General features: G+C 37.7%; 3 protein-coding genes and 3 long non-coding RNA genes across 6 annotated transcripts; 2 read left to right on the forward strand and 4 right to left on the reverse strand.

Annotated features, from left to right (window-relative positions):
• Positions 1–14,750: 14,750 nt before the first annotated feature.
• Positions 14,751–17,171, reverse strand: LOC130461240 (uncharacterized). The gene is made up of 3 exons (XR_008921654.1): positions 16,189–17,171; positions 15,750–15,813; positions 14,751–15,040 (listed from the first exon to the last, which is right to left on the reverse strand). It is a non-coding gene; the product is annotated as an uncharacterized lncRNA (long non-coding RNA).
• Positions 17,172–20,698: 3,527 nt separating this feature from the next.
• Positions 20,699–22,863, reverse strand: LOC130461155 (uncharacterized). Its single transcript, XR_008921546.1, has 3 exons — positions 22,160–22,863; positions 21,721–21,784; positions 20,699–21,011 (listed from the first exon to the last, which is right to left on the reverse strand). It is a non-coding gene; the product is annotated as an uncharacterized lncRNA (long non-coding RNA).
• Positions 22,864–26,690: 3,827 nt separating this feature from the next.
• Positions 26,691–27,932, reverse strand: LOC110805163 (uncharacterized). The gene has a single exon (XM_022010771.2). It carries the CDS (start codon positions 27,930–27,932, stop codon positions 26,691–26,693), a length of 1,242 nt encoding a protein of 413 aa, XP_021866463.2.
• Positions 27,933–33,979: 6,047 nt separating this feature from the next.
• LOC130461099 (uncharacterized) lies at positions 33,980–47,611 on the reverse strand. Its single transcript, XR_008921423.1, has 3 exons — positions 46,373–47,611; positions 37,105–37,768; positions 33,980–34,503 (listed from the first exon to the last, which is right to left on the reverse strand). It is a non-coding gene; the product is annotated as an uncharacterized lncRNA (long non-coding RNA).
• On the forward strand, positions 40,209–49,394 carry LOC110805161 (outer envelope pore protein 21B, chloroplastic). Its single transcript, XM_022010767.2, has 5 exons — positions 40,209–40,415; positions 41,418–41,489; positions 41,815–41,976; positions 42,359–42,457; positions 49,100–49,394. Exons 1-5 carry the CDS (start codon positions 40,323–40,325, stop codon positions 49,181–49,183), a joined length of 510 nt encoding a protein of 169 aa, XP_021866459.1. The 5' UTR covers positions 40,209–40,322; the 3' UTR covers positions 49,184–49,394.
• Positions 49,395–62,782: 13,388 nt separating this feature from the next.
• Positions 62,783–63,610, forward strand: LOC110805160 (RING-H2 finger protein ATL8-like). The gene has a single exon (XM_022010766.2). It carries the CDS (start codon positions 62,883–62,885, stop codon positions 63,426–63,428), a length of 546 nt encoding a protein of 181 aa, XP_021866458.1. The 5' UTR covers positions 62,783–62,882; the 3' UTR covers positions 63,429–63,610.
• The last annotated feature ends 8,479 nt before the right edge of the window (positions 63,611–72,089 follow it).

Here is a 72,089-nt window from a genome sequence, read left to right on the forward strand (position 1 = left end):
TACTAGATGAGATTGTACTTGGATTTTGAAATTGAATTTGGAAAATTGTATTTTGTACCGAGAACCGAAAGGGGAACGGTCTCGGGGGTTGGATTTTGGATCTTGAATTTTGGAAGCATTCTTAGCAATTGGGATTTCCGCCTGGAGTTATTCCAATCACCTAATAAGGATAATGGTATCGTCATCATCCCAAAGGGGAGACACAAACTAGGTGTCTACAGCTAGGCCGAACTTTTCGATGATTGGTTATTTCAGCTCAACTTCTGCAGCACATGACTTATAAAGTAAACATGCAACTGTATCCCATCCCTTTCTGTAAGCAGAACGGCACTAAGAGACCGATCTGAGATTGCCAGATACATGTAGAGAACCTCTCCTCGGAGGGGGCTGACAAGGTGAGGTAACGTATGTAGGTGTTCTTTTAGGCGCAAGAAGGCGACTTCAGCCTCTGGGTTTCATTTGAAATGATCCCCCTTTTTATGGTGCTGAAGAAGTAATGGCATTTGTCACCTGCCCTGGAGAGAAATGGCCCAGCGCGGCCAGACAGCCTGTCGATCGCTGAACCTCTTTCACCGTTTTTGGAGAAGTCATATTGATGACAGCTTGTAATTTATCAGGATTGGCTTCTATCCCCCTTTCGTCTATTAGAAAACCTAGGAACTTGCCTGACGTTACCCCAAAGATGCATTTTTTGGGGTTTAACCTCATTTGGTATGCTCGAAGCGTCTCGAAGGTTTCTCTTAAGTCCGCAATGTGGATTGATCGTTGCTTACTTTTTACTATCATATCATCAATGTAAGCCTCTATGTTTCTGCCGAGTTGCTTGGTGAAGACGGTATTTACCAGACGCTGAAAGGTAGCATGAGCATTCTTCAAGCCGAATTGCATAACTTTGTAACAATATAGTCCTTGCTCTATGAAAAAGGAGTTTTTTTCTTGATCTTCAAGCCACAAAAGCATTTGATGAAAACTAGAGTATGCAACCATGAAACTCATCATAGCGTGACCGGCGGTAGATTCTACCAACCGATCTATCTTTAGGAGAGGGAAAATGTCCTTTGGGCACGCCTTGTTCAAATCGGTGTAGTCAACACACATTCTCCATGTCCCGTTTGGTTTTGGAACAAGAACCACATTGGCCACCCAATCAGGTTACTGACTTGGGCGAATGAAGTCGGCTTCCATTAGTTTCTTCACCTCTGCGGCAGCGGCCTGGTTCCTGGTCTCGCCATGGTTTCTCTTTCTCTGACGAACTGGCTTCATTGTGGCGTCCACATTCAACTTGTGTACAACCACGGTTGGGTCAATACCCAGCATTTCTTCGACCGTATATGCAAAAATTTATTTATATTCTTTAAACAAACGAACCAGCTCTACGGCCATTGGGTCATCTGGAGGGATCCCCATTGGGTCTTCGGCAATATGCCTTACTCTTCTTTTAGACTTGTACCGTGGGACGGTTGAACTTATGGTGCGATGTAGGCTTGTGTGGCCTAACGGCGTGTCTTAGAACATTCCTCCAGGTGTTGGGATATTATTATTTTTTGCATTGGAGTACTTCATCATGCCTCGTTCAGGTGTTCGAACAAGTGTAGCATCTTCTGCGTGGGTTTGCACGGCTTATTACTTCGTTCGATGCGATGATTTATAGGTGTTTCTTCCCCTTTTTTTTTATCTGGGCAAAACTTGGCTAGCAGAAAGATTCAGCTTAAAGATATCGGCGCCCAGCTCTGGGCGTTGAAAATGAGTTCTGGGTATATTTTGGCAGTTTTTATCCTTGATTTTTTTCTTTCGCCTTTGCTTTGGAACGAGGTAGACTGTGTAACGGGCGCTTGTAGGGCGAGCGTTATGTGCAGTAGTTTGATCGGAGTTTTGGTGACTCGCGATTTTCAGTTACCATTGTTAGTGGGGTGACTTTATATATTCTAAGTAGCGCTTAGAATTTGGGAGGGGTTGTAGCCATTCTAAGGTTCGTTTTACACGTTCAAACCTTAGGATTGTGCCCCTATGATGTATGTATAGCATTAGCGTCGAGAATTTGCGATAAAATCGTCATTTCGAGCATTTTTAGAGTGTTTTTCTCAAGCCTCCAACTGTAGCTACGGGATTGGCTTGGTGCTATAATGCCTTGCATACATTTTTGTGCATTCATGGTGACACGGATCATGAATAGTTTGAACCAGACTCGTTTAGTGCGAGGTATGTTTGAGTAGTGATTTTGCTGCTTCTCTTGTAAATGTCGTATTGTGCGACATTGCCATGGTCAAGGTAGTCACATGTTGAAGTGTGCCTTGTCCAAAAGCTAGGTGCCTTTCTTTACCCATAATCATATTTGGGAATCCTTTGACTCACTTGCAACATTGAGATAAACGCATACTTAGCTTAAACCAACGACACTTTATTATGTTCGAAAAAGTCTTTGAAAATTATTTGAAAATTATTTAAAATCCGAATCCTATGTGTACAATCCGAGGTGTCCCAAGTAAGTTGACTTATAGAAGGGTTCGTACAGGATTACAAACTGTTACGATTTTTGGAATGCTGTCTAAGGATTTGCTGGAAGCCAGGGTGCAGGCGTCAAGATATTACTTGTGCCCGTTTGGCATATGCTTTTAAGCTTTTAGGGCCATCTTTTCCAGAATTGCGGGAATATAAACCGTTTTCAAATTGACTTAGATTTACTTGGTGTATGTCTGTACAAAAGGTCAAGGTATACTTAGTTCTTTCCCTAGCTCTTCCATTTCAATTTTTAGCCCCCAGTTGTTGTTATGTCTCCCCATTAATGATGCTTTCAGATTTCGATTTTAGATGCCCGTGTCATATGTCTGAGTAGGGTGAGCCTTGGTTAAGTGCCAAGTCCTATTGACAATGTCTGTTTTTTTTTCAAAGGGGATTCGCAAGCATTTGAATTACCATTAACGGGTGCCCTGACTTCGAAGGAACGATGGGGCGACGCCGTAGAACAATCCTCTTTATTGCAAGCTTACTGCCTTTATTACTTGTTGGCGATTATGACTGTGTCTAGTGGTGAAAGAAGGTCTTTAAGCGAACGACTATGTCTAGTGGTGAAAGAAAGTCTTTAAGTGAGTTAGTTCGCTTTAGGGAGGGTCAAGTCGAGTACTTTAGAGGTCATGGACGATTGCGCTAGCCCCCATTCATTTGAGGCAAAGCGATCTTTTTGAGTCTTGGCTAAGTGCCTAGGAGTGTGAGTGCTCCTTCTGGCAAGGGTACGTGCCCTTATTATTTTTCGATGTGTGCTCGTTTTGGCATCTTGATGACTTGGATTCTTCTTTTGACTTAAATTTTTCTTTCGACTTGGGTTGCAAGTAATTAGATTTCAATAAGGCACTTCTATTTTAATTCTTGTTTTTCTATAGGCTTTAACATTTTTGCAAATTGGTTGGACCGAATCATGGATTGCCTACGTATCCGCCTTAAATAGATTTAATTTGGAATCAGGTCTTGCGTAGTTCTTAGCCTAGAAAATGGTTTCTTAGAATGCCGAATTCGATAAGTATGTTCTGAGAGGAAACATATCATTTGAAACGGTAGAATAAGTGAAGTTCATTATTATTTTAATCTGCCGCTTTGCCGTAAGCCAAAAATTTGTTTTATATTTTTTGAGTACATAATTTTTTTTGAGTACATGTATTTTTTGGTACGTATATCCGAATACGTGTTGTACCCCTCCAAGTGTTCGTTATTTTTCCGTGCATGTGCGGATAAAATGACGAGCACTTCTGGAAAAAATTTGGCGAGCAGAGAGATTCAGCGCCCAGGCTGGGGCGTTTAAAGATTTCGGCGCCCAGCTTTGGGCGCTGAAAATTATTTCTGGGCGGATCTTTTTTGGTGCGCTAAATGCTCCTTTTTCCTTTTAGACTAACTTTAGAGGCGCTTTGCAAAGTTCTTTTTTATTATTTATTACTTTTTTGTACTTTTCATTTGTTTTCTTTTTTATTCGTGACTCAAGACGGTTTGAAAGATGGGTTGAATGAGATAGGATAATTTGTATAGGTAAGCACGAGGGTTATATCTTCTAGGACTCACAATTTGCAGCCTCAAGCTAGTGTCATGAGTTTACATCTACCAAGGCTAATGAGTAGCATGGGGACGGCTCAGGGGTATATCAACAGGATGTATCCACACAAGTTATATGGTCATTATGCCAATGGTGGTGTAAGAACAGGTTTGGGCTTTGGAAATAATGGGTATGACACACGTGTCAATGGCCGAGCGTGTTTTGCAGTCAATAAGTTCAAGAACAAGGGTCGAGGTAATGGTTTCTTGGGTTATGGCAATGAGAACATGGATGGGGTAAATGAGCTGAACAGGGGCCCCAGAGCGAAGGCGTCTAAGAACATAAGGATTGGAAAGGGTAGACATCGTAGAACTTTATGATTTGGATTGGTTGATTCAATTCTTTTCCTTCGTTCAATTGGGTAAATTTTGCGCTTTGGGAGGTATGGGCTAAGTATTTCATGGCTTTCTCTTTTCGCTCTCCCTTTTCTCTTTCTATTTTTTCCTTTTTGCTTGGGATTTCTCCCCAACATAAATCCTTCAAATTTTTTTTTTGGGCTAAAAGGTAGATGGTTTTGGTCTTTGAGTCACCAGGCGAGACTGAGTGAGCCTCGTTTGGTAGGCCTATAGTGGACCTTTAACTTTAGTAGGCCTAGGGTGGACCTTTAGCTTTAGTAGGCCTAGGGTGGACCTTTTAAATTGTCTTACTTTGCAAGCGTATTTAGTCATTTCTTAAAATGTGCAAATAGCGTAGATTCAAAATGTTATTTTTACCTTATTGAAACTTAACGAAAGAATTACATCGAAAATAATTTTTTTTGTTTCTTTTCAAATTCCAGTTTTCGGGATTTAATTGGAAGTTGTGATTTAGACTCAAACTTTCATTAATCTTTCTGATTATAACCCGTGTATGAATATAAGGAGGTGGCCTAGACTCAAAATAATGACGTGGCGTAAGCCTATAATACTTGACCAAGCGACTCTCAGACTTAGGCTAATTGGACCATAACTTTCGTTGGTTGACACTTTAGATTTTAACCCTTGGGTGTTCATTTGTCATGCGCCATTTGCTTAATGTTGGCAAGGTAGTTAATTGGGGAGATCGAATTTCCATTTTTACAAGGCTAGCATCATTAGTGCGGCTTCTCTCTTAGTGTGTATTGCTTTACCCCAATGGTAGCCTTATGGTATGCCGATTTGGGTATTTTCATGGTTGGTCATGTTGCATTCATGGAAAATCTTTTAGTCCGTACTTAGTAGTATTTCAAGGAGCGAGTGACTCGAGAGGACTATGATAGTCATGACCCAATGTGATTATAAGCCTTGGGGCCATTAATTTTTTCTTTGCCAATGGTATTAACACCTTAGGTTCACTTTGGGGGTTGTGCGACTATGGGGAATGATTTCCAGAATGTGACCGTTTCCATTTTGCAAATACTATAATATATTTTATTGGTGAGAGAGAGTATTGAGGCCGTAAATTCTTAGCAAGGGATGACAATTACATATGGGTTCTTATTGATTTAAATGTTAGGAAGGGAGACTCAATATGTTTTAACCTTTTTATTTGCAGAACGACACCAAGCATTAGGACCGATTCTATGGATAAGACAACTAAGACTTAGGATTTAGATTGTACTTTGCCATAGCCTAGTCTAGACTCGGATTTATTTGAACATTTATTTTTTCCTTGAAGACTTTATTCGGACATTATTTTTTGAATATTTTGCCCATGTGACATTCAAGGTCGTTTAATTAGCATGCTCGGTTTTGGTGCCGAGCATTGTCGTCGTAGAAGGCCTAACAACGACACAAAGAGTTATTTATTTTTTTATTTTTTAGTCGCTTATAGAGTCGAGTGCCTTTTCATACGCCCCTGCAGCAATTTTTACGAAAAGTTTTTTTTTTTTGCTACGTATATTTTTTCATGCGCGGGCACCGAGGCTGCTGTGCCTGACCAAAAGGTCAGGCAGCAACTTCAGCGCCCAGTAGTGGGCGTGAGAAATTTTGGCGCCCAGCCAAGGGCGTTGAAAATGCGTCCCTGGCTGGTTCTCGTTTTCTGTTTGCGTATACTTTTGTTTTTGCGACTTTAGTTTTGCGTGCTTGCCTTATAACGTCCTTTACGCGTTGTGCAGCGTTTGTGGGATTCGTTACAGGCCATCCCGAGCGTCGCTTATTTTTGTGGCGATCGTTCGGGCTTGCGGAACACGTATGTTGGTTCATGAATGTTTGGGCAATTTTTAAGGTCGTTGGTTTTCTAGCATTATTTGTCTAGCATTATTCGTACGCGCAATCATAACATAGTCACATAGTTCGCTACACATAACTACATTACAAACATGGATTTGAAAATTAAATATATCACGTAGTTTATGATAGGCTTCTATGGGTAGTATTTGCGCCTGGCTTGGTAACGCTTCTATCGTAGATCCAACACATGCCCCGGTCGAGGTAGTGTCTTCAACAGACGAATTTCGCTCAAGAGTCCAACCCGCAAGTGCAAGCCAAGGGGGCATGCAGGCGAGAGGGACCTAATGAGCGAGCGATTGGGTTCGGGATAGGTGTACTACCTGCACAAGTACCGAGTGGGCAACATGCGCGGCGTATGCACCCCCCTATTGGCGAAAAAAGGTATCCTTAGTCCCAACTCCCGAGGGAGCCGAGATTCGTTATGCGGTTCTGCCCGTTCACATTAATATGCTGATTTTCAGGTCGTCCCAACTTGATGGGGAAATAAACGCGGGGTAGGATCGTTTCACCCTTCGGCTATTTTGATTGCCTACAAGCACGAGTATTTCCTTCACTATCCCCAGTGGAGTCGCCACTGTGAGGGGGTCGAAAAAGCACGAGGCTAATGCGTGACCTCGTCCCTCGTGGGTGTGACGATTCTTTTGTTCAATCAAGTGTAACTGGATTTCCTGTGAGTATACACCCAATTGACTAGTAATATAGGAGTCGCCATTCAGTTTTTAACAACAATGAGAAAAACTGACAAAACACGGTTATCGTGACATAAAGGGAGTGCAATTATGTTTGACCACGACGGCCGTAGGTTCCCTTGTGATCCCTGGTGTGGGGATCTCTCAACATACACCCGCAAGGTAGAGATTGAGGGTTCGGGGGACTGTAACTACCGAGAGGAATACTCGCTCGTCGATAACTCCAGAGGCAGGATATCCTTACTAGCTCAGCATAAATAATTGAAGGGACATGCGTTAACTATTAAACTAATCTGAGTTGATTTTAGCAATATGCAACATATAATACTAGATCGATCGTGATTATCTGATTTAAATAGTATTAAGGGACCTAGCATGAAAATCCAATTTCCCAAAAATATTATATTTGTTAGGCGTGATAGAACAATCAGATTTAGTTAGTTTAACAGTTCATAAAAAGGGCGAGGAAAGTAGTTAAATCATCAAAAAGGGACACATTACGACGCACCCTTGAGAGGTGCGTCACGGTTCTCGGAAAACTAACCACTTTGACTTTGCTATTTCTCCTTTTTATTTAACGAATCTCAATTATGGGACAGGATACGTTCTGTTCGATTTATGGATCGATTGCGACAGAACGTGTGAACAGTTTCGCAGCGTGAGGCTTAGGCTAAGGGTTGAAGTCAATACTCAGAATATAATTGTGTGTCTTGTGTCCTTTTCACGTCGAATTTGGGGCTGTATTTATAGGGAAGAGTTCGTGGAAAGATAGAATTGCAGAGTTCTAATCCACAAAGAATTAGGAAAAAACACGTACCCAGGTATTTTCAGCGCCCAGGCCTGGGCGCCGAAGATTTCGGCGCCCAGAGCTAGGGGTTGAAAATAGGGTCTGGGCTGTTTTCTTAGTCAGATTCGGATTCCTGAAACCCGTAGTGTTTGACACTTAATCGAGTCTTTTAGTGCGTATCAATTTCATGACGGAATGCGTCTGGGCCCGTTACGAACTCTAGGCTCGTTAGGATTTTAATTAATACGTAACTCTTATTTCCGAATCATATTAGAAATAGGATTCTCGCAGTTTTCTATCTCATTTAGGATTTACGTTGGAGTGCAACACCTAATTCTGACAGGTTTCTATCTTTTATGACTTGCCACTTTTAGAAGCTACCCTTTACGGCAGTTACTATTTTTAGCAGGTTTCCATAAATAGCAGGTTTCGGGTGAAATGAAAAGGGGAATTGAGATTCGTTTATTTTATAGGAGATGCGTTGTCAAGTGGAGATTTACGCTTTCATCATCGAACCTTTCCCTTTCGGGAATGGGGACAAAAGTAGGTGTCTACAGTTAGCCCCCACTTTGACTGAGTCTCGGGATGAGACGATGGTCAAAGTATTAGACGGAGTGCGTCACACAAGCCATGGTGTATGTGACCTGTTTTGCGAGGGTCTCACGAGCCCCGAGTGATAACATTTGACTTAAGGGTCATCACTTTGAAGTGTCGACATATCCCTCACGTGTCATTGGGATTTGTCAACTGATAGTATAGAAACTTCCTCACTTTGTCATTGGAAGGATCTAAAGGTGCGTAGAAACTCCCTCACTTTGTCATTGGGAGTAGCTACAGATGTTTTCGAAATCAAAGCTATAAAGTGTAATTGGGCCTGGCCAAGCCCAATCACGAGGTAAAAATGTTTTTAAAGATTCTCATTTTCAGGGCTAGCTAAACGAGAAAACCCCCTTGTTTTTATGGGACGTAAAACGAAGGAAAATCCAGCACATTGCTCTTTTTTTGGAAAAAATGGAAAACCAATCCTTTTAATTTTTGGAAAAGGGAAAACCAGAATAAGTTATCGCTGCAGCGACTAAGGACCTGCGTGGTTAGTGACGCAGACCCCGCCGGCTAAAGATAGCGAGCCTGTCCGCTAAGGGTGGACACCCCGTCCGATAGAAGTGGACGAATCTGTTTTGAAGTTTGTTTGCTTTTTTTTGAAAATAAGGACCTACGCGGCTTGTGACGTAGACCCCGCCGGCTAAAGATGGCGAACCTGTCCGCTAAGGGTGGACACCCCGTCCGATAGAAGTGGACGAATCTATTTTTAAATTTTTTTGTGTTTATTTTTTTGAAAATAAGGACCTACGTGGTTTGCGCCGTAGACCCCGCCGGCTGAAGATGGCGAGCTTATTTCATTTTGGATTTTGAAAATTTTATTTTTGGAAAACTGAGGATCTGCGCGGCTAGTGACGCAAACCACGCCCGCTGAAGGTGGGCGAGCCCTGTCCGCTGAGGGTGGACATCCCTAAATTCGTTTTTTCGATTTGGAACTCGCGTGGTTCGTGGCGCGATCTTGCCCGATTGAGGTGGGCAAGTCGTGATTTCTTTCGAGAATTTCTTTTATTCATTCTTGCAAGAGCGAATTCTTTCGAGGGATGCTCGAATTTAGTTGTAACCTGAATGTGGGTTGACAACGTGCTTAGACGGACCATTGTCTTGTGGTCATCATCTTTCATGGTTTTGAGCTAGTCTTTATGGCTCAATCTTGCCACTACCTGGGTCCTTGATTAGGGGACTATGTATAAGTGTCAATGGCGACCTTTGTCTTGAGGTCGTAAACCGGTTTTATTTTTTGAGACATCCAAACACGCGACTTCGTACAGCGTAGTCTGGGAATATTGTTTTAACTTTGCATAATATATATTTTCTTTCGAGCCCCCCAAGCATTCGTTCTTGACGGTCATTTTTTGTCAAAGAGGTTCCTTGGGGATACGCATTCTGTAATGTCCTTGATCGTGTTTGGGACTATGCTCGTAAGTGCGAGCGATCTTTGTAGTGGTGTGCTACTCTTAACAAAGCCGTGAGGTGCGACTTTCAGTAAAGGAATCGGAAATTTTCAAGTCGAATAAATATGGCAGGGCCCTATAGAAGTCAGAGCTGATTTTTGGGTCTGGAATCATTTCCGGCGCCCATGCCTGGGCGTTAATGATTTCGGCGCCCAGCGCTGGGCGCTAAAAATAATTTCTGGCGAGGTTTCTTGATGACACAGTCGGCCTCTTGTTCGTCCGTTTATTTCACTTGGAAGTTCTATGTATTCTCTTGTTTTTTTCTTTATTTTTAGAACGTGATGATTTTTTTGAGAAGCCGTAGCCGATTGATGGACTACGGTGCTTGTCGCTTTGGGGCGATTATTTTAAGGAACTGTTGCTCTTAAGGTGTACAGTTATTGCGATAGTTGGGCGAGTCTATATGGCCCGAGGAACATACCTTGAGGCGTAAGACTTTGACCGCTCTTGTTGTTGCATATTTTTCCTTTTGAACGTGTTCGTGAATGTTCGATACTTAGAATGATGATATGTACGTGCGAACGAGCGTTCATAGAATGGCCGTTGTGTGCGGTTCCATTAATCGGTTTGCTTGAATTGTTTATTTTTTTTGAGCAACGACTGATTTTGAATAGTTTGCTTAGAAGCTTGATAGGGTTCAGGCCCATTCATGAAGTGGGCTCAAACATCGTGCCCTTTCGATTGTTTAAACATTTGCTTCGAGATTTTTTTTATTTTGCTATGGTTGTTTCGTAGCTTGGAGCTCCCAAATATGCATGTTGGGATGCTTTCCTTTTGGCGTACGATTTTTGTAGGTTCTTTCGAGAAAGATGCCTTGGGGTTCCGCTCGTGTAGGTGCGAGCTATCCTTCCGTGGTAGGTAATATTTTGCTACCTTTAATCCTTAATGTAGAAGTCGTGTGGCTTGCATTTTGAATTTGGGCGATAAGTAGTCTTTGCCTCTTTTACACGTGCTCTTGGTCGTGCCTACATTAGTGCAATATGCCTTACTCTTCTTTTAGACTTGTACCGTGGGACGGTTGAACTTATGGTGCGACGTAGGCTTGTGTGGCCTAACGGCGTGTCTTAGAACATTCCTCCAGGTGTTGGGATATTATTATTTTTTGCATTGGAGTACTTCATCATGCCTCGTTCAGGTGTTCGAACAAGTGTAGCATCTTCTGCGTGGGTTTGCACGGCTTATTACTTCGTTCGATGCGAGGATTCATTGGTGTTTCTTCCCCTTTTTTTTTATCTAGGCAAAACTTGGCTAGCAGAAAGATTCAGCGCCCAGGCTGGGGCGTTAAAGATATCGGCGCCCAGCTCTGGGCGTTGAAAATGAGTTCTGGGTATATTTTGGCAGTTTTTATCCTTGATTTTTTTCTTTCGCCTTTGCTTTGGAACGAGGTAGACTGTGTAACGAGCGCTTGTAGGGCGAGCGTTATGTGCAGTAGTTTGATCGAAGTTTTGGTGACTCGCGATTTTCAGTTACCCTTGTTAGTGGGGTGACTTTATATATTCTAAGTAGCGCTTAGAATTTTGGAGGGGTTGTAGCCATTCTAAGGTTCGTTTTACACGTTCAAACCTTAGGATTGTGCCCCTATGATGTATGTATAGCATTAGCGTCGAGAATTTGCGATAAAATCGTCATTTCGAGCATTTTTAGAGTGTTTTTCTCAAGCCTCCAATTGTAGCTACGGGATTGGCTTGGTGCTATAATGCCTTGCATACATTTTTGTGCATTCATGGTGACACGGATCATGAATAGTTTGAACCAGACTCGTTTAGTGTGAGGTATGTTCGAGTAGTGATTTTGCTGCTTCTCTTGTAAATGTCGTATTGTGCGACATTGCCATGGTCAAGGTAGTCACATGTTGAAGTGTGCCTTGTCCAAAAGCTAGGTGCCTTTCTTTACCCATAATCATATTTGGGAATCCTTTTACTCACTTGCAACATTGAGATAAACGCATACTTAGCTTAAACCAACGACACTTTATTATGTTCGAAAAAGTCTTTGAAAATTATTTGAAAATTATTTAAAATCCGAATCCTATGTGTACAATCCGAGGTGTCCCAAGTAAGTTGACTTATAGAAGGGTTCGTACAGGATTACATACTGTTACGATTTTTGGAATGCTGTCTAAGGATTTGCTGGAAGCCAGGGTGCAGGCGTCAAGATATTACTTGTGCCCGTTTGGCATATGCTTTTAAGCTTTTAGGGCCATCTTTTCCAGAATTGCGGGAATATAAACCGTTTTCAAATTGACTTAGATTTACTTGGTGTATGTCTGTACAAAAGGTCAAGGTATACGTAGTTCTTTCCCTAGCTCTTTCATTTCAATTTTTAGCCCCCAGTTGTTGTTATGTCTCCCCATTAATGATGCTTTCAGATTTCGATTTTAGATGCCCGTGTCATATGTCTGAGTAGGGTGAGCCTTGGTTAAGTGCGAAGTCCTATTGACAATGTCTATTTTTTTTTCAAAGGGGATTCGCAAGCATTTGAATTACCATGAACGGGTGCCCTGAGTTCGAAGGAACGATGGGGCGACGTCGTAGAACAATCCTCTTTATTGCAAGCTTACTGCCTTTATTACTTGTTGGCGATTATGACTGTGTCTAGTGGTGAAAGAAGGTCTTTAAGCGAACGACTATGTCTAGTGGTGAAAGAAAGTCTTTAAGTGAGTTAGTTCGCTTTAGGGAGGGTCAAGTCGAGTACTTTAGAGGTCATGGACGCTTGCGCTAGCCCCCATTCAATTGAGGCAAAGCGATCTTTTTGAGTCTTGGCTAAGTGCCTAGGAGTGTGAGTGCTCCTTCTGGCAAGGGTACGTGCCCTTATTATTTTTCGATGTGTGCTCGTTTTGGCATCTTGATGACTTGGATTCTTCTTTTGACTTAAATTTTTCTTTCGACTTGGGTTGCAAGTAATTAGATTTCAATAAGGGACTTCTATTTTAATTCTTGTTTTTCTATAGGCTTTAACATTTTTGCAAATTGGTTGGACCGAATCATGGATTGCCTACGTATCCGCCTTAAATAGAATTAATTTGGAATCAGGTCTTGCGTAGTTCTTAGCCTAGAAAATGGTTTCTTAGAATGCCGAATTCGAAAAGTATGTTCTGAGGTAGAAACATATCATTTGAAATGGTAGAATAAGTGAAGTTCATTATTATTTTTTCTGCCGCTTTGCCGTAAGCCAAAAATTTGTTTTATATTTTTTGAGTACATAATTTTTTTTGAGTACATGTATTTTTTGGTACGTATATCCGAATACGTGTTGTACCCCTCCAAGTGTTCGTTATTTTTCCGTGCATGTGCGGATAAAATGACGAGCACTTTTGGACGAAATTTGGCGAGCAGAGAGATTCAGCGCCCAAGCTGGGGCGTTTAAAGATTTCGGCGCCCAGCTTTGGGCGATGAAAATTATTTCTGGGCGGATCTTTTTTGGTGCGCTAAATGCTCCTTTTTCCTTTTAGACTAACTTTAGAGGCGCTTTGCAAAGTTCTTTTTTATTATTTATTACTTTTTTGTACTTTTCATTTGTTTTCTTTTTTATTCGTGACTCAAGACGGTTTGAAAGATGGGTTGAATGAGATAGGATAATTTGTATAGGTAAGCACGAGAGTTATATCTTCTAGGACTCACAATTTGCAGCCTCAAGCTAGTGTCATGAGTTTACATCTACCAAGGCCAATGAGTAGCATGGGGATGGCTCAAGGGTATATCAACAGGATGTATCCACACAAGTTATATGGTCATTATGCCAATGGTGGTGTAAGAACAGGTTTGGGCTTTGGAAATAATGGGTATGACACACGTGTCAATGGCCGCGCGTGTTTTGCAGTCAACAAGTTCAAGAACAAGGGTCGAGGTAATGGTTTCTTGGGTTATGGCAATGAGAACATGGATGGGTTAAATGAGCTGAACAGGGGCCCCAGGGCGAAGGCGTCTAAGGACATAAGGATTGGAAAGGGTAGACATCGTAGAACTTTATGATTTGGATTGGTTGATTCAATTCTCTTCCTTCGTTCACTTGGGTAAATTTTGCGCTTTGGGAGGTATGGGCTAAGTATTTCATGGCTTGCTCTTTTCGCTCTCCCTTTTCTCTTTCTATTTTTTCCTTTTTGCTTGGGATTTCTCCCCAACATAAATCCTTCAAATTTTTTATTTGGGCTAAAAGGTAGATGGTTGTGGTCTTTGAGTCACGAGGCGAGACTGAGTGAGCCTCTTTTGGTAGGCCTATAGTGGACCTTTAACTTTAGTAGGCCTAGGGTGGACCTTTAGCTTTAGTAGGCCTAGGGTGGACCTTTTAAATTGTCTTACTTTTCAAGCGTATTTAGTCATTTCTTAAAATGTGCAAATAGCGTAGATTCAAAATGTTATTTTTACCTTATTGAAATTTAACGAAAGAATTACATCGAAAATAATTTTTTTGTTTCTTTTCAGATTCCAGTTTTCGGGATTTAATTGGAAGTTGTGATTTAGACACAAACTTTCATTAATCTTTCTGATTATAACCCGTGTATGAATATAAGGAGGTGGCCTAGACTCAAAATAATGACGTGGCGTAAGCCTATAATACTTGACCAAGCGACTCTCAGACTTAGGCTAATTGGACCATAACTTTCGTTGGTTGACACTTTAGATTTTAACCCTTGGGTGTTCATTTGTCATGCGTCATTTGCTTAATGTTGGCAAGGTAGTTAATTGGGGAGATCGAATTTCCATTTTTACAAGGCTAGCATCATTAGTGCGACTTCTCTCTTAGTGTGTATTGCTTTACCCCAATGGTAGCCTTATGGTATGCCGATTTGGGTATTTTCATGGTTGGTCATGTTGCATTCATGGAAAATCTTTTAGTCCGTACTTAGTAGTATTTCAAGGAGCGAGTGACTCGAGAGGACTATGATAGTCGTGACCCAATGTGATTATAAGCCTTGGGGCCATTAATTTTTTCTTTGCCAATGGTATTAACATGTAACGCCCCGACCTCTAAATCACTTATTAAAGCATAATTAGCAGCGGAATTAACCTAATTTGGTCGGGACATTACCTGCCGTAATTCCCTCTTGGAAATTACAAGGCAACATCATACATAAGCCATAAAAACCTCCAAATTAATATAATAATCATTTATATTCCCAAAATACAAGTACATAAATTACTAAAAGTCTTTAAATTAAACTATTATAAACATCAAGCATAAACTAGGTGAAAAATATAAAAGTGAAATTCCTCGCCTCTACGCGTTTCCATCGATTCCCGCAGTACCTAAAACGGAAAACAAAACGGTGAGCCGAAGACTCAGTAACGACTACCCTAGCAACGTAAATTCATTTCAATTCATTTTATTTAATAACACAGGGAGAATAGAATAGGTAAAATATTTAATAAAATATCATATTTAATTCATTCATAAACTTTGCAATTTAACATACTAGTTGTCGGCAAGTACGAACCGTGAAGGAATTCTCCACTGGGCCTGGGCCCTGAGCCTGGGCTCATCATCGTAACATGGGCCTGGGCCCTGAGCCTGGGCTCATAAACCATGGGAGCCTGGGCTCGTAATCCATGGGTGGACAGGTGTCCGTGGTGCATGCATGACCGGTAGATAGGAAGATGGTAGTTTATATACCGCCAGACAAACCAGGTCTTTCACTTTCATTTATCATGTTTTGTATAATTTTACCAAGCCTTGGCTTGTATTTCAGTTCGAAATAACATAACTTATTTAGCTCATAAAACATCATTTTGATCCTGGGATCAATAAACATATTATTTCTTTCAAAGCATTGCATAAACATAATTTTATGAGAAAACTCAATCAAATCATATTATAATAAACAATTCAAACAAATCATATTTCATCCCACAATCCATAAAACACATCAAAACATTTAATTCATAAATTCAATCATAACGTCATAATTTCATAAATCATATTTATAAGGGGATTGCGGGTACTAGCAATAGCCGTTACCTCAACCGTAGTTTTTATACTTCCTGTCTGATGGATCGTCCTTCCTGAGCCCCGAGTCCAATTTCTTTCAAAATATCGAATTATTAAATTAGTAACTAAGACGATAAATAATTTAAAATCAACATTTTATAAATAATAAATTTTAAGTAGTGATGTTATAAATAACGAATTTCGATAAAAATATAATTTCATAAACTTAAAGAAAATATTGTTTTTGATCGAAATTTCAAAAAAATTTAAATTTATAATTCATAAATCAATTCACATGAGAATTATTTAAATTCCATTTTTGATAATTAAAACTAGTAACTTATTTTAGGAAAGTCGATAATTAAACCTGGAAATAGTGAACAATTTATTAGTAAATGAATAATAATTATATCATAAATTTTTTATTAAAATAAGTTACAAGATCTGAAATAGCAAACTAGTTCCTTACCAAAAGCCCAAACTAGAGTGGCCCAATTAACTTGTGGGTTTTAAGGAGAATAAAAACCAAGGACCAAATATTGGTTTTGGTTTTCTGGAAAGGAAAGCACGAGCAAAGGGGATGCAAGCAGAGAAGCACGAAAGAGAGGAGAGGAGAGGAGGGAGGGCGGCTGAGCTGGGCGGCGCAGCCACGCCAACCCGCGCCAGAGGCGACGGTGGAAGGTGATTTGCGGCGGAAGAGCACGAGGGGAGGAGGGAAGACACGAACAGGGGAGAAAACAGGGGAGGGGGCCGAGAAAGGAGAACACGAAAGGGAGGAGGAGAGGAAGGAAGAAGGCGATTGGGCGGTTTGGTGCTGCCGGATTGCGCCGTCTAAGGCGACGGTGGTGGTGGTTATTTCGCGGCGGCAGGATGACGGGAGAGAGGGAGGTTGTGCGTAAAGAAGAGGGGAGACAGGGGATTTGTGGGCTGGGTGGTTCATGGGATGCGGTGGCTGCGCAAACAAGAGGGGATGTGGAGTGTGGTGGCACGGCGGTGCCGGAGGATGAGTGCAGAGGAGAGCAAGGCAGGGGTGGGGTGCGAAAACTGGGAAGCAGGGGAGGTTGAGTGGGGGATTTGGGTCGGGTTCTTGCCGGCGATGAAGGTAGGTGGGATGAGTAATGGTGGTAGGGCGGTGGTGGTCGGCTAACGAAGCCGGGAGGTGGGGCGGTTAATGGTGGCAGTGGTTGTTGGTGGTGACTAATGGTGGTGGGAGATGGTTCGAATCAGAGAAACTGAGAAAATGAAATTGAAATTTGATTTTTGTTTTTTGGTTGGAATTTAGTTGAAATTGTGTCTGATTTGTAGAGTCAAGTAGAGTGAATGAGAAGGAAAATGGCTTGGAGATCAAGGCATGAATCAAGACTGAATTGAGGGAAGGAGAGGAATGAAGAGTTCACTTCATTCTTGCTGTGTACGTGGAGAGTAAAGAGAAGAAGAAAATTGGCATTTTGGCTTTGTAAGGGCATTTTCGTAATTTCACTTACTTAGGCAAGAATTCAGAAAATTGATCTATATTTTTAGGAAACTAATTGGAATAGAAAATTTTAGTTAAAACCAAGTTTTAAAATAATTATTTATAAAAAAAAAATATCGTTAAAGAAAAATAAATTTAGTTTTCGAATGAGAACGTTCCGAAATTATTAAAAATCCGAAATAAATCACGGAATAATTTAGATTTTTAAAAAGTAGCTTAAGCTTGTAAAATTTGAAATTTAATCATAGAATCTGAAAATTAATAAATCGTGTAATAATATTAAAAATTCAAGCGAAATAAAACTTCGTTAATTAAAATAAAGTTTGAAATTAATATTTAAAACGATTTTAAGCTAAATAAAAAAAAAAAAATAAAAAAAAAAATTAAGCATGATTAATCAAATTTAAAAACTTCGGGGTATTACACTCTTACCCCCTTAGAAAAAGTTTCGTCCTCGAAACTTGAAAATTAGATTTATAAAATGATTGTTGAAAATTGAAAACGCTCGAATAAAAGTATAATGTTTTATTTAAAACCAAGATCTCACAATTTCAATTCTGACAATGTCTAGCCTTCATTCCGCCATCATGTTTTAGAACTCCGCTTCAACTCGAGACCTAGAATCGAAGAGTAAAGAATACAAAAGGGGGAAAATTATATTGATCCTTAATCGTCATTAAGGTCAATTACATTCCGCCATCGTCTTTCGCATCTCCACTTTACTTCATAAAATAGGATCGAGGAGCAAAGAACATAAAAGGGGCAAATTGTTAGCTTAGACTAGGCTCCCATTTTACTTTGTGATATCTTGTTTGAAAATATTTTCTACCAAAATAGTAACTTTTAATGAAAAATTAAATTATAATTCTGAAAATATATGTATATGTAGTGAAAATAAATATTTATCAACCAATTTCAATACACGAATAATTTGTAAAAGTCATGTATTATATCAATCTCGTACTCTGAGCTCAGGAGAACTTCCATCGGAGGCGGCTTCCATTTATAACAATTAGATTACCAGTACAGTCATGTCAGCATAAACATAATCCACATCATAAGGACATAATTCATAAACTGAAAATTTTCATATTCAACATAAGCATAACATTCATAATCATTTGATTTAACACACGAGCATGATTGACCATAACATAATTATTTATAGAAAACATAGTCATTCATACATCATATCGTTCATGGGCGAATGATTAGAGACATTTCACTTTTATTTGCTATTGGCCTCTTTGTTGCAGGAATCTTGTCGTTGACTTTCGTTATTCGATTCGTTTTGATTTCGATATCCGCTCTTTTCTTCTACGTTGAACAACTTTGTTGACTACGTTCGTTTACAGGGGTTCGAGTCCAATCACGTTACAAGAATTACATTGTTAGACATGCGACTTCGTTATTTATCCTTAATATTTAAGTCATGTAAATCTCGTGTTTTGCGGATAACGATAAGCCATCAAGTGTGCCTTTAACAGAAACAATCTAGCTCCTAGAAAACTCAGTTCAGACTACCTGGTTCTATAGACATGCCATTTTGTCGATTTCCTATTCTCAATCCCATTGCGTTCCTCAATCATTCATAATTCCTTTCGAATTTCACAACATTCATTGATACCATCAACCTAATAGACGGACTAAATCTCGTTAACTTACCTTGATCCTCAAAGCTTTATGCAAACTCAGTTTCATGTTCCCACCATAAATCATAGATAACATCTTTACAATACCCTACATTCTCTAGTTTAACTTCCTTGATGGAGATTATCAAGCATTCTTTTAGATAAATACACAAAAATAATCCTATCAAAGATGCGGAAAGGTAAACCAAGAATACTATCAACCTAACTGACAGACTAATTCCTGATAATTTCTCTTGGTGTAATCCTTAGAATTTCATAAATTCAATTTCATCTTTTCACCATAAATCATATTCTTGCATAACTTTTAAAATTTCTAGCTTAGTTTCCTTAACATATCTGAATACACACTTAGGTAAAACAATCATTATGAAGGGTGCGGAAAAGTAACTCATAAATCAATCATAACTTCAACGCTTTAAACCTTGAATAACCTTAATTTAATTGGTGATTCGCCACTTATAAACATACAAACTCATGCTCTTTTGGTAATCTATCCTTTAACCTTATTGACAGACTAATTCTTGATAGCTTTATTTTGGTAAAATCCTCAAGATCTTATTCATGTGTCAACTCAAATAGGTCCTTTATCATAACTTATGTTGGGTTCATAACTTTTCTTAATAACTCCTTAGCTTCCTTAATAGAGGCACAAGGCATACCAATCATCTTCTAGATAATAGACTTTAGTACTTATAAACATCAATGTATTCGTCATGACTAACACGGGGAGGTAACCCTAGAATCAATATCATTCATAACTTGAACACTTTAAATCTAAAATAACCTCAACTTAATTAGTGATCCATCACTCATGAAATACATCCTTGTACTCATCTTAATACTCTAACATTTATACCATCCTTTATGATTTCATAATCATGAAAATTCCTCAAAACAATTCATATCCACAAAATCTTTGTGTTCGCACCGTGCTTAACTTAACTTCTTTCAAGGAAACAATAAAGCTTAAACTTTTCCTAGTCTATCTAGGGTAGAAAATCATAACATGACATGTGACGACAAACATAAAATCAAGGGAAGTTCGATTCTAAAGCGAGAGAGAGCTAAATCAAAATAATATCAGCGTTGGCGTCATCTTCGTTTTTCATCATGTAAGCTCTTACATATGTTGACGGGCGTGATGGATTTAGCATTGTTGTTGTTTCGTTCATGATTGGTCGAGGTTATTGTTCCGATATTCGTTGGAGGTGGTTTAGGACAATCTTTAACGAAATAATCTTTTCCTCGACATAAATAACAAGTATTCGTTTTTCGCACGATATTCGCTTTCATTCGTCGAAAGTTTCGAGTAGTTGGTCCATATGATTGATCTAGTCTTTTAAATTCCATCGAATTGGCTTGCGATCATAGATTGGTGGATTCGAAGGTGAAAACTTCTTAAATAGTGACACTTTTCCGTTCGCATTAATAACTTTCGTTTGCCGAGAATCTTTGACTAATTCAGTTGACAACGTAGGTGCAGTTTCTTAATTGTTCCATCATCTCCTTGGGGTCTTCTATAGGTTGGTCGTCATAGAAATCATCATAGGAAACATCATTGTGGGAGACGTCATTGTGAATGTTGCGCTTTGATGTGAGCTTCGTTCGTGGCATCGTTGGTAAGTTCGATAATCGATATTTCGCATAACATATTCAATCAAGAAAACATCAATAACATAAGAAATGAATCCCTTTTATCCCGTGCGTTCCTACGCTCACACTCATTTCATTTTAACTTGACTTGATTTTAACATATTCTTTTTAACTTATTCCTTAAAACTCTTTGCTTAAAGCCTATTGAATTCTACTATGCGCAAAAACCCGTAAGGTTTAGCACTTATGGTCCAGAACCTTTGCTCTGAATACCAAACTGTAACGCCCCGACCTCTAAATCACTTATTAAAGCATAATTAGCAGCGGAATTAACCTAATTTGGTCGGGACATTACCTGCCGTAATTCCCTCTTGGAAATTACAAGGCAACATCATACATAAGCCATAAAAACCTCCAAATTAATATAATAATCATTTATATTCCCAAAATACAAGTACATAAATTACTAAAAGTCTTTAAATTAAACTATTATAAACATCAAGCATAAACTAGGTGAAAAATATAAAAGTGAAATTCCTCGCCTCTACGCGTTTCCATCGATTCCCGCAGTACCTAAAACGGAAAACAAAACGGTGAGCCGAAGACTCAGTAACGACTACCCTAGCAACGTAAATTCATTTCAATTCATTTTATTTAATAACACAGGGAGAATAGAATAGGTAAAATATTTAATAAAATATCATATTTAATTCATTCATAAACTTTGCAATTTAACATACTAGTTGTCGGCAAGTACGAACCGTGAAGGAATTCTCCACTGGGCCTGGGCCCTGAGCCTGGGCTCATCATCGTAACATGGGCCTGGGCCCTGAGCCTGGGCTCATAAACCATGGGAGCCTGGGCTCGTAATCCATGGGTGGACAGGTGTCCGTGGTGCATGCATGACCGGTAGATAGGAAGATGGTAGTTTATATACCGCCAGACAAACCAGGTCTTTCACTTTCATTTATCATGTTTTGTATAATTTTACCAAGCCTTGGCTTGTATTTCAGTTCGAAATAACATAACTTATTTAGCTCATAAAACATCATTTTGATCCTGGGATCAATAAACATATTATTTCTTTCAAAGCATTGCATAAACATAATTTTATGAGAAAACTCAATCAAATCATATTATAATAAACAATTCAAACAAATCATATTTCATCCCACAATCCATAAAACACATCAAAACATTTAATTCATAAATTCAATCATAACGTCATAATTTCATAAATCATATTTATAAGGGGATTGCGGGTACTAGCAATAGCCGTTACCTCAACCGTAGTTTTTATACTTCCTGTCTGATGGATCGTCCTTCCTGAGCCCCGAGTCCAATTTCTTTCAAAATATCGAATTATTAAATTAGTAACTAAGACGATAAATAATTTAAAATCAACATTTTATAAATAATAAATTTTAAGTAGTGATGTTATAAATAACGAATTTCGATAAAAATATAATTTCATAAACTTAAAGAAAATATTGTTTTTGATCGAAATTTCAAAAAAATTTAAATTTATAATTCATAAATCAATTCACATGAGAATTATTTAAATTCCATTTTTGATAATTAAAACTAGTAACTTATTTTAGGAAAGTCGATAATTAAACCTGGAAATAGTGAACAATTTATTAGTAAATGAATAATAATTATATCATAAATTTTTTATTAAAATAAGTTACAAGATCTGAAATAGCAAACTAGTTCCTTACCAAAAGCCCAAACTAGAGTGGCCCAATTAACTTGTGGGTTTTAAGGAGAATAAAAACCAAGGACCAAATATTGGTTTTGGTTTTCTGGAAAGGAAAGCACGAGCAAAGGGGATGCAAGCAGAGAAGCACGAAAGAGAGGAGAGGAGAGGAGGGAGGGCGGCTGAGCTGGGCGGCGCAGCCACGCCAACCCGCGCCAGAGGCGACGGTGGAAGGTGATTTGCGGCGGAAGAGCACGAGGGGAGGAGGGAAGACACGAACAGGGGAGAAAACAGGGGAGGGGGCCGAGAAAGGAGAACACGAAAGGGAGGAGGAGAGGAAGGAAGAAGGCGATTGGGCGGTTTGGTGCTGCCGGATTGCGCCGTCTAAGGCGACGGTGGTGGTGGTTATTTCGCGGCGGCAGGATGACGGGAGAGAGGGAGGTTGTGCGTAAAGAAGAGGGGAGACAGGGGATTTGTGGGCTGGGTGGTTCATGGGATGCGGTGGCTGCGCAAACAAGAGGGGATGTGGAGTGTGGTGGCACGGCGGTGCCGGAGGATGAGTGCAGAGGAGAGCAAGGCAGGGGTGGGGTGCGAAAACTGGGAAGCAGGGGAGGTTGAGTGGGGGATTTGGGTCGGGTTCTTGCCGGCGATGAAGGTAGGTGGGATGAGTAATGGTGGTAGGGCGGTGGTGGTCGGCTAACGAAGCCGGGAGGTGGGGCGGTTAATGGTGGCAGTGGTTGTTGGTGGTAACTAATGGTGGTGGGAGATGGTTCGAATCAGAGAAACTGAGAAAATGAAATTGAAATTTGATTTTTGTTTTTTGGTTGGAATTTAGTTGAAATTGTGTCTGATTTGTAGAGTCAAGTAGAGTGAATGAGAAGGAAAATGGCTTGGAGATCAAGGCATGAATCAAGACTGAATTGAGGGAAGGAGAGGAATGAAGAGTTCACTTCATTCTTGCTGTGTACGTGGAGAGTAAAGAGAAGAAGAAAATTGGCATTTTGGCTTTGTAAGGGCATTTTCGTAATTTCACTTACTTAGGCAAGAATTCAGAAAATTGATCTCTATTTTTAGGAAACTAATTGGAATAGAAAATTTTAGTTAAAACCAAGTTTTAAAATAATTATTTATAAAAAAAAAATATCGTTAAAGAAAAATAAATTTAGTTTTCGAATGAGAACGTTCCGAAATTATTAAAAATCCGAAATAAATCACGGAATAATTTAGATTTTTAAAAAGTAGCTTAAGCTTGTAAAATTTGAAATTTAATCATAGAATCTGAAAATTAATAAATCGTGTAATAATATTAAAAATTCAAGCGAAATAAAACTTCGTTAATTAAAATAAAGTTTGAAATTAATATTTAAAACGATTTTAAGCTAAATAAAAAAAAATAATAAAAAAAATAATTAAGCATGATTAATCAAATTTAAAAACTTCGGGGTATTACATAACACCTTAGGTTCACTTTGGGGGTTGTGCGACTATGGGGGAATGATTTCCAGAATGTGACCGTTTCCATTTTGCAAATACTATAATATATTTTATTGGTGAGAGAGAGTATTGAGGCCGTAAATTCTTAGCAAGGGATGACAATTACATATGGGTGCTTATTGATTTAAATGTGAGGAAGGGAGACTCAATATGTTTTAACCTTTTTATTTGCAGAACGACACCAAGCATTAGGACCGATTCTATAGATAAGACAACTAAGACTTAGGATTTAGATTGTACTTTGGCATAGCCTAGTCTAGACTCGGATTTATTTGAACATTTATTTTTTCCTTGAAGACTTTATTCGAACATTATTTTTTGAATATTTTGCCCATGTGACATTCAAGGTCGTTTAATTAGCATGCTCGGTTTTGGTGCCGAGCATTGTCGTCGTAGGAGGCCTAACAACGACACAAAGAGTTATTTATTTTTTTATTTTTTAGTCGCTTTTAGAGTCGAGTGCCTTTTCATACGCCCCTGCAGCAATTTTTACAAAAAGGTTTTTTTTTTTGCTACGTATATTTTTTCATGCGCGGGCACCGAGGCTGCTGTGCCTGACCAAAAGGCCAGGCAGCAACTTCACCGCCCAGCAGTTGGCGTGAGAAATTTTGGCGCCCAAGCAGGGGCGTTGAAAATGCGTCCCTGGCTGGTTCTCGTTTTCTGTTTGCGTATACTTTTGTTTTTGCGACTTTAGTTTTGCGTGCTTGCCTTATAACGTCCTTTACGCGTTGTGCAGCGTTTGTGGGATTCGTTACAGGCCATCCCGAGCGTCGCTTATTTTTGTGGCGATCGTCCGGGCTTGCGGAACACGTATGTTGGTATAACTCTTTGGCCAATTGGTTCATGAATGTTTGGGCAATTTTTAAGGTCGTTGGTTTTCTAGCATTATTTGTCTAGCATTATTCGTACGCGCAATCATAACATAGTCACATAGTTCGCTACACATAACTACATTACAAACATGGATTTGAAAATTAAATATGTCACGTAGTTTATGATAGGCTTCTATGGGTAGTATTTGCGCCTGGCTTGGTACCGCTTCTATCGTAGATCCAACACATGCCCCGGTCGAGGTAGTGTCTTCAACAGACGAATTTTGCTCAAGAGGCCAACCCGCAAGTGCAAGCCAAGGGGACATGCAGGCGAGAGGGACCTAATGAGCGAGCGATTGGATTCGGGATAGGTGTACTACCTGCACAAGTACCGAGTGGGCAACATGCGCGGCGTATGCACCCCCCTATTGGCGAAAAAAGGTATCCTTAGTCCCAACTCCCGAGGGAGCCGAGATTCGTTATGCGGTTCTGCCCGTTCACATTAATATGCTGATTTTCAGGTCGTCCCAACTTGATGGGGAAATAAACGCGGGGTAGGATCATTTCACCCTTCGGCTATTTTGATTGCCTACAAGCGCGAGTATTTCCTTCACTATCCCCAGTGGAGTCGCCACTGTGAGGGGGTCGAAAAAGCATGAGGCTAATGCGTGACCTCGTCCCTCGTGGGTGTGACGATTCTTTTGTTCAATCAAGTGTAATTGGATTTCCTGTGAGTATACACCCAATTGACTAGTAATATAGGAGTCGCCATTCAGTTTTTAACAACAATGAGAAAAACTGACAAAACCCGGTTATCGTGACATAAAGGGAGTGCAATTATGTTTGACCACGACGGCCGTAGGTTCCCTTGTGATCCCTAGTGTGGGGATCTCTCAACATACACCCGCAAGGTAGAGATTGAGGGTTCGGGGGACTGTAACTACCGAGAGGAATACTCGCTCGTCGATAACTCCAGAGGCAGGATATCCTTACTAGCTCAGCATAAATAATTGAAGGGACATGCGTTAACTATTAAACTAATCTGAGTTGATTTTAGCAATATGCAACATATAATACTAGATCGATCGTGATTATCTGATTTAAATAGTATTAAGGGACCTAGCATGATAATCCAATTTCCCAAAAATATTATATTTGTTAGGCGTGATAGAACAATCAGATTTAGTTAGTTTAACAGTTCATAAAAAGGGCGAGGAAAGCAGTTAAATCATCGAAAAGGGACACATTACGACGCACCCTTGAGAGGTGCGTCACGGTTCTCGGAAAACTAACCACTTTGACTTTGCTATTTCTCCTTTTTATTTAACGAATCTCAATTATGGGACAGGATACGTTCTGTTCGATTTATGGATCGATTGCGACAGAACGCGTGAACAGTTTCGCAGCGTGAGGCTTAGGCTAAGGGTTGGAGTCAATACTCAGAATATAATTGTGTGTCCTGTGTCCTTTTCACGTCGAATTTGGGGCTGTATTTATAGGGAAGAGTTCGTGGAAAGATAGAATTGCAGAGTTCTAATCCACAAAGAATTAGGAAAAAACACGTACCCAGGTATTTTCAGCGCCCAGGCCTGGGCGCCGAAGATTTCGGCGCCCAGAGCCAGGCGTTGAAAATAGGGTCTGGGCTGTTTTCTTAGTCAGATTCGGATTCCTGAAACCCGTAGTGTTTGACACTTAATCGAGTCTTTTAGTGCGTATCAATTTCATGACGGAATGCGTCTGGGCCCGTTACGAACTCTAGGCTCGTTAGGATTTTAATTAATACGTAACTCTTATTTCCGAATCATATTAGGAATAGGATTCTCGCAGTTTTCTATCTCATTTAGGATTTACGTTGGAGTGCAACACCTAATTCTGACAGGTTTTTATCTTTTATGACTTGCCACTTTTAGAAGCTACCCTTTACGGTAGTTACTATTTTTAGCAGGTTTCCATAAATAGCAGGTTTCGGGTGAAATAAAAAGGGGAATTGAGATTCGTTTATTTTATAGGAGATGCGTTGTCAAGTGGAGATTTACGCTTTCATCATCGAACCTTTCCCTTTCGGGAATGGGGACAAAAGTAGGTGTCTACACTTGGCTTCCTAGGTGCGTCGGACCTCCTGACGCCAATCCTCCCAAAATGACGGCTACAAACTCCTCATCTGATGGAGTACCTTCATCGTCTGAAAGGGACTACCGTTGACTTGATGTGCTTTCCTATACTGTCAGTGTTTGTATGAGGAAGGTATTATTTTAGATAACCTCTAGCTACAAAGTTGTCCAAGGCCTTCTTCAGTTTCCTGTAGTCTTGGGTGTCATGCCCTATTTCTTCATGGAATTTACAAAATAGTTCTGGGCTTCGGTCTTCTATAGGCGTCCAAATTGGAACTGCCCGCTCTAACTGCAGCCTAGATCCTTCCTTCGTTATGATGGTATCCAAATCAGTGTTGTATTCAATCATACTACCCTCAGTTTGACGTTCTCTTTTTAACCCGCGCAGTCCTGTCATTTCCTCGCTCAAGGCCCAAATATTGCTAGATGGGTTTGTAAAGTTGCCACTGTTGTATTTGGACGACTCGCTGAGACCTATGATTTTTTTGTCATGCGGGTGGCTATAAATCTCCGTTGCATGTATGAAGGCTTCTGCCTCGTCCAGTGCGTCTGCCATAGTTTTCACATTCTTCTTTATCAAGTCGAACTTGAAGGATCCTTTATTCAACCCACGCACAAAGTTATTGAGGGTTGCCTTGTCCGGAAAATCCGGGATTTGACCGGCTTCCATGTTGTTCGTCTTCACACAGCTCCAAAGTGTTTCGTCTGACCCTTGTTGTAGGCGTCTTAAGTGCATACTTGTCTTATTCTCTTCCTTGTGAACCATGAATTGGGAGGAAAAGAGAGCTTCCATTTCTCCAAAATAAGTGATGGACTCACTTGGCAGTCTCTCGAACCATTTTGTCGCAGCTCCCCTCAATGTGGCGGGAAAATACTTGCACCAGCTGGCTTCATTAGTCCCTTGTACATACATGTGATGTCGATATGCTATTAAATGCATATCAGGATCAGAGGTACCATCGTAAGCGTCCATGAGCGGAGCTTTTACTTTGGGTTCTCTGGGTGCAGACATGATGCTAGCACAAAAAGGGGATATATATCCTTGCCGCGCATGTGGGATCCCTTGCTGGATATGATGCACTGACTTCATCTGACGCCTTGGAAATTCCTCCCTTACATGGTGGCTGAGAGTCTCAAGCGAGTGAATCGTCCTGAGCGAAGAACTGGAATCCAGTACCTTGTCCGAGATCTGACTCTTCTCGTGGGGGACCGGAGATAATTCTTTTTCGTCATTCTCTAGGAAGAACGTCTCGTCTTGTCCTATTCTTGGGTCGACTTTGGTGAAAGATCTTGTAATCTCTTCTTGAGGGTGTGTTGAATCTGTTGCTTCCATCCCGTCGTGATGTCTTAGTGGAGACCATGCAACATTTGTTGTCATTCTCTTGCTGAGACGGGTCGGCTGGGAGGCGTCAGAGTCTCTCGTCTTCTGGTTAATGCAACATCCTGTGCCGCACGCTGGAAATCTTGGCATGGAGCTAGTGAGGGGATTTTCTCATGGAGATGCCTTCCTCCTGAGCTGTCCTCATGCTCCTCGACTTCAGGATATAGATCTGCCATGATACTATACTTCCCCACAGACGGCCCCAAATGTTGTGGGAACTTTGTTGGTGATGACGTGTCACCCTTTCCACGGAGGTATCAAGTATGCGTTGGCACGATCTCTTGCAACCTGCAAAACAAGAATTCCCGTATGAATATTCCCTCCGATGCCTAAGTAAGTATTGGCTAATGAGAGAAGTAATTTCTAGTGAGAAGGCAGAGAAAAATAGTTCAAGGTAGGTGAGAATGAAATTGATTGCCCTTTACCTTGGGATCTGAACTATTTATAGGGCTAGGGTTTTGGAAGTTGTTCCAAAATCCTAGCCATATGATTGGCTGACCTCAGAGATGGGGACATGTGTCCTCATCGGGTAGAGGGAGATTAATGCACATTTCCTTACTGGGCCTTCTTAAGTAATTGGGCCTCTATCGATGGTCTAATTTCATCTTGTCATAGTAGATTCTTATCTTTTATCCGGTGTGACTTGTTCAGTGAATGATGTTGTTATATTCCTTTTCCTCATATGTTGTTATATTCCTTTTCCTCAATTTTTTTTTTTTTTTGTGTTGTGGTCTGAAAATTATGAAAGACCTATCTAAATAAACTAAAATCTCACACATGATTGAAAGTCATGAAGTGAGTTATGAACAATTAGGGACTATTTCAGTGACGTAATAACAATAGGGATTACAGTGCAACAAATGTGATTCTTCTTGTTGATCCACTGGGTATTGTTGTGTTATTGCTCTTCCATGCACCCGCACACACATGCTAGCATAAATAAAGAAGGAAAATTAGATGCATGATATAGTTTGTCCTTGAATTTGTCTGTTTCTGGAGTATATCCTTAAATATTGGATTATCTCTGCATTTTATGTCAGAACACAGTATGGTATGGTCTTGGATATAGTTGCACGACGAATATGGTGCCCCGTACTGCTACATCTAGCCCAAATTATGGTAAGTCACCCATTACTACTTCACTTTTTTTACATATATTAAAAACAACTGCTCTGCGATTTGTTATTGAGTTATATTTTCCTGTTTGTAGGACAAGCTTTTGCTATTTTCAAAACTCCATAAGCTGCAAAGAAAATCATTGGAAAGCTGGCTTTGGAGTGTTTAATGCTCCCTAATATATATATATATATATATATATATATATATATATATATATATATATATATATATATATATATATATATATATATATATATATATATATATATATATATATATATATATATATATATATATATATATATATATATATATATATATATATTTCAAAATTCAATTTGCGTGTGACGACCTAAAACTTATACCATCAACTGTTGATGAAACACAATTATGCACTTAGATATGCTATCCCATTTTCCCTGTTAATGAAAATTTAAAACTTTGTCTGCCTTGCATAAAATTCCATATGCCTTATTGAACACATAATCATCAAATATAAATCTCATGAAAGTCTGGCTTTGTATATGGAGTTTCTTAGAATTGATGTTCTTTTTTATTATGTACTCATGTAGTTTCTATTTATAATGTACTTGTGTATTTTTGTATTTATTATGTACTCATGTAGTTTCTGAAGGGCACATGAAACAGATTAGCAGAACCATGAACATTTTAGATAAGAATTGAAAGAAATTTTCAAGCTTGAATGTTCGAGAGAAAACGCACCATCTAAGGCTTCTATAGCTTATTAGACATAACTGTAAACGGATTGGGGGTGTTTAGAAGCTCAAAACCAACAAGTGAGTGCCTGAAAGATCTCGAAACCAGAAAGTCTAATCTAGAAAATCCAAAAATGAAGCGCTCCAAAACAAATTACACCAAACTATAAGAGATTTGTCTAAGATTATAGTTCCACTACGACACCTTACCTGTTATTGGGAAGCCGGAAATAGGGGCATAATGCATGTAGTGGTTGTCCCTGGGAAAGAATCCATTGTTATTTCAGTGAGTACAGTAAATTCATAGTCCATTCTCCAGCCATGCTGTTAACATGTTAGGTTTTGAAAAACAAAGGTCTTTGTAAGTGGGCAAATGTAAATGGTGATGTAATGTGCTGAATCTGTAACTTGTAAGTATTAATACACCGTGCCCAACTTTTACAATATTTCTTTGTTGGATAACATGCTTTGGATGTTGTGAACCGTGGATTTTTGTGGTTTTTGTTGTTGGGTTTTAGGGGCTAGAAGCTTATATTTGGTTTAGATTGTAACTGTCTCTTAGTTGGTAATTATGACAAATCACTATGATGGTGCATTGGTGATCTTATTGAAACTACATGCCGGTTGAAATCCCTAGGAAAACTACCTAGGTTGAGTTGTTTGATCTAGATTTCACGCAAATATTACTATTTTTTCCACTTTAGGTGGTTGATGCTAATATTATAGAGCTGATTTTTGAGGGGGAAGGGGATTGTAATGTCTGTTTATGCAATGATGCATGTTCTTATGATAGTGGTGGTAAAATTTGTCTGTAGTTGTGAGAGCAATCATAGTTTCACAACATTTACTATGTGCTGGTTTGTCAAATTGGCTCCAATGCATTGAACGTGTATTGATGACCATGACGATGTTGTTAATATGCGGTCAATCTTATAAATGTGTTTGTGTTCAAGTTTAATGCAACTCGTGTCATGTCACTTGTGTTTGTTGATTATACTAAGTTGTTTTGAACCCTTTCTGAATTATTATTTTTTTTCTGGTTGGTTTTGTTTACTCATTCGTCTTTTCACATCTCTTGTTTTCATTCTTATGAATGTAAAATATTGGAAAAATGCTAACTACATGCAAAATGTTATTCTCTGTATCATTACAAGGAGAAATGGTGAAACTTCGTGATAAGCTTGTTATGGTCGGGCGTACAACAAAAGCAGGATCATACTTTAACACAAGAGAATGAAGAGGACGACACTCATCCTCCCTTTTGCTTAGCTTATCTTATCTTAGGCACTTGGAAATTAGTTTGCATTTTACAATACCTATCTTGGGAACTTCAAAGACAATTAGTTTTCTGGCTAGCGACTCGATTGTTGACAAATTCATACTCCTTTTTGCTTAGCCTATGTTAGGAACTTGTAAGATAATATAGTTTTTGCACCTTACATGTTAATGACCCCTAAATTTTTTTCTAAAAGAAATGATTTTCTGTTGTTGCATGCAGTATAAAAGGGTAGGAAAGGATTCATTAGCCAGAGGCTTTTGATAGGATTAAGCATGTAATGTGGTGTTCCTTTCAAATATCCCTTTAAACTTTTGTAATAGGAACACTACTAATATTGTACGTGTAATAACTCATGGTACGTTACAAAGCCCTTTTGTTGTAATTTGCTTTGGATGAAAATATGATTGTTGTTTTAGAAACGACTTGTTGGAACTTGTAAGATCCTTATTGTTATACTCTCAATGTATGATATGACGCACAATATTAAGGTGCCTCATTCTCAGTGATTTTTTTAATTACTTTCTTTATGAGATTTTCATGTGTTTCGATTTTTAAAATAATTTGTATACTCTTGTTATCCCGAATTAGATTTTTACGAAAGAATTGAAATATTAGTCTTTACATTTGCAACGTATTAGTAACAACAATCACACATTTGCTTAACATTTTATGAATCATCTAATCTGATCTAATTATTCAACATATTTAGGGGATTTTTTTGCTAATTGATTTCAATTTCTTGGGGGGATTCCACAACTAGTTACAACAAAAAACGAATCTAGTAAATAAGGTGAAATGAAAAATAAAGTGTGAGTAATGTTTTTAGGAGAAAAATATGTAGGGTACCAAGGTTGATAGTGGTTGTAATTATAGGCAATAGTAGGACAAAATAGTCATTTTCACCCACTTTCTCAAACATCACATTACAAAAAGTTTCTATATTGAGCTTTTTCAAAATTAGCTTTTTCATCACAAAATTCTCTTTCAATCCTCTCCTGACCAAACACTCTCAATTAGCTTTTATAAAGGTCAACCCTCTAATTCACCACAAAAAGCTTTCCCTCAAACATCTCCTAACCAAATACTCCATCCGTTTCGAAATAATAGGGACACTTTGTCCTTTCACGCTTGCCAATGTAAATGTTGGACATTAATATCTCTAACTTTGTATTAGTAAAAATTATAAAAAGTTGATATTCCGAAAGGACGTATCGAGACGAATCAAACAAGACCCTATACGACTATATTTTTCCTTACCCATAAACCACAAATGATAGTCAAATTGAAATTTATGAATAGTGTCAAAAATCAAAGTGTCCCTATTATTTCGAAACGGATGTAGTACTTCCAAAGCGTTACAACTATTTTGAATCACATGAAATACAATACTCCGAATCGTTTCATAATAAACCCTCCCGAAAAAAACAACTAGGTTGATTATATTGTTATTAGTTGACTAATTGGTTAGAAAATAGATTAAATGACAACTAGGTAGTAATTTGCATCAAATGTTAAAGATATAGGTAGTAATTAACAACTTTTAAAGATGTAGGTATTAATTCACAAACTCACAAAAAAGGTAGGTAGTAATTGGCAATTTCTTCTATTTGAATCACAGGAAGTACATTACTCCGAATCGTTTCATAAAAAACCCACAAATTCTTATTTAAAAGGCGTGTACAATATTTATTGTACACCGGAGTAAAAGTTAACTCAAAATGCTTAAAAGTTAAGCTTATATAGGTAAAAGTTATCTATTTTTTAGTGATAATTTTTTTCATTTTAGTAAAACTTATTTCTTCAAAATTAATAATAATCATTTAACCCTTTAAAATATTTATCTATCAACTTTTTTTTACTAATATAAAAGTTAATCAAAATTAGATTAAAATTATAGAAAAATAGGTAAAAGTTATCTTGGTGTACAATAAATTTACGGATTTTTCATAAAATACCCCCGAATTTTGGCGAAATTCACCAAATGCCCCTCGACTTTCAGAAATTCAAAAAATACCCCTATTTCAATAGTTAATGTACCAAATAACCCTATGACGTCACCAATCCTAATTAATCCACTTAACCCACCCATTAACCCATTTTCTCCTTAATTACTTTTCTTCTCTCTCATCCCCTTCCTTCTTCCCTTCCCTTCCTCTGCCAATAAACCCCCACACCACCAACCACTTAGAAAACTCTTAACCCAGAATTCGGAATCAGGCGACAAGGCAGTGACCACATCCTCCTCCACCCTTACTGACACCATGGAGGGCTTCGATACAACAAGGTGGAGGAAATCGTCTTACACCTACCAGATTCTGCGAAGTGGCAACACAATTTCACCCTGAAATTCGACTATTCGGAAGGAATTGGTCGTAAACCCCAAAATCAATTGAATGAATTAAAACTCTAAGGAAACGCAAAATCAAGCACAACCCAACTGATAAATTGCAAAATTAAAACACACATATAATAGTCATAACACATCACAAAATTGAAGATGAAACCCCTAAACAACGTTTTTGTGTTCTTGGCTTCAATGGAGAGAGAAAGAGGGGCAAATATATTTTGAAGAGAAAATTGAAAAATCAAAAATGGGCAAAGAGACCCGTCCAAAAAGGCATAAGAGACCTCCTCTGAGGGGGTCTCTAGATAGGGGGGTCTCTTTTTAAAAGAGACCCCCTCTTAGAAATGGGGTCTGTTTGTTAAAAGTTGGAGACCCTTCATGTAAGAAAAGGGGTCTCTTACGTAGCCTGATTATTAAAAATATTCAGACCCCATATGTAAGATATGGGGTCTCTTTGATTCTTTTATTAATTTATTTATTAATAAGCTCAGACCCCATATATAAGATATGGGGTCTCTTTGATTTTTTTTATTAATTTCGTTTCTAATAAGCTCAGACCCCATATGTAAGATATGGGGTCTCTTTGAACTTTTTAGTATTATGCCTAGAGAGCCCTTTTTACGAATAACGGGTCTCTTTTCATGTATGTTTTTTTTTTTTTTTTAAACATTAATTCAGTAAACCTGCTGCTGTAATATTTTTTTTATAATTTAACAATTGTAATTTTTACATGCTAAACCTGCTGTAATCTTTACATGCTAATAACCTGTACTTTTTTCATTCACCGATTGTATCAAACCACCTGCTGCTGTAATATTTTATAATAACTCAATAAACATTCCATAATAGTCCATATTACCAAAAAATATATTTACCAAAAATAATGTACAAAACGCAACTTTACATTAATTGTAATTTCCAAAAACGTAAAATAAAAAGTACGTTCTAAAATCTAATCATATATTCACACCGATTTGCCAATCAAAACTCATTGAGTTATTTCCATACCGTCATCTTTGTTTTCTTCATTTGATTCTTGCTTGAGAAAATACTCGAACCACATGTCTCTAACCTCATCAAACATTTTCTGTAAATAGGTTTCGTGAGAAACTGTAAATAAGTAACATAATTAGTATTTTAGTAAACGCATAGTTCTAGCAAATGCATAGTTCATTATAGGAAAGCATTTTGCACTTATGAGATTTGCCTTCTATCAGAAATGACATTTGCAATATCATCTATACTTGCAGCCAATCAAATCAAGTTTCGGAGTCGATGCCTAGAATATTGTATGAAACTGTGAAGCTACAAAGATAGATACAAGAAGTCATGCAGTCACTGTACACATGCAGTCATGCAGCTCAGAACGAAGCATACTATGTGCAACTGTGATAGGCCTGGGGGATAGCACAATTTCAACATCTTCAAGTCTACCACAGTTGCATTTCACAATTTCCAAGCACCCGACCAACTAACACTGATCTGCTTATCGTCCCACACCAGATTATAAAGGGCCTTACTTTGATTCCTTATTGTCCTTTCAAATCATCAAATCATCAAATTATCAAACCATAAACCTGAATCTGTTTATGCTCCTAAGACCACATAAAGAATCTTATATTATCCTAAAAAAAAGAAAACAAGAGCATCTACACCATCAAGGACAACTCATGTCCAACATCTTACTCTAAACAGAAAAACAGGAGCATCTACGAAAGAAAAACAATAATCCAGAATCAACCTATTAATAAGATCCTATGACATAAGGCAAGCAACACAATCAACCAACAACAAGAATAACCTCCAGCTAATATGAATCTGTTGCTGCTATGACAAAAAAGGTTGTGGCTTTAGACGAGTGGTAGCTGCTGTTGTCCGTAAGATAAGTGCAAGATGGGAGGTTGAGCTAGCAGAAGCTGCTGCTGCTGTACGGTACGGCCTGATGATTGCTAAAGGGTTGAGCTTGAACAACATCATGGTGGAATGTGATGCATCAAATGTAGTCAGGAGTTTGAAGAGCAGGTCTGAGGGACTATCACCACTTATGTTAGTCCATGATGATAATAATCGGTTGAGGGATGATTTTGAGTCTTTTTCTTGTTTTCATAGGATAAGGATTGCAATAAAAATTTAGAGTTGACTCCTCGGGGCAAGACTGTCTATTTCTTCTTCTAGGACGTCTTATGACAAATGATAAGTCAGCCAGCACATGTTTCACAGCTTTTGTAATATAAACCAATATGGACTAAACCTAAACTAAAACATAGGATAAGGATTGCATTGTAGGGAAGTTTACTGTTTAAAACACATTTAAGAACTTACACACGAGTTGGCTCGTTAAACCTTTGCTCATCGTGCAAATTTGAGATCTAAGCACTACATTAGGTAATACAATCAATTCATGAGGACCCTTTCAAAAACTATGCACACACTAGCAACTTGTAAAGGGAGGTAAATTTATTAATACTAAAATGGTGGTTTAAGTGGATCAAATAGGGAAAAAAGGTTTTGTACCTGATGCAAGACAAATTGACAAGTGAAGAGTTTTTATGCTCAAGCACATTGAATATTTAGTCCAGTTTAAGTTCCCTAATGAATAGCATATCAAGTCTGGAAATACTTGGCATGAAATTTAGAATATATATCAAAAATATTTCTTGACACGAGTTCAAAACCTAATTTTGGCTTACATGTCGAAGATCCAAAATAAAAGTACCAAAAATTCGATCTCCAAGTTCAAAAGAAGTTGGGAACCTTATGTAAATACAAACTATAAGGACACGCTTTTATTACTCTACCATATGATCCCAGTAAATATTCAACTAATATGGAACCTTTGCAATGAAAGGCGGATTGTTTATAGAGAAATCACAAATTGTATATGGATTGCCATTTTCAACCAGTCATCATTTGCAACTTAGATTCCTAAAGATGATTCTATTGAGATATTTACTCTTTTACAATTCGTGATTGGAGTACACTTTCATACAACTAATTAGTCAAAGTTCAACCTCTACATTGCAAAAATAAGATAACCTGGTAACATATAAACAAATAAGTGACCAGGACTCATAACTCCACTGCCACTATTTAATTAAACCACAACTGCATTCAAGCATTATCCTCTACTTTTAAGACAATAATCCACGGAGGGAAAAACAATGAGAAACAGGGACAAAAACCGGCATTCTCTATAACAACTCAGGTGTCAAGGTCAGAATCTATCAAGATCCCAAATGGGAAACAGAAGATGTCATAACAATAGGTACTATGCAAGAGAAAATCGGTAAAATGTTATATGTGTCACGGCCACAGGTTTTATAGCAAAGTCATAAGAAAACTTAGAGAATTAGCATCTATATCTAATCATGGTCATGATCACGGAAGATGCAGAATTGAGAGGTGTACGGTGATTCCAATTTCTTAACTAAGTCCTAAATGAGTAATAAATCAAGAATCATTTCATTTTAGGAGACCTTTGTAATAGTATAATAAATCTATGTTCCCTATCCTGCGAAAATGAACAGAGTATGAATCCTTCAAGTGGCATTTGTGCTACACTATTCTCTCCCCCAACCCCACAAACAGAAACCAATGTGGAATAAGTACCAAGCAACAAGTTCCATAGCAGCACATAGTCTATCATTATGATTTGCGTCACATGAACATACATAATGGATCACAGCCAATTGAAAGAGCATTGGTATTAACCTTTTTTAGCAAGGCAGTGTTGTCCGCCTTCGTCTTCCTTTGGTATCCTGGTGGAGGGCAAAACTTCCAAGGGCAAGAATTTGTCACCCCTTGCAAGCGCAAATACTTGGACTAGTAAGCTAGTGCTAGGGAAATCCCCATCCTCCATTCTGCAATTAGACACAAGGATATCATCAATAGTGAATGAATTAAACTAACTTCTTTTTTACAGAATTAAACTGTTTCATGACCCAAAATACAGCAATAGAAGATAAATAGAGTGTGATGTTGTAGACCACGAATGTCCCAAACTGCAGAAGTCCCAAACTGCTTATATGTCAAAAAGAAACACGAAGCACATAAGATGATAAGACAGTTAAATATCATAAAATTCACGATGATAAAGGATTGACAAAAAGTTCAAATAATTTTCAGAATACTGATGAAAAACTTGATAATGTTGGACAACTTTCTGAATATGGTGGGGACGGTTCTGAGACCGCTTCCGAATTGAACTCATCTAGCCGTTGTTCTGGTGGCACTAATTCTGAAGCCGACGTTGTGTCTGGTATTAGGTCCCAAGATGACGGAAAAAAATAGAAAGAGAACAATATCTCTGAGAGAGTTGAGGAGCCAAAGGATTTGACTGACGAGCAAAATAAATCACGCTCAGCTGCTGATTCACCTGCAGATAAAAATGAAGTAACATCACCACCCATATCTGACAGTGTTTGAACTTAGCAATGCCAAAATGTCTTCCCGACACATTCCAACAGAAAAACACGGTACCAAACAACTAAACAAAAATCATACAACACATTTTAACCAATTAGATAAAAATGGACAAGGAATTGCATCTCAACAATGAGCACATATTTTTGGCCATTGCCACAACAAAAGACTATCACATCATCTCAAAGAAGACAAATGAAAGTCAAAGCTCAATATTGTAAAAAAAAGAGAAAATAAAAGGAGGACAAGCACACCAGCAACTTATTCAGTCTATCCAAAGCCAATACTCTTTCTCATTCGACTCTTTTTTTCATCTTATTGGGGAGGGTGGGGAAAGGAGAAGAGGAACAGATCAAGCCTTCTGCAGTCTGTACAACAAATAACATATTCCCCAGAAACATATTGCTAATCTACTTCCATTTTAACCGATTACCATTTACAACAACCTTGGGGGAAAAAATGTCCCCGTATAGAACAAGTGTGCAAACATGACAAGGTCAAATTCATACTTTCCCGTGAAACTGGAAAACGTAACCAAAAACTGCAATTACATGAACATTAACACAAAATTGCAGCAACTGAAATTTCAGAAATTCAGAGGGGGAAACCTAAATTCGTAGTTGAAAATGAAGTAGAAAATTTCAGAAGAAAAAAGCCCTAACTTGTAGCAGAAATCAAAAATTGAAATCAAAAATCGAATAAACCCACAAGATATTCAGAAATTCAAAACAAAAATTAAAGAGAAGAAGAGAGTGCTGAGAAAAAAAAACCCTAAATCTGTAGTTCGTTAGGAACAATGGTGAGGTCGCCAATGGTAGCGTGGTTGTCCGATGGTAGTACAATTCGCCGGTGGTGGTGAGTTTGTCCATGAGTTCGCCAATGGTTTCATTGCCCTGAAACCTAGATTGAATCGAGAGAAGAAGGTTTGGCCGTTTTGGGGGACAAATGACAAATGAAAGTAGAGACCCGTTGTGTAAAACGACGGATCTTTCGGTATCTTTTTTTCTTTATTTTGTATGAGAGGGAGCCGGAAGGTGGGTCCTGTGATATATAAGAGACCCCTTTAGTTAAATGAAGGGTCTCTCGTATTTTTTATTTTATTTTAACGGAAAAAAAGTGGCCTTTTTTATACACTAGAGACCCTTTAATTAAGATAACGGGTCTCTTGTCTTTTTCCCTCTAACTTGAAATGGGTCTTTTGACTCATAAGAGACCCGTTATCTATCATATTAGATCTCCTAAATCAAAGAGAGCCGTTATATTGACCAACGGGTCTTTTGCTAAGGGTCTCTTTGCCCATTTTTGTAGTAGTGCCATGGAGGGCTTCGATACAACAAGGTGGAGGAAATCGTCTTACACCTACCAGATTCTGCGAAGTGGCAACACAATTTCACCCTGAAATTCGACTATTCGGAAGGAATTGGTCGTAAACCCCAAAATCAATTGAATGAATTAAAACTCTAAGGAAACGCAAAATCAAGCACAACCCAACTGATAAATTGCAAAATTAAAACACACATATAATAGTCATAACACATCACAAAATTGAAGATGAAACCCCTAAACAACGTTTTTGTGTTCTTGGCTTCAATGGAGAGAGAAAGAGGGGCAAATATATTTTGAAGAGAAAATTGAAAAATCAAATTAATTTCAATTGGAAAAATCAAGAATGCCTGAATTGAAACCGAAATTCAAAGAGAAATTCGAAGAATTTTGAAGAGAAATTCGAAGAATTTCAAAGAGATTCAGAGAAAATTAAAGGACGAAGAACTTCAAAGAAAGTGAGCAAACAAAGTCAACGCCGAAGTTGAAGTCGTCGTCTTCACCACCGTACCCGGCGACGTCGATGGAGTTTTTTTTTCCCAAGAAGAAATCGGTTGAGTGGAGGTGGGCGTTGTCAGGGTGAGTTTTAGGCGGTGTAGTGGTGGCGACAATGATTTGTGGTGGGTCGATGAAGCGGAGAGAAAGACACGCAAAAGAGAGAGAGGGGAGGAAGGAGGGAGGAGAAGTGACTTTCATGGCAACAGGGAAGAAGGAGCAGGGAAGAACGAAGGTGATAGAGAAAAGGAAAATAGATGGGTGGGTTAGTGGGTTAATGAATGGGTTATTTAGATTTGGTAATGGGTGGGTTGATTAAGGGTGTTAATTAGGGATTAGGTGGGCTAATTAGACGTTAATTGGTTGATTATAGGGTTGATGACGTCATTATGGATATTTGGTGTATTAAGTTTTGAAATAGGGGTATTTTGTACATTAAGTTTTAAAATAGAGGTATTTTATGAATTTTTGAAAGTCGATGGGCATTTGGTGAATTTCGTCAAAATTCATGGATATTTCATGAAAAATCCGATAAATTTATTATAAACCTTGTACGCACAAGACCTTCCCTTAAAAAACCCTCCCAAAAAAAACAAAAAGAAAAACCCTCATATCCGTTTCTCTCTCCTCTTCACCTTACCTTCTTCACTATTGTTGTGAGCGAAGTACGACGAGTGACGTCAGCAACCATGGAGACATCACTACGATATGGCGGTGATTCCAAATCTCTCAGAATGCATGCCAAGCAAAGGCTCCTCATTGACCCCGACACTTTCTTGCAGGTTTTCCTTCGTTTCCCCAACCACTTTTCAATTTTTATTTTCTACAGATTTATGTGGTTTAATGTTCATACACTTTATACGTGCATGTTACAGTTAATTGTTAGCTTCCATTTCTTCTGTAAATGTATTAGTATTGAATTAGGTTTTAGTGCTCTTAATTTGGTAGATAATGGTTGGATTTTCCTGCATTTTTGTTGGGTTTTTTTGAAAAAGAAAATTGGATTATGAGGTTTTGACTGGAAATTTCGCAGACTTATGATTCTAGTAGGAAAAGTTGTTCTAAATAATTTGTTGGTGAGGGGAATTTTATCAATTATCATGTTAGTATTCAGAAATTGCAGACCTCCCAGTTATGAATGGCTTAACAGAAGAATAGGAGGTGGGTTAACTGGGGTGAAGAGGAGGAATGCTAAACATCAAGTGGCAAGTGACTCAAATACAACCATTTTTAGTACCAATACATAATATGGCAGTACCAATAGCGCAAATAACTTGGATTGTTACTTCTTAGCAATGTATTGGTATACCAATACCATACTAGAGTTCGATACTAATACGAGTCACTTGTATCTATATGGAAACAAGCCACTTGAGGCTTAGAGTTCCTCGGGTAAAGAGAGAAATTACTGGTTTTTACAGGATAATACCCCGCCTTTCCAGCAGAATTGAATTGGGTTTGGTTGATTTCATTGAAGGTTATCTGAATGTTTGAAGATAACCCACTTATTCATTTACATTCTCAAGATGAAGCATGTCCGTTTTGTGGGGGTGAACTGCATTGTGCATTGGATAATGTTTCCTATGTGTTTACTGCTTCTTACCTAGGTTTTGAAGTATCGGTTGTACTTTTTTCATGATTCGTGGGAAAATTTTGTTCTTGAGTTGTTCCCTAGTCTGAGGCTCTTTGGGCTATATGCATTCGATCCCTCAATCTCTAGTTTATGTTGTATTTTGTTGTTTTCATATTATGATGTTCAATGGTTTTTTTTTTCTTTATTTCAGGTTCATGGAGAGTTAGATACAAGATACGGGTCACCAAACTATTTCTGTGCAATGTTGAGGCGCTTCTATAATGTATGTGCTTATCATAGTAAGCTATGTTGTTTTTAGTGATCCCAGTTTATAAGTTTCATTTTCTTCTTCCTCTTTGCGATACTTACTATGTTGTTTTTAGTGATCCCAGTTTATAAGTTTCATTTTCTTCTTCCTCTTTGCGATCTAAGCCGCTCTATGCTCAAACAAATCAATCTATGTTCAGTGAAAAAATTATGGTGCCCTTTATATAATTGTGTGAAGTGTTTGATTTAGCAAATATTATTTGATTATTTGACAATCTGAACCGGGATAACTTCTTGTTATCCTTCCTCTTTGTTTACATGTTGACTATTTTAATTGACAGCAACCACAGCTGGCTTCCAGTTTTGGCTTGGGAGTGCAATTTGATAAGCATGAGAAGCTTGGATACATTGTTCGTGGTAAAATGGCATTCCCTGTGACATCTAATGACTCGATTAGCTTTAACGTCAAGGGGCGATGCGAGATTGACAAAGAGTTTAAGCAGGTTAGGCTTGGTTTATAATTTCTGTTTAAATTCTTACTATGTTGATGCATTCTGGAGCATCCTCATTTGTGGTTCAAGTTGGTGACATCCGTCATTTGTGGAGCTAGGGGATATAATGAAAAGGAAAAATTCATTATGTTTGAAAAACATAGAAAGAGATTGCTGTCAAAGTTGGGAGGGATACGGACTAACTTTGGTAATTAAATTAGATTACTTCCATGTAAATCATGATTGATTTTGCAGAGGCACCCCCTCTTCACATTTATTAGGGGATAATAAATGCTTCTTTATACTGCATCAAATTTTGCTAATTTTATTTAGGTGAAAAGCTTGATGATCTTTTTAATGTTAGTTGCTTATTTGCTTCCCATCTCTTCTGTAGAAGCGGGCAAGGGGAGGCGCTGAATTCACCTGGAGCATCTTCAATTTTCAAAAGGAACAAGATATGAGGTTCAAGGTTGGGTATGAGATCAATGACAAGGTAGGAATAATTGGTCTCATCTCCAAATTAAAGAGTTCGTTATGTTTACTGCATAAAACCTGACTTGAAGTATGACTTACAATAGGTCGTTACTCGTTACTCGTTAGTTGTTCACATTTAATTTTATATATTTATTGCTCACAGTCCTGTTATTTAGTAAATGATATACGGGTAACAGTGGTAATTACAATGGTTCAATAAAGCATAATATATTCGACCTTCTTATAGTAAAGTACTCGTATAACCTTTCTTCACTGATTTTCGCTGTGTTGAAGGCTTGAAACCTAATTGCTGATATTAAAGATTAATGATCGTATTTGAGTTGATGCGATATCAATGCATTTGTACTTCCTTGGACCATTTACAGGACAATTTAATTTTGTGCACTCTCTAGTTTATAAGAATTCTGGAGGAATAGGCCGATCCAAAATTTCAAGAAATAAATTGTTCATTCTTGAGCGTCCTAGAGGAGTTCAGGAATTTTCTTGCCTCCATGGCTTGTGTTCATATATGTGCGCACTTGAGGTGGCTGCCTGCCTCTTATTGTTATGCTCAAGCGATGTAGTATTTAATTGTGGACCCCGTTATTGGATTCCCCCCATGGCCCTATGTATTTAAATGATATCAACTGAGCTGTTTCATGTAAACTTTGTCCGTCATTTAAGTTAGGAGTTGTTAAGAAGGTTACGATAATTTTACTTGTCTCTCCTGATGTAGTAGACTCTGCAACAAGTCTCTTTTGTTGTCCTTGTGGAAATATAGGATACAATATAATTGTTAATGTATGAATTGGATCTACTGAAGTTTTTCCAGCTTCTCCTTACCGCTTGGTAGTGTAGTGGAAGTATTGAGTGGGAATTCAGCTGCAAGAAGACTAAAATGATTGGGAAAATAGAGAGAAAAAGAATGTTACTTTGAAACTGAATTCTCATATACTCCCTTTATCCTTTACTCAGTGTCACCATTCCCAAAAGTGATTTAGGAACAAGCTTCCAGAGGGGGATATCTTAGAAAGATTAGCAACAAAACTTCCTCCTTTTTAGGCAGTGACATCATTTTTGGCTTGATACGTAAGTTACTATCTGATACCGTATTTAATAAAACTAAGGCAATTGAGCAACTAATGTCTTTGATATCATCCAGAAGAGAATCAGGTTTATAGACTCCATTTGGCTTTCTACTTCAAGGATTTTTTAATATTGTTTTTTAATTCATTTTGCAAATAGTTACTCTGGTCCCACATCAAGTTTCTTTTCAATTTTTTCATGACATATTAAGGATGCCCATGTGACTAGTTTTCTTTCGTGACACACGTGTCCCTATTAGAACATCTACTACTACAAACAACAAATCATAGGGTATGTATTTGAGTACACATATGACTTTATTACCTTAAAAAGGAAAGAGGAACTTCTTTTGGGACATTCCAAATTAGTATTAGGATACTCTTTCAATTTTCAGATACTGGCAACGGATCCCATTTTCGAAATTTCCAATTTTGTGAAACATACTCTATTTGATATGTTGTTTGTCGTTTGCCTCTTTCTCTGTTACTTTCTCCAGATTTCCCCTCTCTCCCTCTCCATCCTTTATGTCTCCTTCATTTTCGTGCCATACCTCTATAGAATTAATAGTTTAAGTAACAAAAAATGAGCGTGGGGTGTTGTGTGTGTGGGGACAGTGGGGGGTGGGGGTGGGTGGGTGGGGGGGGGGGGGGGGGGGGCTTAGTTTCCATGATAAATGTTTGAGAGGACTACGTGAGGCCTAGTCTTACAATGTGAAGAGCGACATTAATCCGTCTCGACTTTCCAGGGAGATTCATTTGGTCATCTATTCATTTCTTATAATCTCGACTATCTTCTACTGCCTCCTTTCAAATCTCTACTCATTTACTGAAGAGAGAGTAACGGTTGTTGAACCCAATGTTACCCACATATGAGTTGTCATACATTGGAGAAAGATGAGAGAAAATATCAACTTATAAGCTTGAGGAGTTACCCCCACTATTGTCAATTGGTTTTAGTGTAGAACCTCTTTTTGGCTTATAAGTGGACTGAACTCTCCTTCTCCTTATTAGGTTGCCTTGGCCCATATATTATTTGAACCCAGTTGGGCCTTTCATAATTCACTGGTTAAGGGACCTCTATTGGATGTTCATTCCCAATGAGGGGTAGTTGTCCCACATTGGAAAAGAGAAGAGAAAATACTAATTTATAAGCTAGGAAGCACCCATCTGACCTGCGTATCCCGTGTCGGGACACGGATTGGATACGATACTCCGATCAAGTGTCCGACTTTTTTTTGAAATATTTGGACATGGGGTCACGGACCGGATAAACGGTTGGACACACTTGTTGGACACATTTTAATATTAGACAAAATTTCAAATTTTTAATTCTTTTTTCAATTTTTTCAAAGGTCCAATGCGTGTTTGTAAGTCCACAAACTCATTCTCAAAGACTCAAACCCTCACACTCTCTGTTGTTGACTTGTTGTGGTGCAACCGTCAATATATACTTCACTCGATCTATAACCCATCTCCATCTTCTTGTTGCTTTCGTACGTTGTCTTAATTGGTAAGCATATATTTGTATTTTAAATATAAAAGGTAAATATATGATATATGCAACTTCGTATGTGTAATTAATCAATTGTGTTACTTACATATTTGGTGATTGTAATTGGGAAGTAAAATAAAATACTTTGTATTAATGGCAAAAAAAATATTGTTTTTAATTATGATTGTGATTTTTTTTATATATATTATATTATTTTATTATTATTTCCCATGTCCACGTGTCTGTCATTTTTTAGATTGCGTTTTCCTGTTTTGGTGTCCGTTTTCGTTCAGCCTAGCTTATAAGCTTGAGAAGTTACCCCCACTATTGTCGATTGGTTTTAGTATGCAACCTCCATTGGGCTTATAAGTGGATCTAATTCTCCTCCTTATCGAGTTGCACGGGCCCATTTCATGTTCTCTGGGATTTAACATGGGTTTAATTAATATTATTAAGATCTCACAAGGTATGAGATTATTAGGAAGAAAGTAAGGGTTGCACCAATTGAGTTTAAGATGATGGAAAATCGTTTAAGATGGTTTGGACATATAAGCCGAAGATCAAGTGATGCCTCGGTTAGGAGGATAGGAGGGTGGCAAAGTGATAGAATTGCATGGGGTAAGGGAAGACCTAAGAAAACTTGGAGAAAGGTGATTGAGCACGATATGAGATTTCTTGGGATTGAGGAAAATATGGCGTTGGATAGGACAGAGTGGAGGGAGAGAATATACATTGATTCATTTGACTTATACAGCTTCCATTTTTCTATTTCTTTCTATTTTTTTATTTTTATTTTTATTTTTATTTATTTTTATTTTTTAAATTTTTTTTAAATTCTTAAATTTTTTTAATTTTACATGCTATTTTGAAATATACTTATTTTACTTATTCATTTATTTTAAACTTTACTTATTTTTTATTATCTCTTACAATATTTTTTTTTCTATAAAATATATATATATATATATATATATATATATATATATATATATATATATATATATATTTACACTCAAATGAGAAGACACCTTATAATGAGAAGAATGAGAAGGATTTTTAACCATTAGATCTAATGAAATTAAACGCGTGGAAAAACCTGTGTCATTAAGGATATTACAGAATGTGTTTGCTTCTGAAACATACGCACCAAATCAGGAATTTAGGTAATTTAAAAAGTAAAATAAATCAAATTACTGTCATCGTCGTCTTGCGTGAAAACAAAACCCAGGAATTGAGAAAATATCTTCCCTGTAAAACCAATTAATCAAATACTAAAACACCATAAATAAACAATAAGCAAACAAAATCTCATGAATTTAAGCGGGTAGTACTGCAACATAAAACACCAAAAACCAACCTTAGGTAAAATCGCAAAGTGATGATGAACTTGAAATTAAAAGGCCCAATTTGATTTCAGTTCCCACCCAACTTTTTCCTTACATGTCCATTTTCTCTCTCCTCTTTCACTGTTAAAATTCATCCCATTTTTGCTCAATTTTATTTTCTCTATGATCTCAATTCTCAAATATCAATTGCCCACAAATGAGCAAAATAAATTTGCTTATTTTTGATAAATGAGCAAAATAATTACAAGAGTGAGAAGGAGGGATGAAGAACATGGATCGATTAATATTTATTTGTCCATCACTAGAGTAAAAATAGAAGAAGGAAAATCAATTGTTTGAAGAACAAATTAAATTTATAAAAAAGTAAGATTAAATTTCAGTGAAAAAAGCATTAAATCCTCTGACCTTGAAATCGAAAATTAAATGAGCAAAACAAATTTGCTCATTTAGAGTAAATGAGCAAAACAAATTTGCTCATTTAGAGTAAATGAGCAAAATAAATTTGCTCATTTAGAGTAAATTTGTTCATCTAGAATAAATTAGAAAAAAAAATGCTCATTTGTGTAAATGAACAAAAAAATTTGCACAAATGAGCAAACAACAGTTCCATTGACGATGACATTGATGCACCCATTTTTGTTGTTTTTCGAACTTTACCCCAGTTTTTTGAAAAATAATCATTTTCATTTTAAAACACCATCAATCAACAAGAAGGGGAAAAAATATGGAATTTTGAAATAAGACAAAATAGTTAGCTACAACATCAAAATTAACGAAAATGAATAAAATGAAATAATTACCAAAGAATAAATAGGTTGTAATTTGTAGGAAAATAAAGCAACAAAATCCATACCACCAGGACCTCCAAAAAACCGTCGATCTAATCCTAACTTCAAAAAGTCCTCACTGTATATTTTTGCTTGCGTATTCTTCTTCAAAAAAAATTGTAGCTCTAATTTTAGTGATTTGTTTGGTTGAATGCCTAAGAAATGAATATGAACAGGATTTAGTATGGAGAAATTGAAGAATTTGATAGGAGAAATAGAGGAGCTGGATGCCATTTTTGAGTTTTACTTTACCAATTCAATTGTCAGGGATGAGAATAGGAGAGAGAAAATAGGAAGAAATACCCTTTTAGATAAATCACGTGAATTGATTGTTGTTAACACACGCGCGAAATATGAGTCGTTAGATTGATTTATATGCACGGTCAAGATCCCTTCTCATTCTTCTCATTACAAGGATCTTCTCATTGGAGGGGGACCCTATATATATATATATATATATATATATATATATATATATATATATATATATATATATATTTCTCTTATCTTACTTTCATTAATTCCACTTTCTCTTCCTTGTTTTTTCTTTTTTACTTCCTGCTCCTTTCTGGTTTGATTGGTGACAACGACAATCTCCTACGACGATTCATGTTAGCCGACCCCAAATCATTTTGGGACTAAGGTTTTGTTGTTGTTGTTGTAAGATCTCACAAGGTAAATAAAAAAGGAATGAAATGTTGTCATAAAGGGAATAAAGTAAAAGCGAGTAGAATTAGGAAAAACGAACGAAAACAGAAATTGGGTAGAATTCAGAAAAGTGGAGGTAGTAATTCCCTAGTCATCCTTTAAAAGAGCATGAATCCCAGCCATTATTTATGAGAGCACTGGAACTCTGGTATCCATGCTTATCTCTCTGACAAAGGGTTTTAATTTATGGTGAGTTACCTTTTTCTTATCAATTCTTTCTTGTTGAGTTGGTTGATCGAATGGTCAAACCTTTGAAATTGACACTGGTAAACTGTTTTATGAAATTTACCGAACTCTGATGATGGATGGATTTATTTAATTGTGGAAAGTGCCGACCTTGCAATTCAACCATGGATGGAGTATCAACTCATCTGTAGCTTACTTTATTTTATAACTGTTTGTCTACGAGTACCATGGGCACTTGTTAAACACTTCTTGAACAATTGATTTTCAACATGGGAATGGTTAACACCAAAGGAGAAGTTATTTAATTTCTACTTTATAAAATATATAGAAAGATTGGACTGTAATAAATGGGATTTATTCATGTTACTTTAAACTTTTTAATTACCCTAAGTACTCATTTAGGACTTTCTGCACTCTGACAAATATATGGCTTAACTGGCTGATACTTGACTTTTCTCCTTGACAGTTGACTCTTAATTATCTTATTCCGCAAATATGTAGAAAAAAACTATAAAGATTAAGGGAAAGTAAAGAGAAAGCCATGCGATAAAGAATTTGACCAGTATCAGCGAACATGCAACTGTAAAATGTGTATTTGTAACTGTAATGTGAAAAGACATGCAAAAGTTGTTTAGAATCAGGAGTTGTTCATGGATGCTGTAACTGTGTCTGAGTAACATAGGATTTGTTTGGGAAATTCGGATAACATTAGTACAATACATGATTTATTCCCCTATGACAGGAAGTTCTAACCCTTTTTAATAATAATTTCTGACTTCATTGTTGTGTTAAATTGGGTTCCTGGAGTTCTGCATGTATCTTCGAAGACTTATATTGTATCTAACCTCTATTGCCTATTGTAATTGCTTGCTGTTGGCTGCTTCTTGTTATATCTGCTTTCCTCGCCGCAATTCAGCCATTAGAGTTTTCACCGTTTTGTAGCCACATAGTCATTACATAATCATTTTCTGGTTTTTTAATTTAGCTCTACTTATTATTACCCTTTGATCTCTGCAGGTACCATACGTGCAGTTCAGAGAAAATAACTGGACTGTGAATGCTGATGCGAAGGGCAGGTGGAATATAAGATATGATTTGTGAGAAAGGATGATAGGTCATCATCATCTATATAACTTTTTTTGGAGGTTAGATTATCATATAGACACCGAGTAGCACGTTTTCATATGTTAATCTGATGGACAGCCATTTTGCTGACCATATTCATTGATGTGCTTATAATGCCTTACGATGATTCTACTTTTCTAAGTTAGTTATTTATTGAAATGCTGCCCATGTGAATGTGTTTGTCTCATCCCTATAAACTTTTGTGCTGTCAAAGGTCTCTTCTTTATCAAAATAGTGCAGTTGCTTAAATTCCTTTATAAACACTAAAGTTTAGTGCACTTGAGGTTGACCTGTACCAGGAAATGTGGGGCTTTCAGCAATAGTGTTTCACAAACTGGAACAGCAATTGCCCCATTACAGGACCTTTCGTTCCCATACCGTGTCACAAAAGGGTCTGCCCTACAGCCTAGCTCCCTCTCGTGGTCGGTCTCACCTGAAAATGATCCATTTTTGTTCGAATTCGTTAGTGTCCAAATTGGTGGGGTCTGAGCCTCGAGTGAATGCTGTTTTCAGTTAGATATTCGGAGATTGAAGTTTCAGATTTTGGTGTATAGACAACTATCTTTAGCAATCTATATTTTACTATAGCTTATAGTTACTTTTAAGCAGACATGAGAAAAGTGGTTCCTGACTTATAATAGCCGAATGAGTTGATACGGAAACCCCGGTTGCTGATAGTGGATGACTTGAGTTTATGCCTATCAGGTGGAGGTTACTAGGATAATTCCTTTATAGAAGAAGAGCTGCTTTTTGGGTAAGAATTGGAAGTTTTCAGGATAAGGTCTTTCTGATGTGAAAAGGGATAATTTGCTAGTTGTAGGATTCTTCTTTTTCTGAAAGCAGTTTTATGAGATAAGACTCTGATCCAAGCTCACGTGGTGCATATGATTATAATTCATGGTGGTTGGAGTTGGAGTTGGAGTTGGAGGGAGGGGGTGGGTGATCTTTTTGAAAACTTATTTGGTGCAAAACCTATGAAATTTTTAATAAATAAATATAGGTGGCAATTCATTAGAGTGGGAGCAACCCTAATAGGGGTTATTTTCGGAAGGGGGGAGTGGACGCTTAGAGATATAGGTGTACCTTATACTAACTATGTTCCTTAATGTTCTACCCACTTATTGTGGACTCGAAGTAAGAAAGTGATTGGAACTTTATGAAATGTTGGTGTACCTTATAATACTAACTTTGTTCCTTAATGTTCTAATCACTTACTCTGGACTCAAAATAAATAAAAGTGATCAAAACTTTATGAGAAATACCCCAATGCAGAAAGATAACTTTATGATAAATACCCCAATAAGGAAAGTGAACATAACATTAAAGAACGGAGAGGGTATGTACTATATACGTCCTCAGATAGACCCGGGGAATGATGAATTCATCTCGGAATTGGGATAGATTAAAAAAAATTAAAAAAAATCTTATCTAGAGGTCATTTTCGAAACCCTGGAAGTTAACCCTTTTGAGATTGGATTGATTTTGTAATCTTTGAGATGAGGTGATCACTTATCAAGTTGTAAACTTCTAATGTACCATGCCTCTACATAGAAGGATGATGATGATGATGATGATGATGATGATGATGATGATAAGGTCTATTTTATGAATTATCTTATAATTTAGATGGTGATGCTCTTATTAATATCTCACCCACTTTGTTTTCGAGTCAAAAGAGTTTGTAAGTTGTTGGTCTAAATTCAAGTTTACGTATGCCTTTTTAATTCCCAATATTAATATGTTTAAATTATTCCTTTGACGATTGTCACTATTATTAGATCATTATAACAAGATCTTAACCTAGACTAAACTATAAGTGGAATCCAACATCATTTTTTTTGAGCATGTTAATGTAGACTGGCCTTATATTCTCAGTATCGAATAGTAACATGTAGAAATGCTTTCGAAAAGATTAGATGCTGAAATGGGAATGAATTGTAATGTGTTTTATATATTGACTTGTTTTCACCTTTTCCGTTCTCTATCCTACTCCCGATTGCATCTTCTAGACGGGCATTTTTAGAGTTAGGCGGCAATGGACGACCATAGTTTGAATCACGGAGGTCATGAAGTGTAGCGATAATGGTGGAGGTTTAGTTGTGAGATGGGAGAGATCAAGGTTGTGGCGGGCGGACGGACGAAGGGTGGTTCGAGCAAGAAGAGAGATGAAAATTGAAAGGTAAAGAGAAGATAAGGGATTCATTTGTGGGATCCTAATCTAGTTAGGTAATGAAATGAAATGAAAGGAAAGGGGAAAGAGAATGTATTTTTTTTGGGAAAAATGAACTTTTGAGACATTATCTTAGGGCTTCACATGCCCAATATAAGTACTTGTAGGTTATATCAATGGGATAACATCTGTCTTATCATGCTCATAAATCAAACTTATATGCGAAAAATAGCTGATGCAATTTAACTCCAAGGACTACACATCTAGGATATACAAGTATAAACTAACCAATCAAAATTTCGCTATTACGATGGTTAATTACGATGGTTAAAATGCCCATTATACAAATAGGTTATCGAGCTCATAGTCAATTTTCTTGCTTGGTTTAATCAACTCAGTTTGATTAGAATTATCAAATCGGATCTAATTGTTAGTTCGGGTTGATTCTTGGCCGGGTGTAATCGAGTATTCCATCCGTAATAAAAGATGATGAGAGTATTAATGTATTCAAAGAATGTACATGATAAAATATGTGTGAGTGGGACCCATGAGATAAATAGGAAATGATAAATTAAAGGAAAACCCAAAAATAAAAAGTGGATTCCCGTAATAAAAATACGTATACTTTAGGAAAGTGCACCGTCTAATAAAATGCGGAGAGGTAATGATTATCCGAGATCAGTGTCTTTAATTTGTGTGACATTGTTCTCTGATTGGATCAGTTTTTGACAACTCTAGGCTTAAGTTTTTAACCCAATAATAATGAATCATAAGGTCTTTTCATTAAAGTGTTGTAAAATATGATAAGCTGATATGATGTGTGCCCAACCCATCCACCCACCCACCACACACAATGGTAGAAACCAAGTTCAAATCCTAACTTAAAAAACTCCGAGACTCAAATGTTGACATGACCCGATGACCATTTGAGTGGATATAAAGGCAATTCGGCCTCCAACTTTTCATACTCCTCAAGAACCTATCAGGCCCGGCCCTGGGCATAGGCGAGGGGTGCGACGGCCTAGGGCCCAGGGCCGAGAAGGGCCCTAATATAATTTGCGTCCAGTTGTATAGTATTAGTATAAAATAAAACAACAAAATAAATAAAAGATTTCATGGCTCAGTGGTAATTGCAACTTATTAGATTTTGGAAATCACGGGTTCGATTCCCGCCTCCCTTTTTGCTGCTTCCTTCGTTTTTGTACTCCGTACTTAAGTATGACATTTCTGTTTTTTTTGTCTTCTCTTGAATCTCTTTTTCATCTTTTTTAATCTTTTTTTTTTTTTGTTTTGTTTGTTTTAATAACTTTTTTTCCTTTTTCTTTGTCCTTCTTTTATATTAATGTAAGTCTTTTTTAAAGATATTTAGGTCTTTTCCTTCCTAAGGGATTAATTCTAATGAAGATTATTCAACATTTAAAAAAAAATTAGCATATGTAGTACTGTATTAAGAAACTTAATTGTCACATGAAATTAGTCCGTCATGTACTTCTTGCACGATCTACGATCAATTTTATTCACGCATTCTGCTCTTTGTGAAACCTAAATACGGAGTACTTACAAGAAATTAATATTCCTCCTCTTTCTTATAACGACATCATGGAGATAAGATAAAAAAAATTAGTGTACGTTAAAAATATAAACAAACATATTATTATTATTATTATTGTTATTATTATTATGAGAAAACACCAAAACGTTACAAGCTTAACAATCTACAAAGATCAAGTGAACTACAAGAAGTTGGAGGGTAGCCGAGATACAATCTGGGCCCCCACTCCTCTAGCTATGGCGAACCCGATCCTGCTGAAAGTGTGGGCAGCTGCCCGCGCCCCAATGTCTTGAGCCCTGGAGTACGTCTGGACCCGCTTCAGCAAGGAAACAGCCCCTTTCTCTAATTCCCCAAAAGAAGAGAAGGAAAAAGGAAAGAAACCGTAACCCAATGCCCTACACCGTGCCGCATACTTAAATTATTTTTAAATTGTGTAGATGTTTAAATATAAATTTTTTATTTATATGCGGGAGGCCCATATTTCTTTTTTCGCCTAGGGCCCATTAAATGTCAGGACCGGCCCTGGAACCTATCATAGTAAATACTCATATCAACCTTGAATCTAAAGACGTAGGGGGTATTTGGTTATGAGAGATTTAGAGTAAAAAATGAGTTTTTTAAAGGTAAATTACATATTTTAACATTATAAAGTTAATGAGAATATTTGGTTATGAGATGTTTTGGAAAATAGTTTTGGATGGAAAAGCTAATTTTGAAAAAATCTCAATATAGGACCTTTCTGCATTAAGATTTAAGGGTTTGAAGAGTGTTAAATGACAATTTTGGTCTTATTATCGTCCAATTGCAATCCTTACCTATCTATATCAATTTATGGCAATGTCCTAATGTCCTCAATAGTAATTTACACATTTAACAACTAACATCTAATTTGTCAAATACTTTACACAAAGAAGCTAGTCAAACCAATTAATATTAAGGATAAATTATTTTTTACCACCTAAAAAATTAAAACATGTATTTTACCACTTAAAAAAAATTAAAACATGTTTTTTATCACCTGAAAGAGAAAAAATAGATGAAACATTTATGTATGGCTACCTAATTCTATTTCCCTCTAATTTTTTACACTCCCTGTATGATTTTCTTTAACTCTTTCACCCTTCTTTCTTTACTTCCATTAAATTTTGACAATTTTGTGAATTAATGGTGGTGAAAATTTATGTAAATTCATCGAACATAAGGAAGTTGGGGAAAAGAAGAGAATTAAATACATGAAATCATATAAGAATAGAACATATAAGAAATATTATCGTTATTGTAGTCCCTACATAAAATTTTAATGTATTTTTTCACTTTTCAGATGGTAAAAAATATTTTTTTGATTTTTTTAGGAGGTAAAAAATAATTTATCCTAATATTAAATTGTCAAATAAGCTAACAACTGATTGCTCAACAAGGCTCTAATTTAACATATTTACTCTACTACTTCGTGTATAATGTATCTGTATCACGTATAACTCTCTCTATAATCACTAGAACATGTCACGTCATCTGATTAGCAAGAAATATATATCACTTACAACATACATCAAAAATTTACCCCAATAAGATTGGAACATGGGATCTATCAAATGAAAAGTTAATGTCTTACCATCTTAGCCAACCATTAAATATGATCTTTATTGCACATAAATATATATAACTTGGAACATCCAAACGTATAATATACACCAAAAAAATTTCATAATGCATACACATATATGATATTCAAAGTAGTAACCCGGGACAACGCCCGGACGCTAAACACCAGTTTTACAATAAATGTGGTAAAAGGGTGGTGGGTGAAGTCATACCACACTTTAATTCGATTAAAATTGTAAAATTGTAAGAAATAAAATATTATAAAAATGGTCATGCTTTGGGCATTTGGTTGACAAGGTAGTCAACCAAAAGGAGTGAAGAAGTAACACTTTCGTGCATTTTTCTGTTGCGTCAAATATGCATTTGGCGCGCCCAAAGCATGAACTCGTATTATTGTATTAACTAATACTGCTCCGTATAAACGTAACTTTAAAACACCCCTCCGTATAATTGTATAACCATAAATAAATAAGAACAACTGTAGAAATATTATGCATTAACAACATACGGAAGACTTCTTTTGTGTACGTTTTCTTAGTTTTTTTTTTTTTTTCTTTTTAGTTTATGTCTTTCTTTGTGTATGTGTTCTCTTTCTCAAAAAAATTTAATTAGAAAAAATATATGAAAGAGTAGAAGCCTACGTGATTAAGAACTCACCAGACTTTTACATATTACAAAGTAAATATTTATTCAACTTATTTTCACTTACTTTAAGAAAATGTCTAATTCACAGGTCTAGTTGATCGATGAGGGTTTAGATAGGTGTGGTGGCATAAAACGAAACAATAAGGCTGTGTTAAGTTCGTTTTTTTTATCTAAACTTTTTCTGGTTTGATCTAATATGAATTTATTATTTCTGATCTGATTTAAAATAAGTAATAATGTCCATAAATTAAATAAACTAAACAAGGCCTTAGTGAAAGGGTTGGGAGATCCTTGAAGGAAAGAAGGGGGAAGAGGAAGAAGATACTATTACTGAATACAAAATAAGCTTTCTTCGCCTTAATTTCACTTATTTTAGATAAAGGTAAAATTCACGGGCCAAGTTGGCCGAGAAGGGCTTATAAAAGTATGGTGGGGTTGGTTTTATAAAACGAAACAGTAAAAGAGAGTGTTGGGAGATCCGTGAAGGAGGGAAGGGGAGGCTAGACCAGAGGAAGAAGAGGAGTAGAATAAGGAGAGTGTGATTGACTTTAGGTGTTGGAGGGGACACTATCATTTTTTGCCCCAATTTATGTGATTGTTTCTCTTTTTTTTTCTTGCAAATCCCAACTTGATTTTCTCCAAATCTCACTCTATTTTTGATAGATAAATATCCCACTCTACTATCTTTTTCAACCTTTTCCACTTTTATTATTTGTGGCGGCACTATCCTATTTCTTAATCACTTTTTATAGTATAAAACAATCATCTTTTTATGAAATTAAATTATAAATAAATAAACATGTTGTCATTTTATTGCATTTCAATATGATCTTGTGAGGTTCATAATTATACGAAATACTAGATTAGATCTCTTATATGCACGGATATTCTTAAATTATTATGTGACCATTTTTTTTAATAAATTATTTGATAGAAATATTTCCCCCCCCCCTTAAAACTATTGCGTAATTAATACACTAGATTAGGTCTCGTGCATGCACGGTAATTCTAAAATTATTTGACCAACTTCTTATAATCCGTTTGACTTAAATATTTCTCTCCTTAAAGTTCCTGCATAATTAATAAATCTTAAATATATTCATTTAATCATCTAATATAAAGTGTTTAATTTTCGTCCTAATAGGTATGAATAGTTTATATGCTAGATATGTTAATTTGACCAAAACATTGAGTAAATGCATTTTCAACTATTAATATAATGATTTGAAATAAAAATATTATCAAAATCAATTTTAGCAAATTATTATTATATGGCATATGTTATTTCCATAATCTATTAACAAATATGTTTTCCTTATATAAACGGTTAATAAAAAGGAATAGGGAAAAAATAGATTTCTTTTAGGATAAATTGTATTTTACCACGTACAAAAATTAAAATTTATTTTTTACCACCTAAAAAACTAAAACTTGTATTTTACCACCTAAAAAAAATTAAAACCTATTTTTTACCACCTGAAAACGAAAAAGTAGATGAAACATTTATGTGTGGCTACCTAATTCAATTTCTCTCCAATTTTTTACACTCCTTGTGTGTTTTTTTTAACTCTTTCACCCTTCTCTCTTTACTTCCATTAAATTTTGTCAATTTTTTGAATTAATGATAGTGAAAAATTATGTGAATTCATGGAAAATAAGGAAGCGGGTGAAGAGAAAAAAGTTAAATACATGAAATCGTGGAAGAAGAGAACATATCAGAAATATTTCCGTTATTGTGGCCCTCCGCCCTCCACGTAACATTTTCATCTATTATTCCATTTTTCAGGTGGTAAAAAACAAGTTTTATCATTATTTTTTTAGGTGGTAAAAAATAAATTTATCCTTTTATTTGGAAAAAAAATTGGAGGGAAAATTTTGCATCAGGAAATGACATGTGTCACTCCTGTTGTCTATTTTAGTATCATGTGTAATAGATTTTGGGCGTAATCATCGAATATGCAAATTTTGTCTTACTGCGTACGTAGTATTACATATCTTATACGAAAAATGTTGAATATAATAATTTGACCAAAATATTCGTGTGCATAAAACGTTAACTTAACCAAAATATTGATTACTCCGTATTTTCTCTTTATTATTATACTGATTTGACTAATGATTTACTTAAAGTTATTTTAAAAAATTTATTATTACGTGGTAGCTATTATTGTCATGATTTAATTTATAAACAAATGTTGTTATTTACCTACATAAACAGTTAATAAAAAGGATGGAAAATAAAAATAAAAAAATAAACAAACTAGAGGTACGTTTTAGAAAAACGGTTCTTAGCGTGAGAAAGTTACACCAAAAAACAACATGTATTAATCTTAATGTATTTTAGTAGAAAAATATAGATAGAAAATTCAACCCTTTTAATCAAGGAGTTATAAAATATTAGTAATCATGTATTACAATTGCTAAGCGATGAGGGCAGCATGGATATTTAAGGTGGTTGTTAAACATAATCCATCAAAAATAAATTAAAATTATGGCTACTAACATCATCATGAAGTCAACTAGCTTGGAGCATGAATGATGCTATATATGCTATCCGAAGCCTGATACTCTTTGGAGTATTGTCAGTAGCTCACTCCAATAATGTGATAAATTTTATTGGCTCAAATAAAAATTTTAAAAAAATCTAGATTTGAAAAGAGTCTAATTACATACTAGTTCAACGGGGCATTATCATAAAACCAATTACTAGAAAGAGGAGTAGTATGTTATTCTTATAAATTGGTCATCTTCCTTAATTTTAATGTCGTTGGATAACTAGTCTCGACTAAAGATGGTTGTAGATCGGGTTGGGTTCAATCGGTTCGATCTACGCCAAATTCATTTGTAATAGGTCAGGGACGGGTTGAAAGTTTCAAAATGGGGGCTCAGGCCCATGTGCCCTCGTGTCAAGACGGGTCGGGTTGTCGTTCCTAAGCTTAACTTTACTAAATTTAGCATGTTTCTCGTGTTGGACTGGGCAACCCCGTTCTTTGTCGTGTTTTTTTTCCAAAATAACGCAGCTCAGAATTTGCGACTTTGTGCCGTCGTTGGGCCGGGGTTTTTTCGTGTCATGTCAAGCTTTGGGTATCCCTGCCCACCCACAGACTACAACCAGCTTTAGTCTCAACTCACACGTAGACTATATATGCGAAACCAATTAAAACAATAAAAAAAACAAAAAAACCAGTGTGCTGCATCACTCTGCATGTAGATTTGTAGATATTTATGGGCAACTCCCCCTTCCTCCTAACTTAAAGCCGCCCCTAAAAAAGGGAAATATCAAAAAAGAAATTTTAAAAAAAAAACTTTAACTTCTTTATTACCGATAAAGAAGTACATAAACGTAACAGCATCTTATCCTTTTCACCCGAATCTTATTACCGATTATGACTTTACTATCTTTAATCACCTCTTTAATCAAGATATTTAGACCCGCTTTACCTAAATTTTAATCATAAAGCGATTAGTTTATACACATCACTAGGACGTACACATTAGAATGTGGGATAATCAGCGTAGATGTGCGTAGCCGGTGTGGACAACTTGTGATAAGTGTCGCTTAGCAGATAGCAGAGTATATTTTTCTTACTTAATAAAATAAAATATTACATTTTAAGTGGTGTTTTAAAGATCCCAAAAATCAAATATAAATATTAGGAGACGGTGGAAGTAGATAAAATTATAAAGTAGTTACTATAATATTAGGTTGAATTATTTAGTGGAGCGCTAAAAGCCGCCCCACATTACTCAAAACCGCCCCACTATTTTACTTTAATATCCTTATATAATGTAACTTTTCTCCCAAATTAATTACCCCATCTATTTTGAAGAGAGAAAGTATCTTCATCCAAACCACCACCATACACCCATAAAAAAAATTATTTAAACCAAGCAATTTTATTTGTCAATAAGTACATTAATCAATAAATTAAAAAAATACTAATTTAATTTTGATTCCACAAACTTATGCATTTTAAGTTTATACCATGGTAGAGACTTATGCATTTTAAGCTCACACCATGGCATAGACTTATGCATTTTAAGCTCACACCATGGCATAGACTTATGCATTTTAAGCTCCTGCCATGGTACGAGCTTAAAATTCATAAGTCTGTACCATGGTACAAGCTTAAGATGCATAACTCTCTTAATCTTTTCTCCGAAACAAATTACATCAAATTCAACAACAAATCAAAACATTAAATAGTATAGACTTATGAGTTTTGAGCTCCGACCATGGTATACACTTATGAAGTTTAAGCTCCTTCCATGGTACGAGCTTAAACTACATAAGTCTATACCATGGTCGGAGCTCAAAACTCATAAGTCTGTACCCTGGTACAGGCTTAAACTTCATAAGTCTGTACCATGGTACAAACTAGAAATGCATAAGTTTCTGAATATTTTTTTCCGAAAAAAAGTCCTCTTGTGAATTTGATGTTCCACCGGTAGTCTCGGCCATATAAAAATTATTTCACATTATGTTTAGGGTGGACGGTAAAAAGGAAAAAGGTAAAGGATAATGGTAAATGCTAAATGCTAAAATGAGGGGGTAAATAAAGGGGGTATATGGGTAAAATATTAGGGCGGTTTTGAGTAATATGGGGCGGTAAATAATAAGCCCCATTACTTATTATACTCTTAATATGTTAGGGCGAGATGGGAAAAAGACTTGTGAAAAAACTAATTACCCAATGTTTCCAACCCTACAAATCTTGTGTTCGGATCCTCTGTCCCAAATCCGTGTCCCATCTATTATCTCAACTCCATAAAATTAGTCACTTGTTGATTAAGGTGGTGATGGGGGAAATGATAAATCCAAGGAAAATTTTACTTCTGCCAAGGAAATCCACATTTTTTCATAGTTGATTTCCTTGGAAGAAGTGAAATTCTTCCTTGGATTTATCACTTCCCTGGTGATGGGGGGGTGTTTCAATGAGTAATACTCCCTCCGTATTTATTTAAGGAATACACTTGGCCGGACACGGGTATTAAGAAGAACAATTGAATGAAATAAAGTAATAAAACAAGTGATGTTGTGTAGATATTTTAATAGGTAAAATAAGTGGGGACTATGTCATGTTAGGGGGTGGGAGGTGGGGTGTAGTTATGAAATTATTTGTTTAATAGGATGGCGGGACATAGGATATATTAGATAGATTATTTAATTAGATGGTGGTGTTGATAAGTTACTAAAAATGGCAAGTGTATCTCTTAAATGAATATGGCCGGAAAAGGTAAGTGTATCCCTTAAATAAATACGGAGGGAGTAGATGATTTCTCATTGAAAACAAACTTTTTTATTCAGATTAGTGAAAAAATCATTCCCATATTCTCAGTAAATAAACCTCATTTTTTTAAAAATAAAATTCATCATACTACAAATGACATTTTTAAGGTGCTAGACGGTGTGCATGAGTTAAAACATGAATAATTTATTTGTATTTATTGGATTCAATCCGTGGTGGAGCCAGAGACTTTTTCAGGTTGTCGGCAGTGGTGTATCCATGATTTTTGGGTGATGTGTCATCATTGTCCACAACACACTATACATACTAAAAAATATATCATCACAAAAGTATAAATATTCATATTACAATCAAATAAATACCGACAAAATTATTACAATTGTTTTCTACGAGTTTCATAGGAATGGTGAAATGAATGATTCAATTTAAGAAACCATGTATTAAAATAACTGGTCTCTTAGATTTTGTTAAATACGGGCCTGGGCCGCGTCCGTCATCAAGAGAGAGAGTCCACTTAACAAGTCCAAAGGAGGTTCCACCTTAAAATCATATGGCAATAAGGGGAGTAGCCCCTTAGTCTTATTAAGCGATTAACTCTCTCATCTCTTCTCAATGTGGGACACTCACATGTATTATTTGGGAAGGCTTTCTTCAACACTCCCCCTCACGTGTGAGGTCCACTTTTTACTTCGGTCACATGTGATGTTTCGTGGGCTAAAGTGCGTTTCTCGACACTCCCCTTCACACGTGCCATTTTAATTTGGCCCAGAATATTAACGGTCCAAGGCCCAAGTCGTGGTCCCGGCTCTGATACCATGTTGAATAAGGGCCTGGGCCGCGCCCGTCATCAAGAGAGAGAGTCCACTTAACAAGTCCAAAGGAGGTTCCACCTTAAAATCATATGGCAATAAGGGGAGTAGCCCCTTAGCCTTATTAAGCGATTAACTCTCTCATCTCTTCTCAATGTGGGACACTCACATGTGTTATTTGGGAAGACTTTCTTCAACACTCCCCCTCACGTGTGAGGTCCACTTTTTACTTCGGTCACATGTGATGTTTCGTGGGTTAGAGTGCGTTTCTCGACACTCCCCCTCACACGTGCCATTTTAATTTGGCCCAGAATATTAACGGTCCAAGGCCCAAGTCGTGGGTCCGGCTCTGATACCATGTTGAATACGGGCCTGGGTCGCGCCCGTCATCGAGAGAGAGAGTCCACTTAACAAGTCCAAAGAAGGTTCCACCTTAAAACCATATGACAATAAGGGGAGTAGCCCCTTAGCCTTATTAAGCGATTAACTCTCTCATCTTTTTTCAATGTGGGACACCCACATATGTGTTATTTGGGAAGGCTTTCTTCAACAGATTTAAAATGGGGTACGTCGTTACTCAAGACTTTAAGAGACCGGCTGTTTCAAAGGAATGGTCTCTGGGTTATCACATAGTTATATCCATTTATCCAGTGTTTTATGTGCGGGGTTGGGTTTGTTTTAGTATCACTTAAGATACCAGTTTTAGGTTATAACAGGTCTCCTAGCTCTTAGGCTAATTTTTTTTTTCACGTGACTCCGCCACCGGATTTAACCTAAATTTGTTGAGTTGGAACACTAGACGAGACACGAAAATCATCTACTACTCATATTGTTAACATATACAATGGTTTTATACTCATAAGAGTTGTATCACGTATCCGTGCCATGTCGTATGTTTTTCGTGCTAGGTTATATCGTGCCTCAGACCAACTAATCTTAATGCCATCTTTAATCGCAACCCTTAAAAAATACGGAGTAAACTAAAAAAATGGGACAAATACAAAGAGTCGGACATAGTAGACCTGACTAAATATGGTTGTGGGTCAGGTCCGGTCGTGCTTCGTTCACGGCCCATGTACCTTGGGTCCGAAGGTCAAGCATATCATATCAGAACGAGTCAGGTCGGGTCGTGCCGAAAATTTCAAAAGGGCGGTTCGGGTACATCACAAGCACATGTGTCCTCGTGTCAGATCGAGTCTTCGTACCTATGCCTAATTTCACAATTTTATTTTGTCACGTCAGATCACGTAGTATCTTGTCGTGTTTTTTCCAAAAATATACTGCCCGAATATGAGCCAGGACTTCGTGCGACGTGCTTGTATCGAGCTGGGCCTCGGTCTGGGCCTCCCAGCCATAACCATCTCGATTACTCAAAATTATCCACGATTGGATAGAGTAAAATACAGTAGAGTTACTACGGAGTTGTACATCCATGTTGCATACACACCTACATTTTATTATTTTTAATATTTTTACGTTTATTTTGTTTTTTGTTACGAATTTTGACGGTAGGATTATTATTATATAAACACACCTCCCAAACTTACTCCATATTCTTTCCTTCCTCTGACCTCTTTCCTCATCCAAAACCAAAACCCCCCATTCTTTTCTCTCTCTCTCTCTCTCTCTCTCTCTCTTACACCTAAAAATGAGATTCCTCAGAAGCCTCAACACTTCATCCTTATCCACTTCTTCGCCGCCGGGAACAGACGAAACCGAAACCGTTGACTCCGACTTCGTTGTCATCCTCGCCGCCCTCCTCTGCGCATTAATATGTGTTCTCGGCCTCGTCGCCGTCGCAAGATGCGCCTGGCTCCGCCGCTTCGCTAGTGGCGGTGCTTCAGCTCCGGCGAACAAAGGTTTAAAAAAGAAGGTCCTTAAGGCGCTCCCTAAGGTACCTTATTCCGCCGACCAACACGCCGGTAAACTCTCCGACGATTGTGCTATCTGCTTGTCGGACTTCGCCGCCGGCGAAGAGATCCGTATCCTTCCTCAGTGTGGCCACGGATTCCACGTCTCCTGTATTGACACGTGGCTTGGATCTCACTCTTCTTGTCCTTCCTGCCGTCAGATCCTCGCTGTTCGATGCCAGAAATGCGGTGGTGGATTGCCGGAAAATTCCGCTGGAGCTCCGACTTCTACCGATAATAATCACAATCACAATCACAATCATAATGTCACTTTCTTACCTTAGCATTTCTCTTTCTTTTTTTTAAATTTTTTTGGGGGTTAGGTTTTTAGCTTAAAAATTTGCCCCTTCTCTCTCTCTACCTCTCTGGTTAATGGAGTACATATTTGTGCTGAATTTGTTGAATTAGTGTAGTATATAGATAGAATTTATATGTAATGAAATGAAGTTATGTAGATTATGCGTTATTAATTTCTAATTTACTCGCAGTTAGCACAATTTCAAAGCCCAGGTATATAAATTGAGGTCGTGTTCTATGTTACCGAACCAGGATTATTCGAGTTCGACTTACATAGGTTACCAATTGTAAGAGACAAAAATGAAAAGAAATGCTGATTTAGAACAGTAAAAGTAGCATAAGGAATCTCAATCGATAATCAAAATGAGTGTGTACATCATCTATGTGTCAATAAAGGAAAGAAGAAGACAATTGAAGAGCTTTTTTTGGGTGTGAAATGAGGCTTCTTTTCTCTTTAATCTTCGGGAGTATCTTTTCATGTTCTCTTCGCACTTTGCCTGTTTTAAGGGTCCCAAAAGTTCCTAATGCTGTGACTTCATTTTTTTATTTTTAATAATTTTTAAAAAAGAATTTGTTCCCCCATTGATTTATTTGACTTTTTTCCACTCAGTTTAGTAGTTCATACAAAATCGAGCCCATTTTACAACTTAACTACAGTTTGGATAAGTGGAAATTGGAGTTATAAAGATTGGATTAGTGAAAATTGGATTGATAAAGTTTAAATAAGTGAAAATTAGATGAATAAAACACATATAATTTTATAAATTACTCTGTACCGGTTGTTAATGGATACGACTTACTAGTAATTTTTCTAGAATTTAAAATGAAGAAGTGGAGTAAATGTATAGTCAATGAGGCAAGAAAGAAGTTTTGGTGGGAATTGAAATTTGAGGAGTCCCAAGGAGAAAGAAATTAGGAGCACATATGTATGGTGTGAGTTGGCAAATGGTAATTGTTTAACTTAATTTATGGGTTGGTGATATATATTGAGTGGAGTATTGGAGTGCAAAATGCATGGATAAAAAGATTAGTTGGACAAGTTACTTGTTGTCTCTTTGAATTAAACATTTCTTACAAGACTAGTGACTTATGAGCCCTGGTCCTGATATTTTGAGGGTTCTAGGCGAAATAAGGGATCATGACCCCTTCTGAAATGATACGTTTTTAACTGAAATAATATTATAATTTTTTTGTTGTTAAATACATTATGTTGTTGAATTCAAATCAATAAAAAATTCTTATATCTCCTTTGCAGGATCCTAGAATTTCAAAATCCTCCTTTAGTCGATTTATTGAAATATTTCAATAAAATAAATATTTACTTAATTACAAGATAATTAATATGCATAAAGAGATTTACATATTTTTTTTTATTTTAAAATAATGGTTCATTTTGAGCATATAAAACTATCAGTTAATTTTTTCATCATTAAAATTTGATATCTATTTTAAAATTATAGACCCATAGACATTAAATAAGCATTTTTTCGCCCACACATAGTTACATCAATTAGAACTGAGTACTAAATGTCAAATATTACGTACATAAACTCAACGTAAAACTTAATTATCTTATAAAGGATTAAAGGACAACACTAATACAAATAAAAGGTTTAAATAATTGAGACACTATATGCACAAAGTATTATAAATGAGAAAATTAGTTGCTAAAAAATTAATGTAAATAAAAAAATTACAATACAAGCTAAAAAACACAAAAATAAAATATTGACAAAGTTAAAACAAAAAAAAGAATAAAGAGTTGAACGAATAAAGGAAGATAGAAGTCAACAAGAAAAACAATGATACGATTAAACAAAATAATAAAGACAGTGAGAGGAGTCGAACACTAGACCTGTGGTAGATATCAAAGCGTTAGCACCTATTTTCTACGTTACCAATGAGCCAAGAAAATAACACAGTACTAATTTACTGGACAAACTATTATTTTGGTCCCCTTTCCAACTCGGAACCTAGGCGGCCGCACCCCTCGCCTACCCCCTAGGGCCAGGCCTATGAGGTCGAGTGTTCTAAAATAATATCACTACTATACGAGTACAATTTATACTCTTTTCTAATCTGTATTCTAAAAAAGAACTCCGGGGACATTTTAGTAAATATTTTTTGGTGTCTCCTTATGTAATAGACTATAATACCATTTTTAAGTTCACAATTTAGTTAAATTAATTAAATTTTTTGATTGTAATAATTCTAAAAACTGATTATTTAATGTCATATTGCAAACAAAAAAAAAAAATTCAATGTATGTCACAGCCAAAAGTCGACAGGAATTTAATTGAATTCCTCTAGCAAACAGGAAAATAAGTAAGGCAACAGTAAAAAAAATTGGAATCCACTCCTTCAATCTCGTATTTTTTTATTACGAAATTAAAATTAGTCTTACTCTTAATCACATCCTAATTTTATATGGTTAATCAAGCACCTCGAAGCAAAAACCGCAAAAAATAAACAAGGGAAAAAATACAATCTTTTATGTTTATTTTAATTAAATTGTTATTACTATGTACATTAATTCCTAAATAGATTTTGTTACATATGATTATGTTTACTTTTTAGATGTTTTAGCACATGTGCATACTATTAAGCATGTGTATCTTGTATATAAGACTATGTTTTAATTAACAGATTAGAGGAGGTCATTGAAGTATTAATTATTTAGGTCGTTTTTGATGTGGGCTTGAACAAATCTCCCACAAAGCCCAAAGAGGCAGCCTACGAACTCACACTGATCAGATGGGCCCAGGCCTAGAAAGAAGGCCCAAAGTCCTGCTATTCCACCAGAATAAAGACAGAGCCCCATTGGGCAAAGCCCATTATCTTTAAAAGCCGGTCCAAATATGGGAGGACCATCATTGCAGGACAAAGGCCACGTGTCCTAAATCCCCAAGGGGCACGTGTCCCATAGTTAGGGTTGAGGGTGCAGTCCCCAAGGAACCCTAGCACTATAAATAGCTCAGATCCCAAGGTAAAAGGGCATTCAATTCTTGCCCAACCACAACAAACTTGTCTTTGCTCTGCCTTCTCTCCACAAATCACTTATCTCTCTAGCTTATACTTACTTAAGCATCGGAGGGAATATTCCTACGGGAATATTCTTGTTTTGCAGGTTGCCAGAAGTTTGTGCCAAGTCATACTTGATACCTCCGAGGAGCGCGTGCCACATCAGCACTGTAAAAGTTCCCACAACATTTGGCGCCGTCTGTGGGGAGGTACAGTGTCATGGCTGAACTTCCAACTGACTGTGGAAAAACCAAGGGTAAATCAGAACTCCCAGCCAGAAAAGGAGTGTTTAAGCACGGGTCCAACACTCAATGTGACGCGGCAGCTAGCCAGCCTGCGGCCGTCATTCCTGTTCGACCCTTGCTGGATGGTCCTCACGGGGTCAATCCTAAGCATGATAATGGTAGGATGGTAGAGTTTCGGTCAGAAGATTCTGACTCGTCTATGAGGAGGCGCAACCTGGAGGAAGCTAGTCGGCATGTCAAGGAGGTTCGTCCAGGAAGAAGGACGAGACGAATCTTGCAGAAGAAAAACGCGGACCGTTACTCTCTAGGGGCTCCTGTAAGACAGCATGAGAGCGTCGCCCGAAGGAAGAATGGCTGTAGCTCCGAAGAAAAAAGGGGGCGAAGGAGGACGTCCTCTAGAGGTCCCTTTAAGTTCAATACGGCCCTTGACGAGATCCTCCTTGCGGAAGGACCAAGTCTGGGAATAGAACCGTCTCCCCGACGATCGTCCACCTCCTGCCCACAAGTACCTTTCTGTGCTTTTCACAACGACGAAGGGCATGACACTCAAAGTTGCCGGATGTTGAGGAAGATATTAACTGATCGCGTGGCTGAAGGACACCTTCACCAGTACGTCCATCTAGAGGACGCACATGAAGGAGCGAGCCCCACCTCTAAGTACACAAATGAAAGAATTATGGTAATATCTGGAGGAATAGCGGCAGGAGAACCATGTAAGGAGGGACGACAAAAAGGCCCACCTCATCTTCGCCCAGCACAGAGGAACCTACCCTCTGTAGAAATTTCCGAAGACGACTATAGAAGGGCGACCACACCATATGATGATGATCCTCTGGTTATTGAGGTTAAGGTGGCTAATCTTAAGGTAAAGAGAGTACTGGTGGATACGGGAAGCTAGTCTGACATAATCAGTCTACAATGCCTGCGGAAATTAAGGCACAATCCAGGAGACATAGAGCAAGTTTACGGGCCCTTGGTAGGATTCGGGGGGAGCATCGTTCGTCCAATCGGTTCCATTTTGCTGCCGGTTTCTTTTGGAATTCCCCCAGTAGTCAAAGAAGTTGCCATCAGGTTTATAATAGTGGCAAATCTCACCACATTCAACATCATACTTGGTCGTCCAACACTCAACGACCTAAAAGCTGTGATCGTCCAATCGGTTCCATTTTGCTGCCGGTTTCTTTTGGAATTCCCCCAGTAGTCAAAGAAGTTGCCATCAGGTTTATAATAGTGGCAAATCTCACCACATTCAACATCATACTTGGTCGTCCAACACTCAACGACCTAAAAGCTGTGATCGTCCCTCATTTACTATTGGTAAAATTTGTTGGAAGCAACGGACGCGTTGGATCCCTCTATAGAAATCAACAGTTGGCCAGGGATTGTTACTTGTCGACGTTGGAGCCAACGGTCTGGGGAGCTTCTCCGAAGGGAAAGGAACAAACTAAACCTCCAGCGAGTCGCCGTAAAACCCGAAAAATTCCGACAGAGCACAATGCAGAAAGACGACCTGAGCCAGTGGGAGCACTTTATGATGTAATTCTGGACTTAGCGGATCCGTCTCGAACAGTCCCCATTGGGGTCCACCCTGACGACCCCATGTCACCAGCGTTAGTGCAACTACTCCAAGAATATAAGGAGATATTTGCCTTCACAATAGAGGAGATGCCCGGTATAAACCCGGCGGTGGCCGTGCATAAGTTGAATGTGGACAGTACTGTGAAGCCAGTACGACAAAAGAAAAGGAATCATGGAGAAGCAAGAAATTTGGCCGCCGCTGCCGAGGTCAAGAAACTAATGGATGCAGACTTCATACGCCCATGCCAGTACCCAGACTGGTTAGCCAACGTAGTCCTGGTACCCAAGCCCAATAAGACGTGGAGAATGTGCGTTGATTACACTGATCTCAATAAAGCATGCCCTAAAGACAGCTTCCCACTGCCGAAGATAGACCGACTCGTCGACTCCACTGCTGGACATGCCATGATGAGCTTCATGGACGCCTACTCCGGATTCCACCAAATTCCATTATGGCCCAAAGATCAGGAGAAGACGTCTTTCGTCACAGAACAAGGATTGTACTGCTACAAAGTAACGCCGTTCGGTTTAAAAAATGCCCCTGCTACCTTTCAACGGTTGATAAACACAGTTTTTGTAAAGCAGCTGGGGAGGAATTTAGAAGCCTATATTGACGACATGATTGTAAAAAGCAAGCAGAAGAAGGATCACCTTGACGACTTGAGAGAAACCTTTGAAACCGTCAGGACATACCAGATGAGACTCAATCCCAAGAAGTGCATATTTGGGGTATCTTCTGGCAAGTTCCTTGGCTTCCTGATTGAAAAAAGGGGCATTGAAGCAAATCCGGACAAAGTGCAAGCGGTCATTGATATGACGTCGCCAAGGACGGTTAAAGACGTGCAACGCCTCACTGGGTGTCTCGCCGCCTTGGGACGATTCTTATCTAGAGCTGGAGACAAGTGTCACTACTTTTTCAGTACCATAAAAAAGGGGACCCAGTTTGAGTGGACGACGCAAGCTGAGGTTGCCTTCCTCCGTCTAAAAGAACATCTGCACACCTTGCCACGGCTGGCCAGCCCTCTCTTGGGGGAAGTTTTGTATCTGTATCTTGCCATCTCAGAATACGCGCTAAGCGCCGTCTTGCTTACAGAGAGGGAGGGAACGCAACTACCTGTGTACTTTGTCAGTCTCATGTTGCAAAATGCTGAACTCAAATATCCAACGGTCGAAAAATTTGGTTTTGCTCTGTTCTTGGCTAGTAAGAAGCTTCGTCCATATTTCTTGGCCCATCGATTGGTGGTATACACAGATCAACCGCTTAAGCGACCTTTCACCAACCTTGAAGCGTCAGGAAGAATGCTCAATTGGGCAATTGAGCTTCACGCGTTTGATATCTCATATGAACCAAGGAAGGCAATAAAGGGACAAGCATTTGCTGACTTCATCGCGGAACTGACCAAGCCACCCTATTTGAAAAATGAAAAAACTCAATGGATAGTGCATGTGGACGGCTCTACTACTCAGAACGGGTCAGGAGCCGACATTATCTGTGAGTCACCAGAAGGAGATATCTATGAATATGCAATGCGGTTCAACTTTCAGGCGTCAAACAACGAAGCCGAATACGAAGCCCTGATATGTGGAATTTAGATGAGCAAAGCCGCAGGGGCAACAGACGTCCTCGTTTTGTCTGACTCGCAATTAATTGTCAGTCAGGTCAAAGGAGAGTATGAGGCTAAGGACGAGGCCATGATAAGATATTTGGAAAAAGTCCGCCAAGAAGCCCAACAGCTGTCTAACTTTGAAGTAAAACACATCCCCCAGTCTGAAAACAACAAGGCAGACGCTTTATCTAAACTGGCAAGCTCAGCATCATGCGACACGCCACGTCATGTATTCTGGGAGGTAAAACAGTCAAAAGCATTGACGCCTCGAGAATAGACATCTTGGATCGAACAGCCACCTGGATGGATGACATTGTCAACTTCAAAATGAATGGAGTACTCCCTGATGATCCCAAGCAGGCAGAAAGATTACAAAAGAAATGTACATGGTTTGAGATATGGAATGGAACACTATACAAAAAAGCCTTCTCACGGCCACTTCTCCGCTGCGTAACCCCCGAGAAGGGGCAAGAGGTACTGGAAGATCTTCATCAGGGATTATGCAGCTCCCACATAGGAGGGAGGGCCCTGGCCGAAACAACTTTAAGAACTGGATACTATTGGCCCACTCTCAAAGAAGACGCCCTCAATATGGTCAAGCGTTGTGATAAATGCCAACGATTTGCTCACCTAATTCGACGACCAGCACAGAAACTGACGCCAATCACCACCCCTATACCTTTTGCCAAATGGGGGATGGACTTATTAGGACCCTATACGACGGCGCCAGGAGGACTGCGTTATGTAATAGTAGCCGTCGATTACTTCACTAAATGGGTAGAAGCGGAGGCTTTAAAGAACACTAAGGCACAGGATGTGAGAGCATTCATCTGGAAAAACATAATCACAAGATTTGGCGTACCTCAGTCTATCGTCTTCGACAATGGGCCACAATTCAAGACGCCCAAATTAGAAGAGTGGTTGGCCGACCATGGTATCACAGCATGTTTTGCATCAGTAGGACGCCCCCAAGCTAACGGACAAGTAGAGGCATTCAACAAGATTATCTCTGAAGGGATGAAGAAGAAGCTTGATGAGGCAAAGGGTTTATGGGCCGACGAGTTACCCAATGTTTTATGGTCTATACGGACCACGGCAAAAAATTCCACAGGAGAAACACCATTCTTGTTAGCCTATGGGGCTGAAGCCGTCCTACCCATTGAAATGTGCGAACCCACCCTGCGCGTCATGTTGTTTAATGAAGATGCCAATTGGGAAATGATGAAGGCGACCTTGGATTTCTTACCAGAAACCAGAGGGAATGCGGCTCTACGACAACAGCTATACAAACTCCGCATGACAAGGGAATACAACAAAAGGGTTTCTAGAAGAATACTTAAAGTTGGAGATTTTGTGCTTAGGAAAATGGAAGCCGTCGGACGCGCCAATGAACAAGGGAAACTCACCCCTACTTGGGAAGGTCCGTATGAGATTTACGAGGAGGTTCGAGACGGAACATACCGGATCCAAGACATGCAGGGACGTCCGATTTTGCGTACTTGGAATGCGGATAACCTCAAGAAGTACTTTTTCTAGATTGACACTTGTTTAGATTATATGCATTGTAAAGACGTCTAGAGCCTAGACGCACCGTGTAGCATGTTTTAAACATTAAATGAAAAATTCACTGCAAGCTGGTCTTGCTGAGAAATCCTTCTGAAAAGAATGTCATCAAAACTCTCGGAGAAATGCAAACTAATGCTCTCCCAAAAAGACTAGTCGTTTAAAGGCCTAAGAAGTGGCCCAGACTAGCACCTCACTAGGCTGATCACCTAGAACACAGGGCTCACACATTCGTAACACAGCTATATAAAGTAGCAAAAGACCTTGGCAAAAAGACCAGGGCAGACATCTGACGACTCAAATAGGGGGTGTCGGACGCAATCATAAAAAATATGCTGAAAGCTAAAAAGCAGTAAGACGTTCAAAAGGGCATCATGTCATTCCCATTAAGTTAGTCATAATTACAAGAATTATGCACAAAAGCCACCAAGCATGGCGTCAAAAGAACATGTGCAAAAAAAAAAAAAAAAAAAAAAAACACATTAATAAACACAAAGACGCGTAGGAACTCATTCCTCATCCTCGCTGGGCACGAACTCAGGAGGGGTGCGTCCTTCCCTTTGAGCCTTTTCCACCTCAATCTGGTAGGTGAGAAACCTCTCAAACCAGCTGAAGGGACGTTCGCTTGCAAATT

Source organism: Spinacia oleracea, chromosome 5, assembly GCF_020520425.1.
Source record: "Spinacia oleracea cultivar Varoflay chromosome 5, BTI_SOV_V1, whole genome shotgun sequence".
NCBI lineage: Eukaryota > Viridiplantae > Streptophyta > Magnoliopsida > Caryophyllales > Amaranthaceae > Spinacia > Spinacia oleracea.

What these genes read in the sequence shown, in the direction of transcription:
- LOC110805163 (XM_022010771.2), bottom strand. Translation starts at nt 27,932, where the DNA reads ATGACAACAAATGTTGCATGGTCTCCACTAAGACATCACGACGGGATG.
- LOC110805161 (XM_022010767.2), top strand. Translation starts at nt 40,323, where the DNA reads ATGGAGACATCACTACGATATGGCGGTGATTCCAAATCTCTCAGAATG. An exon ending in ACCCCGACACTTTCTTGCAG is followed by an intron (nt 40,416 to 41,417) that starts GTTTTCCTTCGT and finishes TCTTTATTTCAG; the next exon opens with GTTCATGGAGAGTTAGATAC. An exon ending in GGTATGAGATCAATGACAAG is followed by an intron (nt 42,458 to 49,099) that starts GTAGGAATAATT and finishes TGATCTCTGCAG; the next exon opens with GTACCATACGTGCAGTTCAG.
- LOC110805160 (XM_022010766.2), top strand. Translation starts at nt 62,883, where the DNA reads ATGAGATTCCTCAGAAGCCTCAACACTTCATCCTTATCCACTTCTTCG.